This window comes from Carya illinoinensis, chromosome 11, assembly GCF_018687715.1.
Source record: "Carya illinoinensis cultivar Pawnee chromosome 11, C.illinoinensisPawnee_v1, whole genome shotgun sequence".
Classification (NCBI taxonomy): Eukaryota; Viridiplantae; Streptophyta; class Magnoliopsida; order Fagales; family Juglandaceae; genus Carya; species Carya illinoinensis.
In genome coordinates, this window is record NC_056762.1 from 42339454 (window position 1) to 42398633 (window position 59180).

The window sequence follows — 59180 nt, forward strand, 5'->3', positions numbered from 1 at the left end:
AGTAATTCTTTTTCAGTAATAGAATAATTTTTTTGATCAAAATTCAAAGTTTTACTTGCATAGTAAATGACATAAGGAAGTTTGTTCCTACGCTGTCCAAGAACAGCTCCTATAGCAAAATCACTTGCATCACACATGATTTCAAAATAAAGTGACCAATCAGGAGGTTGAAGAATAGAAGCAGTGGTTAGCAAAGTTTTAAGCCGACAAAAAGCTTCTTGACACTCGAGTGTCCAATCAAATTTTACATCATTCATCAATAGCTTACATAGAGGCTTAGAAGTAGAGCTAAAGTCTTTGATAAATCTCCTATAAAAACCTGCATGCCCAAGAAAAGATCTAATGTCTTTTATTGACTTAGGTGTAGAAAGTTTAGAAATCAACTCAATTTTTGCTCTATCTACTTCAAGTCCTCTAGATGAAACAATATGTCCCAGAACAATGCCCTGTTGTACCATGAAACGGCACTTCTCCCAATTAAGTATCAATTGCTTCTCTTCACACCTGGCCAAAACAGCTTGTAAATTGGTTAAACAACTCTCAAATGAATCACCAAATACAGAAAAATCATCCATAAACACTTCTAGGGTGTTCTTAATCATGTCACTAAAAATGCTAAGCATGCATCTTTGAAAAGTTGCTGGTGCATTGAATAAACCCAAAGGCATTCTCCTAAAAGCAAAAATACCAAAAGGACAAGTAAAGGTGGTCTTTTCTTGATCCTTTGGTGCTATTTCTAATTGATAGTAACTGGAGAATCCATCTAAGAAGCAATAAAAGGCATGTCCAGCAACTTTTTCTAACACTTGATCAAGAAAAGGCAAAGGAAAATAATCTTTCCTAGTGGCGGCATTCAACTTCCTATAATCTATACACATGCGCCAACCAGTAGGAATCCTAGTAGGAATCGATTCATTTTGTTCATTTTTAATAATGGTAAGCCCAGATTTTTTTGGAACTACATGAATGGGACTTACCCACTTGCTATCCGAGATGGGGTAAATGATACCCACATCAAGCAATTTCAACACCTCATCTTTAACCACTTCCTTCATTGTGGGATTCAACCTTCTTTGCATTTCCCTAGAAGGCTTTGCATCATCTTCTAAATAAATCCTATGGGTACACTCCAAGGGACTTATACCTTTTATATCAGCCATTGTCCAACCAATAGATTTTTTATGCTTCTTAAGCACATCTAGCAATTTATCTTCTTGTTCACTAGTTAAGTGAGAAGAAATTACCACAGGGAAGGTGCTTTGTGGTGCTAAGAAAGCATACTTAAACTCCAATGGAAGAGGTTTGAAGTCCAAAGTTGGGGATTGCTCCTCCGAAGGCTTGAGGGTTGATGTCAATGGTGGAAGTTGCTCAAATTTTGGCCTCCATGGTAGTGTAACTTGCTGACTTATTGAGGAAACAAGAGATGAGTTATTAACATTATCAAATATTTTCAAATCTTCTTCAAATTCCTCTAAAGAATCAATAAGTTGAAAGTAAGGTGCAGAATTTTCATTAATGAAATTTTTCAGCAAATTCACTTCATGAACTTTTTCAACTTCTTGCTGTTGCCTGCAAAGATTAAAAATATTTAGCTCCAAGGTCATATTTCCAAAACTCAACTTTAAAACTCCACTTCTACAATTTATGAGTGCATTAGAAGTAGCCAAGAAGGGTCTTCCTAAGATAACAAGTGCTTGGAAAGTAGAATGATTAGTCAATTGGATGTCGAGTATGACAAAGTCTACTGGATAGTAGAATTTGTCTACTTGAACCAAAACATCTTCCACAACACCTCTAGGAATCTTAATAGACCTAACAACCAACTGCAATGTGATAGAAGTAGATTTCAACTCACCCAATCCAAGCTGAACATAAATATTATAAGGCAATAAGTTCACACTTGAACCTAAGTCTAGTAATGCTTGGCCTATTTTTGAGCTCCCTATCATGCAAGCTATGGTAGGGGATCCTGGGTCCTTGTATTTGGGAGGAGTGTTGGTTTGGATAATAGCACTAACCTGCTCAGTAAGAAAAGCTTTCTTTTGCACATTCAATTTTCTTTTTACGGTACATAAATCCTTTAAAAATTTAGCATAGGTAGGAATCTATTGAATAGCATCTAACAATGGTATATTAATCCTAACTTGCTTAAAAATTTCAAGAATTTCAGCGTGATGCTTATCTTTGTGCAAAGGGGCTAACCTTTGAGGAAAAGGTGCAAGTATAGTGCTTGGGACACTTTCAGATTCCAAATGATCATGTGCCTCATTTTCAGAAGGAGGTTTAGAAGCGTTACCATTCTTTTCTACCTCTTGAGCTGGAATGCCAATCACCTTACCACTTCTCAAGATTGTAATAGCCTTGACTTGCTTGACATTTGAATCTCCTGCCACACTTTGAAATTGGTGGTTTTGGCCTTGGGGATTAGGCTGAGATTGTACAGGGAATTTCCCTTTCTCTTGAGCACTCATGGTTGTAGTCAACATTGTGACTGACCCTCGAATCTCAGCAATGGCTTGTGAATTTTGACTGTTGATAGCAGCTTGGCTTTGCATGAATTGCTGAAAATTGGTGGACAGTTGTTGGAAGTTGGTGGATAATTGCTGGAAATTGTCTTCAAGGTTCTTTTTCTGAGCTGGGACCATGTGGTTGGCATATTGAGATGGTCCTGGACCTCCTGGGGTAGTGTAGGGTACAATTTGTGAAGGACCAGCTATGTTGGGTGCAGGTAAAGCAGCTTGATCACCTCTCCAACTGAAATTAGGGTGATTTCTCCATCCCGAATTGTAGGTGTTGAAATAAAGACCTGAAAAAGATTTAGCAACCATATTAACAACATTATATTGATCCAAAAGAACTTCTTTAAAAGCTGGAATGGTTGGGCAATCATTAGTTGAATGCCCTTGGCCCTCACAAATATTACAGCTCAAGGTAATCTGAGGTACAGCTTGTACTTCATTCACTTTCTTCAGTTCTATGGTTTCTAATTTCTTAGAAATCATAGCCAACCTAGCATTCAAATCATCTACTTCTCTTAGATTATATTTCTCACCCCCTGAAATTGTCCTTGAACATTTCAACCTATCATGAACATCAGATGTTTCCCATGATTGTGCATTTTTAGCTAGATAATCAAAATATTCAAAAGCTTCCTCAGGTTCTTTGTTAAAAAACGCTCCATTACACATGGTCTCCACAAATTGTCTCATTTTTTGTTGCAACCCCTCATAAAAAAAAACTAATGACCCTCCAATTCTCATATCCATGATGAGGACATGCATTTAAAAGGTCTTTGAATCGTTCCTAACAATGATAAAATATTTCCACATCCTTTTGGCAAAAATTCATGATTTGTCTTTTCAAAGCATTGGTTCTATGCATGGGAAAAAATTTCTTTAAAAACTTAGTTTGCATTTCTTGCCAAGTCCCAATGGATCTTGGTCTTAAAGAATTCAACCATGTCTTAGCCTTGTCTTTTAAGGAAAATGGAAATAATTTCAATCTTATGACCTCATCAGTGCATGTTCTATCCATGAATGTGGAACACACTTCTTCAAACTCTTTGATATGCAAATAGGGGTTTTCAGATTCCATACCATGAAAGTGTGGTAATAATGGAATCATCCCAGGTTTGAAATTAAAAGCATTTGCGTTAATAGGTAAAATGATGCAAGAAGGTGTGCTAGTCCTAACAGGCTGAAGATATTCTCTAAGTGTCCTGTTTGAATTCTCCACTTCCCTATCATGATGCTCATTTTCAGCCATGATGCTATCAGTGTCTGATGATGATTCAATAGAAGATGATGCAGAGCTAAAAGATGTCAATGATTCTATCCTAAACAGTCGAGATGCATGGCCTCTAGTCCAACCAGTCATACAAACAAGAGCAGATAATCAAAGACCATGAAAAATAAACAGAGAGAATGGAAAAAGATTAGATGTCACCCAGGCTGTGAAAAGGTTCACAGCTCCACAAACGTCCTCTCAGCAGTAGAGGAATGCTCTAATAAGCACCAGTTGTCCCCGGCAACGGCGCCAAAAACTTGACTCGGTGTTGAATCTGCTTTCAAGTGTAGAAGTGTCAAGTTATATCAAGGATAAGTACAGGATCGTATTCCACAGGGACAAAGGGTTATCAAAGCATATAAGAGATTTGTTAGTAACAAATGAATCAAGTATGAGAGATGAAAATAAAATTCAAATGTAATGCAAAAAGATAATCAAAGTTGAAATTAGAGTTTCTAAAAAAACAAATTAACGAACACTTAGGTTGGGAATGAGACTCTCTTTATTTCGGATTCTAGATAATTTTCTCGATTAACAATCCAATCAAGGCATTGATAAACGGAAGATAAAAAGTTATGCTCAAGTTTTGCAATATTTTTTTCTTCTAAGGGATTCTCTACTTTACTAGCCAAACACACATTAACAACAAATTGAGAGAAGCCTTGATAATTTTCAAGCTTTTGTTGTGCCTTACGTCAACAACAAAACAAGAGCAAGAGCTGCAATCTATTTTCAATTTAAATCTAACTAGTAACTTAGTGAAATCAACATTCAACCATAAAATATTGCATTAAACTAGAACCTAAAATAAATTAAATCTCATTCCACAACCCAAGTTTCTAAAATTAGCTACACATGATATTTCTAGCAACAAAAATTAATCTAATTAAAGCCATAACAAAATCTGAGAGCAAAAATAAACCCAAAATAAAAATGAGCCTAAACGAAGGATAAATCGCAGCACAGGAAAAATAAAACAAATCTCAAGCCTCTGCTGCGCTGAACGAAATGAAAAGAAGAAGAAAGAACTAGCATTAAAGCCGCCTTGTCCTGCGTCTAAACAAAAAGAAAATGAAAAGATAGAATAATCCAGCCGCTTCCTACTCTGCAACGTAAAGAAAGAAAATAAAAACTAAGCAAATGACATGCTCCTAAGCTACGCCGAATGAAAAGTAACAAGTAAGACTAAAACGAGACGCCCTCTGTCTACAACGAAAAGAAGAATAATGAAACTCAAAGCTACTCTAATGCTGCCTCTAGCTACTGTCCGTCTAAAACACCGAAGGAACACCAAAAGAAAAATAGCCTGAAAGATAAACTGAAGCCTAGCGTCTGAAACAAAAGAAAGAAAATAAAAATCCAAGCTCCAAGCTAAGCTGCTCAACTCCCCGAAGGAAATGAAAAGCTCCAGCCAAATAAAAACAAGTTGAAAAGTAAAGAGCCCATCTGTCTTCCCATGTGATCTCCTGCTGCTGCACGTTCAAGCATCCGGAAAGAAGAATAATTCTACTGCTATCCGAGTGTCTACAACGTGCTGCCTCCCATTCTTCTCCTGCAACGTGCATGTGCGTGGTTCTGTTCTGTCAAAGTTGAAGGCCAACTGCTTCTTTTTTCTTTTGCTGACCTGCTGCACGTCCGAGTGTCCAACGTAATGATGCATGTGTGAGTTTCCTTGCTTTCCGAGTGTGTGCTGTTTGCTGTGTTTGTTGCTGCAGGTTTATTGCATGTGTGAGCTGCTGTGGTCCATGTGATGCTGCATGTGTGAGTTTCTTGTTGCAGGTTTATTGCATGTGTGAGCTGCTGTCCATGTGATGCTATTGATCTCCTGCTGCACGTCCAGCTACTCGAAAAAGAAAGAATAAATCTGCTGCTTGTCTTGCAATGGTCAGCACGTGTAGTGAGTGCTGTCCGGCTGAGGCCATCTGCCAGCTGCGGCCATCTGCCAGCTGCGTTGTTGACTGCCTCTCCACAATTAAAACCATGGCTAAATCCTGCATGATATGCTCTAGGAAAGGTAATGACAAATTCCCCTGGCACCTGCACAGCCTTGTAGACTGGTACATGATGTTGTAACAAAATACTTGGAAGAAACATTGTGGTTTTTTCGAAAAGCAGTTCAAAAGCACCATCCTCTCCATTGGATGATAGGATATCTCGAGCCGACTACCACTCAGCTTAAAATTCTTCCACACCTCGCTCTTTGGGCTTTTCTCGATTCTTCCATTTCTCTTCTTTCCTGTTATAAGAGGAATAAAATTGAAATATTTATTTTCATGTGAAATAATTGCATTATAAATCTTCAAAAGCACTAAGAATATCAGAATTATCAATTGACTCAAGTATTGTGATTTATTGCATAATTAAGTACTTAAATCATTTTTTTATTAAACAATTTATTCACTTAAGTAACTTAATCAAGCAGTTTTAGTGCTTTATCAGCCGCCGTCGTTCCACCTCTGGCCACCATCTCTTCATAGCTTCATCACCGATCTCTTGCCGTCCTAAACTATCAATTTCCGACTCCGATCTGGCGTTGGAGCAACCCCCCACAACCTCACTTTCCGTTTTGGATTTTTTGGCCTTCCACCGCCGTTTTCGCCGCCACCCACGGTCAACCGTCATTTCCACTAACTTCATAAACACATCTAAGCCATTCCTTATCAATCTCAAACCTTAGTTTGTCCCCATTCAAAAGGGGGTATTTTACAACCCACGGTCACAGTATTTTTACAGTTTTACGTTATTTTTTCTTCGTCCTTTTCAACTCGTTGATCCTTCGAAATTGTTATATACCACTGTAAGTATTTTCCAAACTTTCTTTTAAATTAAATTATATTTTTGCTTTAATAATAAATTGTGAGTAGTCAGTTATTCCAAACTGAGTCTGAGCAGTCGGGGGTCGGATGGATTTAAAGATAGAGTTAATTATGTTTGGTTGATATTGAGATTTATTGGATATTTTGTGTCTTGATCTTTGCATTGCATAGTGCATGCATGTTCATGTTTGAAAAGGAAAACTGGATTTTTGTGTAATTGCATGCATGCACATGTGTTGAAACTTGAAAAACTAGGCTTTCAAGCGAGAAATGATTTTTGGTATATGTGAACAATTGGATTGACTGGTTTGAATAAGAGGCATGTGTAGGGATGGTGGTGAGCTGGGATAATGGTAGTGTCCAGCCTGGGATTCCCGCCTACGATGCACGCGTAGGGATGGTGGTAAGCAAGGATGGTGGTAGAGTCCCTGCCTACGATTCCTGCCTACAGTGCTCTGATAGTTTGGTTAACGGGCCATTTTCTGGAAAAATGGCGAGATTAGATTTTAGGCCATTTTCTGAAAAAATGACTAGGAAGGGTTAAAGAAAATATTTTTGGGTCAAATGTGACTTTTGGTGTGAGTTTTAAAGGAATTATTTTTGGGGCCAAATGAGACTTTTGGCATGTGTGCAAAAATGTGGATTTTGGGACATGGGCATTCAATATATTTTCTTATATATTGTTGAATATAATATATTTTTTTCTCATGGTGTTTGGATTATTACTTATCTGCAATACCATTTTAGTACTGTAGATTTTGATGCAAAGTTTGAGGAGGAGGAGGCTGAGCCCGCTAGAGTATTGACTTGAAGTTGTTTTATGTTAAAAATTATCTCTACTGGTTTTTATGTCTTGTAATTTGGACTTGAAACAATGTTGAGACTTGTAATATTTTATTATGTGTGATTTAAACAAGTTTGTATTTAAACAAAAAAATTCTAGTACTTAGTTGGAAGACTTTTATTACCATTGCGTTATTTTTATGTTCACGTGTTACATGTACATACACTTAGCACTTGGCGATAGGATGTGTGACCCATGTTGTCATTATCCCGATGCCTCGATTTCCATGTCCCTACGTGGGAGTTGAGGGCATCACAACTTGAAAAATTTTAAAGTACACATGACTCTCCATGGCTTTCCAAGAGAAGTCGCTTGTTGCGCTTTCCCACTAACCTTGAAAGGGATTGCACGCGGTTGGTTTGGAACTCTACTACCATGATCAATCAATAGTTTTGAAGAATTGCCTTAGAGAAATTTGTAACACAATTCATGGCAAGTAGGTGACGCCGTTGCCCTACCGCCTACCTTTTCACCGTTAAGCAGAGAGAATAAGAGAGTTGAAAAACCTATTTAACCCAATTTAATAAAGAGAGGCTGTCCCCTCACAATCAAGATGAAAGTAGGACTGTTCATCCTTGTTTCGAATCAGGTATCTGGGTATACCCGGCCCAAAATCCGGATTCCAAACCTGGGCTAGGTTCCAGCCTAGATATACCCGGGTTATGACTCAGTCCGAAACTTGGATCAATCCGAATTTTTATGACTCGAAAATCCGGGTTTTGGGCTTTTTATTATTTTTTTTATTATCTACAAAGGCTATATACTATTAAATTTTGTTCCAGAAAAAGATGTTGTAAAGCAATTTTTTTTAAAAAAAATCTAAAGCCTATATTCTATTACATTTGATTTTTTTTTTTTTTACATAGAAAACTGATTATCTTTATAACTAAATGCATCTAAAAAATTGAAATTCAATATTTATAATATAAAATGCATGCATCACATAGTACAACCCACTTCATATTACATTATTTGGTATTTAATTACATTACAAAATACAAAATTATAAGCCATTGTATTATCATTAGTTCAGTCAGAAAGATCTTTTGCACTACTCTGCCAAATCCTGATCTCCTTCTCTACTCCATTTGGATCTTCACAGTCAAAGTATCGACTCACCTAATGAACATCACATGAAACTTTAGTTATACTCAATATAAACTTTTAGACACTAATTGCATATATCAAAGACAGTTATATCAAAGACCATATGGAATGATCTCTTTGAAGGAATGACATGGGTCATGCCTAGAAAGGCTAGTGAATTCCCAAGCAAGTTGGAATGGTCTCCAAGGAAATCCACACAGGACTACAATTTGGAAGATGATCCCTATATGCATGTGATGGTGTATTTTGCAAGAGAGAAACGATAAAAGCTTTGAAAACCGCAAGAGGACAATGGATGAATTGTTTTTCAAACTTGCTCCTTTGGGAGGGGTAATAGATTTTAATGGGCTTAATTAATGTCCACGAGTTTCTTATTTTGGTTGTAAATCCTAGTTAGGAATTACTCATGTATTCGTTTTGTGTACTTGGCATAGCCCATTATTATTAGTAAAACTTATTGATTACCTATCAAAAAATATAGATAAAATTTTCTATGTCATATACCAACATCAATATGAGAATTTTACTTGTTTTCCTAGAGGAAAATTTATGATAATATGTCCATACAAACCTGTGGAATTATGTGCTACATTGCCCACTCTGGGCCAAATTCTTCTGCAAGGCGTTTCACATTAGTTGCAGCTACATCACGAATTGAGTAAACCTACAGCCAGTGTCAATAGGCAATAAAGTAAGTAAAATATATACCACATGTTAAGATGCAAGCCAATAAATATTGCATAATCATGCTTGTTATTGTACAAGTTAGATATTATAGTAATGAAAACCTCCTTGCTAGACCCAACACCTTTCTCTTTTAGTAATAAAAATTTGAATGCAAGGCACTCATAAAAAAAATATTAAAAGGGCAAATGGTGCATGCAAGTAGGCAGGATATATAAATAGAGATCACCGATTTAATACCCACATTCGTATGTTCTTAAACTATGCTTTTTTGTTTGAAAAGAAAATCTCCATGAAATAATGCAAGAAACTGATTTTCTAAGATCTACAAATATCAGATCTCCACGATTCAAAAAACAACCCAAAAAAAAAGAATCAAGATATCAGAGCACATCAAAGATTCTAAGATCTACAAATATATAAAAAATATAATGCAAATTATGAGATTAGATCTAAGAGTAGATCTAGAACAAAAAAGCAAAAACAACTCAAAGCCACGTCTTAGATCTAAGAGTAGATCTAAGAGTATTAGGGTTTCGACACACGGCAAAGGAAGGCTATGGTTTCGACGCTTAACAATCCAAAACTCAAATCCATGACAAAAAATACCGAAATTTTTCTCACTTGGTCACGGAATCTTGATGAGAGAGAGAGAGAGAGAGAGAGAGAGAGAGAGAGAGAGAGATGGAGAAGATGAAGGCAGAGGAGGCTAGGGTTTCATTGTGAGAGTGAGAGAGGACATCAGCCCAAGTTGTAGAGAGAGAGAGAGAGAGAGAGAGAGAGAGAGAGAGAGATCTGAGAATCTGAAGAGGGAAGGGTTCAAGTGGGTTTTGCCACTTCGTTTTGATATGGGTTGAAAAAAACTCGAGTAATGGATGTTAAATTTGAGTTTCAGATTTAACATTTGGTACCCAGACCGGATAAAGCCAGTTTTAGTCATACGGGTACCGACCCGGATATATTCCAGGCCGGAACCCGTAACCGGAAACCAAGTTACCCGGTTTTCTGGGCTGGGCTGGACAAAATCTAGCCTGGATGAACAGCCTTAGATGGAAGGATCATGCTCGCAGCCTTGTTGGGAGGTATATGTCCCTGAAGCCCATTTGTGACCGAGTTGGCCAGAAAGATCCTCTCAACTTTAAGGGAGTTTATGGATAGGGTTGACGACTATGTCAACATGGAAGACACATTATAGGCTTTGTTGGAGGCAAGCAAGCAGGAGTGAATTTTGAATCTAAGAATTCAAACTGAGATAGAAAAGCTGGGTCAAGTCATGAGGACGGAGGGTATGAGAGACACTCTATCCAACGGGACCAAGGGCCCCAACTGGTCCATAACAACTTAAATGTGCAAGAAAAGTTGGCAACGACAGGGAAAGATGGGCGTCCACCCACTAGGGGCTAGCTCTACTATAAGTACCATCAGTTAGATACTCACTGGGCAAAGGGTTGCTCAACTATGAAGAAGAGGGTAGCCAAATTGACAGGAAATAGGGAGCTCAAATGAACGTTAGCGAACCATGTGAAACCAAGAAGAGAAGAAAGTTGTCACCATGAGCCTAGACAGAGTAGAAGCCCAGAAAGGCAACGGCATGATAGAGAACGTAGGTAAGACACTCCCCACCAAACAGGTGACCAAGATCAAGCCCTATTGGGAGAGTCCGTACAATATCAGGAGTATTTGCAGACGGAGAGGTAACAGTGTCTTGCAGAAAAGCCCAAGCCTGTCAAGCCAGATATCATGAAGTATACTCAGTAGATAAACTTGTCAAGTACCCTAGGTTGAGTGCCTCTTTGACTATCTCCTTCAGAGATGAAGACTGCGAAGGTGTTTTATACCCACACGATGACACCTTGGTGGTTACTTTGCTGGTCACTATCTACACTACCAGATGGATATTGATTGTAAATAGGAGTTCCATCGACATCCTGTTCTGGGATGCCTTCACTAAGATGGACATCAACCGACTACGCCCATTACCCATTCCCCTAAAGGTGTTCTCTGGAAAAGTTGTCCAGCCTATGGGCGTCATCATGCTTCTAGTCATGATGGGGTAGGGAGACAACATGGTCACAACAATGGTGGATTTCTTAGTCGTTAAAACTTCATCATCATATAATGCAATATTGGGGCACCTAACTCTAAATAGTTTAAAGGTTGTCACCTGTACTTACCACTTAAAAATGAAGTTCCTGACAGAGGCGGGTGTAGGCAAGGTAAGAAGAGAACAGATCCTGGCAAGAGAATGTTATGTGCAGGAACTCAAGGCAGTGGCGCCATCAGTATTCATTGTGGAGAACTCAAGTGCTAACCTACCGCCCCCACCGTTGGTTGTTATTGACTAAAATATTGAAGTAAGGGACGAAAGCATCATAATGCAAGCAGAGGCAAATGAACCTGTGGAGTTGTTAACACTCCATCAGACCATCCAAGCGGCACCACCCATGTGGGGACAAGACTTGTGACGCCCCCAAATCCCCATGCACGGATACGGGAAAATCGAGACATCCGGATGATGACAACTAGGGTCATCACCCTATCAACGAGTGCCAAGTGTGTTTAAAAGCAACAAATGTGCAAAAGAAAATGCAGCGGATAACGAAAGTCATAACTAAGTACCATAATTTTTTTCTTAATATAATACAAAGCTGTTCAAAACTTACATATTAAAATATTACAAGATACAAATATTATTCAAAATAACAACAAGATAATAATTTGAACTCAGAACTCCGGCGAAGCCGTATCCTCGGGCTCAGCCTCCTCCTCCTCTTCGATCCCTGCACCAAAATCTACGGTACCAAAAATGGTGCCTTAGGTAAGTAAAATCCAAACACCACTAGATAAAAACATAATAAACTCCACAATATGCATGAAAGAATGCAAATGCTCTCATCCCATAAAATTACATTTTTTCCACGCACGCCAAAATCCCATTTGGCCCAAAAACATATCGTATAAAACCAAGCTTCGCCATTATCCCAGATAATGGCCCAAACCACCATTTTCCCAGAAAATGGATCGCCATATCCTCATACAAAACCTCGCCATTTTTCCAAAAAATGACCCATTAACCAAACCATCAGAGCACTGTAGGCGGGAATCATAGGCGGGATTCTACCACCATCCATGCTCACCACCATCCCTACGCATGCACCGTAGGCGGGACTCTACCACCGTCCCTACTTACCACCGTCCCTACAAGTCCGTCTGTAGGCGGGAATCACAGGTGGGACTCTACCACCATCCCTGCTCACCACCATCCCTACGCGTGCACCGTAGGCGGGAATCACAGGTGGGATTCTACCACCGTCCTTGCTTACCACCATCCCTACGCGTGCCTCTGACTCAAACCAGTCAGTTCAACCGTTCACATATACCATAAATCATTTCTCGCTTACCAGCACAGCTTTCATTTTTCAAACACATGTACATGCATGCAACTACACGAAAAAACCCGGTTTTCTCTTTTTAAACATGAACATGCATGCACTATACAAAGCAAACATCAAGGCACAAATATCTCAAACAAATAACAACATCAACCAAACAACTCCTTCCTCAATCCATCCGACCCCCAAACTCCTTGGACTCAGTCCGGAATCAACCAACCAGCAGTCAAATAATTATTGTAGGAGTAAAGTATATTTAAATCTAAAAGTACGGTTTGGAAAATACTTACAGCGCTATACGGTATTTTTAGAAAGCTCGCGACGTTGCAAACGGCGGAAGAAAAACAACGTAACAGTGTAATTTACACTGTTGCCATGGGTAATACATTACCCATTTTTGAACGGGGACAAACCAAAGCTCGGAATTGATAGGGAATGGCCTTGAGATATTTATAAAGCTAAGGGAAATGAGTTTTGGCCGTGGGTGGTGGTGGAAATGGCGGTCGAAGGCCAAAAAGGGGCTGAACGGAGTTGAGCTCATGGGAGCTGCTCCGGCAACGGATCGAGGCCAGAAATGGGTGGGTTAGGTCGGCAAGGGTGGGGGAAGAAGATGTGAAGATATGGTGGCCGAAGGTGGTGCGACGACACTAGAATCGATGAAAAATCGTATGGCTTGGAGGAGCTCGTGGTGGCTAACGATGGCTCGGATGGAGGTGAAACTTGGTGGGGATGTTCACCGGTGAGAGGGGAAGAAAAATGGGTGGGTGGTGTAGGCTACGCCGCCGACGAGCGGCTGTTCTGGGCTACGAGAGCAACCGGCGACAGGGGCAAAAACAGAGCAGGTGCAGTGACTTCTGGCAGCTCGCGGTGGCTAACGGCTAGTCCAATGGCTCTGAAAATTGGTGGGGATGATCTCTGGTGGAAGGGGAAGAGAATGGTGGTGGTGGTGCACTAAACGGTGGTCGGAAGGCGGAGAACTGGGAGGTCAAAGGGGCGGCAACGGGAAGGAGAAAAAGAGGCTGTTTAGCATACACGGGAGAGAAAGGAGAAGAAAGAAGAAGAAAAGAAAGAAAAAGAAGGAAAAAGAGAAAAGAAAAAGAAAAGATGAGGGAAAAGAAATGAGGTCCAGTCCTCACTCCGGAAACCAAAACTGATCTGCCGAAAATGATTTTAAAAACCGTAAAACGACTAAATAAATTAAACACAACATCAAATAAATTAAAACCAATTTAAAATAACTATTATATTAAATAAATTAAAAAGCGCCTTCAGTGAAAATACATGTAAAAACGAGTCATCACAAGACTCTCACCAAGGATATGGACAAGCAAATAGTTATTGGTCGAACACATGGATGTATTTGCTTGGAGGCACAAGGATATGCTAGCATTGACAATGTCGTCACGAAGTACAGACTATGTTTTGATCCAGTAGTGAACAAAGTGCGTCAAAAGAAAAAAAACCTTCAGCACAGAGAAGTGCACAACCATAACTGAGGAGATTGATTGACTATTAGCAGCAGGTTTCATAAGGGAAACCTATTACCCAGAGTGGCTTTCCAATGTGGTATTAGTAAAGAAAGCAAATAGAAAATGGAGGATGTGTGTTGACTTCACATACTTGATTAAACCTTGTCCCAAAGACAGTTTTCCATTGTTACGGATAGATGTTAATGTAGATGCCACGATAGGGCATCAAGTGCTAAGCTTCATGGATGCCTATTTAGGGTACAATCAAATTCACACGAACAATTCAAATGAGGAGAAAACAACATTTATTACTGACACTGGTCTTTATTGTTGTTGGGATATACCATTCAGTTTGAAAAACATCAGGGGAAGTTATGAAAGATTGGTCAACAGGATGTTCAAATAGCAAATTGAGAAGACTATGGAGGTATATGTTAACAACCTATTGGTCAAAAGAAAAGAACCTACCTAGTAGTTGGCTGACCTACAAGAGTCTTATGTTGTGCTTTGCAAATACAAGATAAAATTAAACCCAACAAAGTGTGTCTTTGGTGTAGATTTAGGAAAGTTCTCAGACTTCATAGTCTCTAAAAGGGGGTAATGAAGCAAATCCTGAGAAGATCGACGCCATATTGAACATGAAGCCGCCCTAGAACATCAATGATGCCTAGCAACTGGCAGGCAAAATAGTAGTCTTAAATAGCTTTATTTCAAGGTCCATGGACAAATGCCTTCATTTTTTTCATGGTTTTGAGGAAGGTCCATCCATGGAATGGCTTTTCAAGAGTTGAAGCAATACCTCTCCAACCCACTCTATTGAAGCAGCCTAATCGTGGAGACACCCTATACGTGTACATGGTGGTTTCTTCGCACACCGTTTCTGCAATACTAGTTAAAGAGGAAGGTGCAGTCCAAGCACCAATATACTATACGAGTTACACATTGAGAGGCGTCAAATCCAAATACCCAAGAATGAAGATGTTAGCATTTGCCTTAGTAAAGGCCACCAGAAGGTTATGCCAATACATTCAAGCCCCGTGAAAGTGTTGACAGAACAACCGCTTGGAAGAATATTGCAGAAGCTTGACTTCGTAGGCTGGTTAGTCGCATGGTTAGTGGAACTTAGTGAGTTCAATATTGAATACTTACCCAAGAGTGCAGTTAAGGAGCAAGCTTTGGCAGACTTTGTCCCGAGTTCACAGGGTTCCCAATTGAAATTCAAGCTTCACCACGCTAGTAGCTCTAGCGAGTTTTTGTCCATGGATCTGCTTGTCAAACAAAAGGGGGAATAGGGATTTACATTGTTAAAGAAAGAGAAAATGAGCATTATTATATGTGGACACTCACATTTAAAATCATCAAAAATGAAGCTGAGTACAAAGCCTTGATACTAGGACTCTTAATTGCCAAAGCATTGGGCGTAGTGGAAATTGAGGCGAAGGCAAATTCCCAAATCGTAATAAACCAAGTCATCAGAGCCTATGCCACTAAAGGGAAACAATATTTGAATGGAGTATGGGAGATCTGCGACCAATTGACTTACTTTAGCCAGAAACAAATCCCTAGAGAAGACAACACCATAGGAGATAGATTGGAAAAAGTCGCCTCTGCAAAGGAAGAAGTGAATCTCCCATAGGAGGTACATAGAAGGGGAATAGAGATTCCAGTAATTAGAATAAGAGTGAACCAGTTGGCGCCAGTAAAGCCAGCATGGGCTAAGGCAATCTTTGAATATTTAGAATTAGGTAAACTTCCAGAAGAAAAAGAGGCGGCAAAGAAGATCAAGAGAAGCGTAGTATAATTTGTTAATGTAGACAAAATCCTTTATAAAAAAGGGTTTGCCACCCCTTTGTTAAGATGTATCTCGATAGAAGAGGCACAATACGTCCGAGTCGAGATACATGAGGGAAAGCTTTGGAGAGGAGAGCACTTCGGGCTAGCTATTATTGGCCCAACGCCCTTCGAGACGCCAAGCAGTTTGCGAAGAAGTGCATTAAGTGCCAGATCTACGCCCTTATCTCTCATTACCCTTAAGAGAAGCTATTTTCTATAATAGCCCCTTGGCCATTTGCCCAGTGGGGAGTTGATTTAGCTAGTCCCTTCCTGCTAGGAAAGGGGGGCATGAAGAACCTCAAAGTAGCAGTGGACTATTTTACAAATTGGGCAGAGGCGAGACCCCTAGGAACCATAACCATGAAGACCATCACCAAGTTCCTATGAAAGAATATAATTTATCGATTTAGGATCCCTCACAGTATAATATTAGACAATGGAAAATAGTTCAACTCAAAGCATTATAAGGAATGGTGCAAAAAGTTGGGAATCCAAGCCAAGTATTCATCACCTGGGCACCCGCAGGGCAACAGGCAGGCGGAGTAGACAAACAAGTCTTTACTTGGGATCTTAAAGAAGAAGGTAACAGAAAAGAAAGGAGAGTGGGTAGCAGAACTCCTGGGAGTATTATGGGCATACAAGACAACAGTAAAGACCCCAACAAGTGAGATGCCATTCACATTAACTTTTGGAAGTAAAGTAGTCACGCCAGTGGAAATAGGCATTCCCACACATCGAAATAGCTATTTTAATCAAGTAGAGAATGACAAAGCATTGGAGGAGAACCTTGATCTTTTGGAAGAAAAGAGGGAAGAAGCCAAGATCCAAAATGTCCTCTACAAAAGGCAGACAGAATACTACTTCAACAAGCAGCTCAAACCTAGATCCTTTAGATTAGGCGGCTTGGTCCTCAAGGAAATGGGCATGACAACACAAGATAAAGGAAAGTTTGGACCACGTTGGGAAGAGTCATACATAGTGACAGCCAACCACTAACTAGGGTCATACTGCCTTACAAACAGCTAAGGAAATGAGTTGCAACACCCTTGGAATGCTAAGCACTTAAAGAAAATTTACTGTTAGTTGCTATTCATTTTCCTTTCTCTCTTATGTATTCAATAAAGACAAGATCAATAAAGGTAGGTGGTTTTTCAATTTACATGCTCACGATTCCCATACTTAACCACCAAAGTTGAGTCAGAGACTTGCAGTGTAGCCAAAAGGACGTAGAGGTAAAAAGATACAACGACTCCTATACTTAGCCACTGAAGTCGAGTTAGAGACTCGCAGTGTAGTCAAAAGGGCGTGGAAGTCAAATGACCCCATGACTCCCATAGATAGCCACCAAATTTGAGTCAAAGACTCGTGGTGTAGCCAAAAAGGTGTGAAGGTTGAAAGATCCCACAACCCCATACTTAGCCATGGAAAGGCAAGCATACGTACAAGATATGGACTAAATCAAGCAAGAAGATCACACAACACATCATCAGCAACCATTATAGCATAATGATACCAAATAATCCAAAGCGTCTATAAGAGATTATTACAAAAGTTTCGATTACAAAAGACTGAACCGGTGTGATAATCTAAGCAACAAGAATCAATAAGAATGATTAGGATGGAGGAGTGGGCAAGGGCTGAGAATGCTTCGAGGGTGATGGTGAATTCAAGAAAGCACCAGGCATGGTTTTATGCCCCAAGGAATTGACAAACTAAATAGTAGCGATGTTGGGCTTGAACTACTCAAGGTCCAAGTGTTTCAAATCGGTTTGAGGATGTGCCAACAGATGAGCTTGCAAGTGAGCCACATCAGCCCCATACCCACATCCAAAGGCTCGATCCCTTATAGTAATGGTAGAGACAAACTGTGGATGTAAGCAAGCCACCTCTCCCTTCAAAGCAGTTAATTCAACTTCCAATTCTTATATATGCTTCTTTTGCTCCCTCGCCTTCTTATCCAAATTTATCAAGGTTTGGTTTTGTCTATCTTGATTGGTGTCAAGAGCCTCCTGATTGTTCTTGTAAGTGTCAAACCTCAGGTGTAGGTCTTCATAAGACCCCTTCCTTTGGAGCTGCATTATGCGATGACACCTTAGCCTACGAAAGCTCGAGGGAAAGTTGCTTGTGACTCTCTTCAAAAGCGGCTAGTGCCTGAGCACGCTCAAAACAATGTTGCTAAGCAGCAACCAACCACTATTGAGAGGATTCCAATTCCTCCCTGGCACCATGTAATTGGGCGCGAGCTGAGTCGTGCTCAGATTGTGCAAATCGAAGGGCAAAGCTTTACTTGGCATTTAGGGATCCTGCATGGAGTAATAGCTCTCGAAGCTCAGACTCCTCATCATGGAGAATATTGAGTTCACCTTCCAGAGAGCGAATGTGCCGATCAGCTTGCTCAAGGTAAGACTCCACCTCAGTCTTCTCAGCTAGCAATTGAAAAATCTCTTGTTTGGTGTAGAAGGAAAACTTTCACCGCTCATGAACTTCAAACTCTAGTGTTGGAGAGAACAAGTTTGAAAAGATGAGTTATTGTGAATTTTCAAAAAGGGATATAGGAATGGAAAAGCTTAAAAGGAGAAACTTCAAAAATGAAAATGAGCCAAGGAAAGGGAAAAGGCAATTGAAAGAAGGCAATCATGAGAGATTCTGAGAAATTCTTAGGAAGTTGAACGGTTATTTGTGCACTTGCGGTTATCATTCTTGAAAACAAAGAGTGAAAGAGCGGGAACAAATTCGAACATGTGTTGCATCTGGGGTGTGCAAGGAATTCACTGCCTACACAAGGTCATACCTTAATTAGCATAAAGCCAGCAAAGTAGATCCTAGAGTCGCCATGTGTCCAAAATCAGCGGGGTAGAGAAAAAGACATGATATGTTTAATTTCCCACATGTTACCACGAAAAAAGTTAGCGGGATAATTGGAAGCGATATTTGGTATCCGTGGGCCCATTATAATGAACGCCCAATAGTTAAGTGCAAATCCCATGATGAGTCAACTTATGAACACATACTGGAGATAGTAGATAACATTTTTGACTTATTACGAAGGAGATCGCTCCAATTAATATAGAAAATCTTTAAGAGAGGTTCTGGAAATTAGTAATTTTTACCATACCACACTTTTATAAATACCATATAAAGATAGTATATTGACATTCGTTCATATTCTTTACTTCAAATAAATTCTCTAACTTTGACATTGAAGTTTTACTAGACATTCTATGCTGCTATCTTGTTACATTAGTACAAGTATTCGGGAAATTGGTGGTGTGAAAATACGCACTTAACAATTACCGTTTAGGAAATTTGATTTATTCTGCCAATAAGTCATGATTGTAGCTAGCTCAACGCCAATTTGCAAGTCTCAATGATATAATACGGCGCCGAAATAGTCATGAGTTTTTCTTTCTACTACTAAAATGATAAATTTATATAATCCTTCATATTTTACCGTCATCTATAATCCTTCATAAATATCCAAGATCATTCATGATATTTGAAGTATTATTATAAATACTTTCATTATTATTATATTTTGTCAGTACTCGACATTTTAATAAAGGAAAATACTATTTTAATCGATAAAATTTACTGACAAAATCTATCGATTGGGTTATTTTTTAACAGAAAGTATTTTTTAATAAATTTTTGATTTTTTATACATATTTTTAAAAACATTTTCCAGTCGGTGAGGATTGGGAATCCTCTGTGATGTAGCATCACCCTTTAATAAACGTTCATTCTAATAGTTAAAGATGAGATGGCGCCAGTGCTTCCATTTTCAACCACATGACACGATCATACAAAACATGGGACACGTACGATGAAAAAAAAAAAAAAACTCGTGAACATCATGGGCATGAATCAAGTAAAGGTCGATCTAGAAGCCTGCATATCTGCAGTACTTGATCCATTTCAACCACATGATGTATGTTATAACATAGTACAGAATCACATGAGTCATCGATAATAGTATTCTCATGTGTAAAACATGACGAGGAGATCATGATCATCGATCGAATACTGACAATTGTGGCATTCTGGCCTGCGAAAGCATTGGTAGAAAAACTACTCTTTATTTATTACAAAAAAAATAGATAGTTGTGATTAATTTTTTATAAGAAAAATAATTACGTAAGATACAAATGGACTCATTTAAATTAAAAATAGACATTTTGTTAAAAATAATTAATCATAAATAAACAATTTTTTTTTATAGTGATTGGCACTTTAAGTCCAGACATGTATGACATGATGTACGGATATTTACATGACACCAGTTTGAGGTATCCGCGTGATCATGTAAGACACGTGGATACGGGATATACAAGGAATAATTGGCCTTCCTGGACCCTAGTGCGAAACAGACTATCGCAATCCATCTCAGCCGCGAACACATAACGTACTATATAAAAAGGAGATGATCGACCATCAAATTAAATCACAGTAATAGAACGTGGTGAAGGCGATATATATATCGTCATCCTGCGTGTGGCTGTACTACTGATTTATGTAGAGATATGATACTTTTTGGCATTTTCATTTCATTTCAACGACCGATGCTCACGGCTATGGTTGAGAAGCCTTCACAAAAACTGAACTTGATTGATGCAATTCAGCGCTTAGGCGTGTCTTTCCATTTTGATAATGAGATTCAAGAAATTCTGCAACAACTGCAGAAGATTCATGAAAGTGATAACCCCGAATATAATGATGACATCTACGTACATTGTTGCCTTGCTATTTCGACTACTTAGACAAGACGGCTATTATGTTTCATGTAGTAAAAAATGCTTGCTTAATCAATGAATTAAATATTTTAAAAATAAAAGACAACCCGTTTCACGTTATGGGATTAAAAAGTACCTAACCGTACTATTTAATACACATAAACACATATATATTAATCTCCTTCCATGGGGTGACTCATTTGATGTCATTGAAATATTGTGAAGTAGATATGTTCAACAAGTTCAAGGACAACAAAGGGAATTTTAAACGATTGCTTTGCAATGACGTGAAAAGAATTTTAAGCTTGTATGAAGCCCCACATTTCAGGGTAAAAGGTGAAGATATATTGGATGAGACTCTTGTCTTCACTACCACACATCTTGAGTCTGTAAAGTCCCAATTAAGCGGGCCTCTAGCAGCACAAGTAACCCATGCCTTGAAACAGCCTATCTGGAAAGGACTACAAAGGCTAGAGGCAAGGCATTACTTTCCTGTATACCAAGAAGATGCTTCACATGATAAAGTTCTTAAATTTGCAAAGTTGGATTTCAACCTATTGCAGAAAGTGCACCAGAAAGAACTTTCCGACACTGCCAGGTCAGTTATTAAGCTCCATTTCAGAGTACTTGCAAGTACTATGAGTAAGCTAGCTTATATATGATGATATGATAATTGTAGGTAATTGATAGAATGATTATTTTAAATTATGTTTTACAGTTGGTGGAAGGACTTGGACTTTTCAAAGAAGCTACCATTTATCAGAGACAGGGTGGTTGCATGCTATTTTTGGATACTGGGAGTGTACTTTGAGCCCCAATATTGCTTTGCTAGGAGGATGCTAACCAAAGTGATCTCCATAACCTCTGTTATTGATTATATCTATGATGTGTATGGTACAATTGAAGAAATTGACCTCTTTACTGAAGCAATCGAGAGGTTGAGATTGAGACACATCCTGATCATATTTGCATTTATTCTTTATTTTTTCTAATTAACTGGGAAAACTAAATTGAACAGAAATTACCTATTTTACAGGTGGGATATGAGTGTCGTAAATAAACTCCCGAAGTACATGAAAATTAGTTATCAGGCACTTCTAGACGTTTACACTGAAATGGAGCAAAACCTAGGTAAAGAAAAGTCATATCGCGTCCAGTATGCAATAGAAGCATTAAGCATCATAGCTCTGGCAAATTAAGCCAAAAAAAAAAAAACAAACAAACATATATAACAGGAAATATTATGTTTGACTATATTATATGTTTCAAAAACATTAGTATTTGTCCTGATTGTGAATTGCTTGTATCTACGTACGTATGTTGTCTTAGATGAAGAATCAAGTTAGAGCATACCACCATGAAGCCAAATGGTTCCACCAGAAATACATACCAACAATGGATGAATATATGCCCCTTGCTTTGGTTACCTCTGGCTACGCAATGTTAGCGACCACATCCTTAGTCAGAATAGGAGAAATTCTCACAAAGGATTCCTTCAAATGGTTGTTTAGTGACCCTAAAATAGTCACAGCTTCAACAGTAGTTTGTCGACTCATGAATGACATCGTGTCACACAAGATTTAATTATTTCTCCTTTTCTCCTTTATAATAATAATTTATAAAACTGCCCTATTAATTTATATACTAACATATATAAACAATTCTTCAATAATAATACTTGCAATTTGAGCAAAAGAGGGGCCGCATTGCTTCAACTGTTGAATGCTACATGAGACAGCACAATGTTACAGGAGAAGAAGCAGTCCATGAATTGAGGAAACAAGTGACAGATGCATGGAAGGATATAACAAAGAGTGCCTCTACCCAATCGAAGGGTTCTCAACCTTGCACGTGTCATTGATGTTGTGTACAAGGACGGAGATGGCTACACACATGCTGGAATTGTGCTCAAAGGTTTTGTGGCATCTTTAATGGTGGATCATGTGCCCTTATAAGCGTCATGGACCTCTGCATCAGTGGTTGTCGATCACAGGGAATAGTTGATAGGTTTACATTTACGTGTTAATAAAGATAAAGAGAACGATCTTGTAGAATAAATTAGGCACCGTTTGGTTACATAAATGACATGAGATGAAATGTTTTAAATAGTAATAAATAAAATATTGTTATAATATAATTTTTGAATATTAATTTTGTATTGAGATTTGAAAAAGTTAGATTATTTATTATATTTTGTATAGAGATTTAAAAAATGTGTAATAATGAGTTGAGATGAGATGAGATGAGATTTTTAGTTTTGGTTAACCAAATAAAGCCTTAATAAGTTCAACAGATTGCTCAACACATGCATCTAAATATATAAGCTCGGGGCTTGGTCTCTTTCTTCTTATTCTGATGACATGACTGCTTTAGTGACCGTTTAAATTCAAGTTAATGTCTTAATAAAGTGAATTGTGATCGATTCGAGTTGCAAATATATTATTATAAGTTTCTAATTCTTAATTTGTAGCACTAGCTTGTATAAAAATTGGTCATTCTCTTAAAAAATTTATGACTAGGCTGGATTCGGGCTTAAGCCTAGGCTGGGGAAAGACTACCGGGCCTTCAATCAAGCAACAAAAATTCTTGTATTTGGGACTGGGCCTATGTATTAGAGTAACCCCAAACAAATCTCTAGGCTTGGCTGACTAGGCTTCTGGCTAGCCCAGCTTAAACACATGTAACTTTAAAAAATCTCTCATTCTGCAACACCCAAACTCAATTACTCACACTAGTTGCACGTGATTGAATAATAATTAAGAGTTTAGTCATGAAAAAGTTGCTTGTGCAGCTAACCATGGGCCTAAACTCCATGGTTTAAAGGCCCATCGCATGTAATACCGACTACCATGGTTGGCTTTGTTAAGCCTCTGATTCTTTTGATGTTAAAAGTAGTTGTAATAATGTCCCATGAACAGAAGCTTTGTAACACTTCAGGTACTAAGTCAAGCGAAACTTGCATGTTATTAATTTTATATATTTATATTACTAAGCATCAATAAGCAGACACGAGTCTTATAACTCTTTCTGCCAAATTTGCCTCCGTTTGTCACTTTTCATTCCACTTTTACCCCTGTTTGTTTGGTTCAATTCTCGTTTGTTTCAATTTTCCAATTTTGTCGGTCTTTAATTTTCTAGAACATCAATCTACAGTATTTTATCTTTTTATATTTATGAACTTATTGCTACTTTCCATTGTCTTCGTTTGAATCACCACCTTCGTGTTTTGTCTCAATCAGTTTTTGGACTTAACTTATCTTCTTCCAGTGTTTTCTATTCACTTCTTCGTCTTCTTAGTGTCTTCTACTTAGACCAATCCACTTTCTAATCCACTATATATACCCCCAACTACCCAACCAAGAAAAATAAAATAGAGGAAAATATTTTTAAGATCAAAATTGCGGAATGGCCGCACCAATTGATGCATCAATTGGCTACTGATATACAACACCAGCGGCATAGATAACCATACAACATTGTCCGCATGCATTAACATAGAGCGATGGAGCCCTTCCCCTTCTTCATGACCATGCCACCTTTTCAAACAGGACTAAACCAAAGAGGATAACAACAACTTCACCTACAACTGTGATGGCCACACCTTCAACTACCTCATCGAAAATAGCTTTTATAGAATTCATGAAATGAAAGGAAGATGACTTGTTTGGGCAGAGATCTGAAAGTGATGTACAAAGAAAGGAGATTTAAGAGGCATGCCTAGAGAGCCATAGAGCTTTTGGGGAGTTGCATACCCATATACACGACTTTCTTTCACAAACTTTTGGATCATTTCAAGAGAGGAAAAATATTTACAAACAGAGGAACAAAAAACTGGTTCACTTCCATATAAACAAAAGAACCGAACAAAAATAAAATAAAAAATAAAAAAGGAAGAAATTGGAAAAACATTACACAATGATATCGGAACCCAAAAAAAAAAAAAAATACCCGAACTTTCCGAAGTTAAAATCCCAACCTTTCAGATTCGCGAGATAAACACAAAATTACCAAAACAATGATACCCATATACACAAAGTGCCTCAATAGAGATAAGTGATAAGAGATTACAAGTTCTTCAAGTTACATACATGTCCAGGTCTAATAAAAAATTTTACGAGATCGAAGAAAATCACAAATCGAATAGCCAGATCTACCAAATGGAATAACAACACATGCGAAACACCCATATCTACATCTAGGAAAAAATCATTAACAGATAATTTTAAAAAAAAATTAAACAGAGAAATAAACATGGTTTTTTACATGTTTTGTTCAAAGACCAAACATGTAAAAAAAAAAAAGCCAAAAAACAAACATGCAAAAACACAACCCATAAATTTTTTCACAAAAAAAAAAAAAAAAAAAAAACAAAAAGATTAGAATGAAATAAGAAACTTCATTTCACATATTCGAGAGCCTCAGTCCCAAACTCCAACCAAAAAAAAAAAAAATCAACAAATCTACTCACGGTAGGCAACAGAAGAAAAATAGAACCCACAATGTGGCCATCCATTGGGGGACCTAACGGTGGGGAAGAATCGACAAGGACTGAACCCACACTGAGTGAAAGAGAAGAGAGGGGAGGAAGAAAAATGCAGAAGTCCTGTGGGAGCTGCTGCGGGTCAAGTAAGGGAAAAGAGGGGAGGGGATCCTACTTAAAAAAGAAGAGATAAAAGAAATGAAGAGTAAGAAGAAATTAATATGTAAAAGAATCGGTGGTCAAGATGTAGAAGTACGAGCTGTCAAGAAGAGAAAAAAGCAAAAAATAACATCATTTGCCACAGGAACCTAGAATCAAAGTTTAAAATACAAAAGCAAAAAATTAAAAGAGTAAATTCCTGACATTGATTTCAAATGTTAAAAACATGTCTACCAATCCACCCCAAATTCCAATGAAAAAAGAAAAAGAAAAAAGACGACTATTTTAAATATAGAAGGAAAAGCAGAAATGACGATGATGTGATCACGTGAGAGTGTATGCTTACTTCCTGTCATCATTTCAAATTTTCAATTTCATTTAAGATATAATTTCCCTGCAATTCCGTCCTTCAAATGTTATATTACCTTCATCTCAACCAAACTTGTAATGATCCCACTGAGAAAAAAACAATAAAATATAGAAAATGCCTCTGTTACCAAAAATAATACTACATAACAAATGTCCACAAACGTTATACATCGAAAAAATTTACTATACTTTTTGTTAAAATAAATTAATAACTTTTACTCTTTTCTCTTTTTTGATTAATCTTTTCATAGTCTTAGCTTTTCTTACATATATGGTCATGTATAAATTTTTTAGGGAGTTTCAGCTTCTTATTAAATTCAATCATGATCATGAGGCCAATATTGCTTTCAATGTTCTTGATCGACTAATGTACAAGGGTGGATATTTGTTTAAGAAGATACTAATAGATTCTTAAGTTGTTGGAGAGTTCAACCATCTGAAAAAGGAGCTCTTGAATTTTAAACCTTCTGTGAATACTAAATCTGATAATTTGGAGTAGCTTTCATAGCTTTATGGTGAACAAAAGAAAATGTGGATAATAACAAGTGATAAAAGGGCTTGGGAAAGAAGACTCCTTAGGATCTGATGTTTTGAACAGCTAAGAACTATATAATCTTGTTTGCCAGAAATTCAGAAATTGGCTCGACCACTACTCGATGCAAGCTAGAACTCCTCAAGGATGCGTTGAGTAGGAATGAGAGATCCAAATTCTGTAACAAGTCTATGCAAAATAGGATTTGGAAAGGAGAGGAACCCCATATTTACTTTTGTGGTCAGTGACAATATTTGCTAAACCACCACACGTAAAAGGGTGGTGAGAGTTTTCTATTTATAACCATTTACAAAATATAGGAAATCAAATAATATCAAATAGATTACAAAGGAAATGGAAAGTAGCAGTAAATGGATACAAAAGAATAGCCAATAATCAAGGGTCAAATATGGTACATATGGTAAACCATAATGGAAGGCTAAGTATCCTCAACACCCCCCCCCCCCCGGCAAGCTGAGCGTCGGATTGGAACGAACGTGAAGTTTGGATAGGAAAAATTCAAAGAAAGGTCGAGAAACACTTTTGGTGAAGATGTCAGCAACCTGGAGGTGGGAGGGCACATACTGGATGAGAAGTTTGCTAGCGACAACGAGTTCCCGAAAGAAATGGTAATCTAATTCAACATGCTTGGCCCGCTTGTGGGAAACGGGATTGGAACTTAAAAAGATAGCACTTTTGTTGTCACATAAGAGCAGAGGCTGTTGTGGAATGGAGACCTTGAGGTCATGCAGAAGATGTGTAAGACAAAGAAGTTTAGCAGCAGTCATGGCAAGGGCACGATACTCAGATTCACAGCTAGAGTGTGAGACAGTAGGTTGCTTCTTTACACTCCAAGAAACTAGATTGTTACCAAGATAAATAGAGTAACTGGATATGGAACGACGAGTATCAAGACAGCCAGCCCAATTAGCATCCGAATAAGCTACTAGCGCACTAGGAACAGTGGATGGGCGAAAGGTAAGGCCAAGGTGGAGTGTGCCCTTGACATAGCGAAGAATACGCTTGATAGCAAGAAAATGATCTGTAGTAGGTGCATGCAAAATTTGGCTGATAGAATTGACAGCATGGGCAATATCTAGATGTGTAATGGTCAAGTACTGAAGGTCGCCAACAAGAGATCGATAGAGAGTAGGATCAGAGAAAGGCGAACCATCAACAGTCAGGTGTTGGGAAACAACCATGGTGGTGCAGACAAGTTTGCTGTCAAGCAACTGAGCACGAGTAAGAATATTTCGAGCACACTTTAACTGACTGATAAATAGACCATCAGGAGTGGGTGAAGCTTCAAGACCAAGAAAGTAACTGAGGGAGCCCAGATCCTTGGTAGCAAACTCAGAATGAAGCTTGCGAGTAAAGCTATCAAGAAGAGATGGGTTGTTGCCAGTAACAATGATGTCATCAACATAAATAAGGCTAGACTGTTGATAAAAGACAAAAAGAGAGGTCTCAACGCGGCTATAAGAAAAACCAAGTGTGAGAAGAAATGAGCTGAAACGCTGAAACCAGGCGGGAGGAGCATGCTTTAAACCATAGAGGGCTTTCTTTAACAAAAAAATATGAGTGGGAAAGCAAGGACCAATATGCCCAGGAGGTTGTTCCATATAAACATGTTCAGTAAGAGTGTCATTGAAGAAAGCATTCTTGACATCAAGTTGCCGAAGAGGCCATTTATTTGTAACAGTAAGAAAAAGCACAACAAGAACAGTAGTAGCTTTGACAACCGGACTGAAAGTGTCAATGTAGTCGAGACCAGGTACCTTGGTATAACCTTTTGCAACAAAGCGAGCCTTGAGACGCTCGATGGATCCATCCGGCAAATATTTAGTGCGAAACACCCATTTAGAGCCCACAATGTTGGTGTTGGTAGGGTGAGGAACCAAAATCCAAGTACCATTTTGTTAAAAAGCTTGAACTTCTTCATCCATGGCAGCAAGCCAAGCAGGATTCTTAGCAGCAGATTTGAATTCTTTTGGCTCAGTGGATGCAAGAAGAGCAGAAAGAAGTCCAAAGGAGGCCAAGACACCAAGATCCGCTAGATGACGAGTCTTGAAAATACCAGCTTTGGCTCGTGTGATCATAGGATGAGAGCCCAAAGAAGAAGAGGAATCCGCAAAAGGCTCAATGGAAGGCGGACTGGAAGCCGAGGGTGGCAAAGAGGAACCTACAAGAAAATTATCAACCTGCATAGACTCATCCACAAGGCCAGAACAAATATTACATGAAGAGGAGCTGGATCGAGGAATGTGACGGGAATGAGGGCTAGGGGAAGAGGGGGATGGATCAATATGGTGAAGACGTGGTTCCAGGAAATTTGAAATATGAAGAGAGGAAAGAGGTTGGGCCTGGGAGCTAGGGATAGTAGGAAAGTGAGTTTCATCAAATTGAGCGTGGTGGGTGATGTATAGCCTAGTGGTGGTGGGATCAAGGCAACGAAACCCTTTATAAGAGGGACCATAACCCAAGAAAATGCAAGGAATGATGCGGGGAGAAAGTTTGTTAGGCATATAATCATGCAAGCAAGGATAAACACAACAATCAAAAGGATGAAAATTCTCATAATGTGGAGAGTAGCCGTATAGAAGTTCAAAGGGTGACTTACCTCTGAGAAGTGGAGTGGGCAACCGATTGATGATATAAGCTTCAGTGCTGAAAGCGTCAACCCAGAAATGAGGAGAAAGGTGGGAGTGGAAGAGAAGGGCCAAGCCAATCTCAGTCACATGATGATGTTTTCTCTCAACATGACCATTTTGAGCAGGTGTATATGGACAAGAGAGTTGATGATGGATGCCAAAAGTACGTAACTGAGCTTTGAAGCAAGTGCTAGTAAATTCGGCACCTCCATCGCTTTAAAAAACCTTGATACGAGTGGAAAGTTGGTTTTCCACAAAATTTTGAAATTGAAGAAAAATATCAAAGAAATTATATTTAAATTTCAAAGGATAAAGCCAAGTGAATCGAGAATAATCATTAATAAAAATAACATAGTAAAGAAAACCTGAATTGGATTTGACGGGGGAAGGACCCCAAAGGTCGCAATGAATAAGATCTAACACATGAGATGACCTATGTTCATTTCGGGAATAAGGTAATCGATGATTTTTCGCAAGTTGACAGGTGCTACATAGTGAGGGTGAAGGCAATAAAGACGTAAGAGAAAGAGGTCATTTTTTATTTAAAAAAGAAATAACAGAATGATTCACATGGCCTAGGCGAGCATGCCATAAATCATATGAAGCACGTAGAGATTTATTTTTAAGGACAGAAATAAAGGCAAAGTTGCCGCACTTCAACACCTATAGCCCTCCATCTCTTTTACCGGTCGCCACCACCCTTCCTATTTGATGATTCTGGACAGTAAAAAGATTATTAGTAAATGTAAAGAAGAGAGAAAAATCATACGTTAATCTACTAATTGAAAGAAGATTTTTAGTGAGATGAGGGACAACCAATACATCTAATAAGTGAATATTTGGAACAGGAGAAAGAGTACCAGTGTGGGTAATGGGTAAAGAGGCACTGTTTTCTACGATCACAGAGTCCTTACCCATGTAATTTTTGGACTGATCCAAAATAGATGGATTGGTGGTCATAAAGGCCAAAGCCCTAGTGTCCAAAAACCAGTCAGCAGCCTCGAGTTCAGTAAGAAAACAGGACATGTTGAAGGCTTCAGCAAGGTGAGCAGAGGAATCAGTCCGAGCATACCGTTAGTTGCAACGGTTAGCATAATGGCCCTCCATGTGACAAATTTGGTAGTGAGGTGGTCGACGACCTTGACCAGAGTGGGTTCATCCTTGGTTGGAAGAGTTGTTGTCATGGGAATGAGAACGGCCTCACTGGTTGCTATTGGAAGCAGGGGGAGTTCCATGGGAATTGGTGCGACAGCAATTAGTGGCTATGAATGCCGCAGTTGTGGAGTCAGAAGACTCACGGGAGCACTGGAACAACTCAAAACTTTCTGCTTTAGAAACTAAATCTGCAAAACAGGGGAGAGGGATGACAGCCATCTGAGCGGTAGAAAAACTGGAAAATTCGGTGCCGAGTCCGAAGGAACCAGTGCACTTTGTCAGTGTCCTCGACGGGTCTTCTAATGGCATGAAACTGGTCATAGAGTGTTTTGAAGGTACAGGCATACTCAACAAGGGTTTGGTGTCGCGTTTCATCAGCTACAAGTCATCCTTGAGTCATAGTTCACAGGGCTTTCGAATGATGGCTGAATGTATTCTCCAATGCGAGCCAAACGTCACAGGCAGTGGAGAGACCAAGAACTACAGCAATGGCTTCCTCGGTGAGCGAGGAGAGCAGGAGACAGAGAAGCCATTGATCGGCTTCTTTCCATGCCAAATATTTGGTGCTAAGTGTGGTAGAAGTTGTTGGTTCAAAATGGGGTGGTGGAACAAGAGTTCCATCAATGTAGCCCAGCAGGTCTTGACTCTCAAGGAGAGGAAGAAGTTGGCTTTTCCAGAGAAGATAATTGGAGGAAGAAATCTTGATGGTGATCATGTGGATTAGAGTGTTAAAAGGAAGAAGATGAGAAGAGGATTCGGAAGCCATGGAGAAGAAGGGATCGGGGTCGCTAAACCAAACTTGGCTCTGATACCATGACAATATTTGCTAAACCACCACAAGGAAAAGGGTGGTGAGAGTTGTCTATTTATAACCATTTACAGAATATAGGAAATCAAATAATATCAAACAGATTATAAAGGAAATGGAAAGTAGCAGTAAATGGATGCAAAAGAATAAACTATAATCAAGGGTCAAATATGATACATATGGTAAACCGTAATGGAAGGCTAAGTATCCTCAACAGTCAGTATTATAAGATTAATGTTTATTATCATATATATATATGTATGTGTGTGTTTAAAAGATCCTCTTATTCCAACCATTTTCATATGTTCTTTATTCTGTTGAAATATTGCCTATTTTTCAATAGAACTCTATGCATGAATTATTTAGAATGGCAATCAACTATATCTTTTGTGTACTGAAAACAGAGGGTAAATGTAGGGGGCATACTAAGCTTGCTATTATCTTATCAAGTTAAGGTGTCATTCCATTTTGTAGTACATTGTTAAACACCTAATCGCTTTCAAAGGATCATGGAGAAACACCAGTGTTCGTTTTTGAATCCATAGCAGAATAAATTTTGGATTATGCAACAATAGATCTCATAGAATATACAAGCAAGGTAAAATCTATACATTTAAATACATTAAAAAATTTTAATACATTACCTCTTTATATGTTTTCATGATTACAAGAACATCTACCATATCTTGAGGATGTTGCAAACTCAAATCTAAGGTAATGAATGGATGATAGTTTTGGGCGCGCACATGAATGAATTTGGAAGATTGCACCAAAATAGGCTTAATGTATTGTTTTTCAATAACGTGCCGAAAAGAGTAGGATGACCTGTCACACTTTTTTTTTTTTTAACTTTTAGTTATTGTAATGTATAAGTACAAAGTATTTATATGTAGTTGTAAATATGTTTGTGGAAGTTCAATGTTATAGTTATTAATATTTTGCAGATAATACATATAATGTTTATTGTGAGTAGAAAAAAATATTAAAATATAGATAAAACTCTGCTCGTTTATAGTTAAACTCGAAAATTTTGGAGTTATAGAACATAGGAAAACTATCAACTAGACACACATGCATTGCACGTGCTGCTTTACTAGTATATATATATAACATTTTTATTTGGTTAATAAGTATATATATATATAATGATATATATAACATGTATGAACCATTTTTGGCTGCGATTTTGGTGGTTGAAAGGCCACCACCAGAGCTGTATCCCAAGGCCTCTGCTTTTTTATTTCACCCAGCTGGGCGGAGATTCATTTCATTTTGGGGTGGAGGTTCTCGGTTTCAGTTTGGCCGATGTTCTCAACTGGCTAGCTATAGTCTTCTGTGGGGACATTTTAGAGGGTTACGGTGTGAGTGTGGTTAGGGTATCTTGCTCCGGAGATGATGGTTTTGCATGATGGTTTGGGGTGCTTCCCGCGAGGTAAAGGAGCTCTATTTTATCCATGAAATTAGAGGGTCTGTTTCGGGTGGTATGCTGAGCTGCATGGAGGGGTTAAAGCGGTTTCTAGGGAGGAGCAACTCATGGCAGACACTCACATGGTTGGTGGCCGAAAATTGGGTGTTGCAGTGGTTAGATGGTTTCTTAGTTTTTTTCTTTTTTCGTTTGGTTGTTAGATCTGTTAGCCCTTTTTTTGGCTTTTGGTGTATGTAATAAACCTCTCGTTGGTCCTATTTTTGCTGGTTGTAAAAATAGAGGCTGGTTTTGTCTCTGGTTTAGCCTTTGTCAGCCCGTAGTGGAGGTTATCGAATCTGGTTTTAGCCTTGGAAATGTTGTTCATGGCTTATTGATGCTGGGAGAGGCTGACAGCGACGAAGCTAGTTACGCGGACTAGGAAGAGATTGGATAAGGGTGGAGTGGTCCTTTCATGGGGCAAGGGTTGTGGGGTGGAGTGGTCCGTAGAGTACCAGAGTAGATTGGTTGGGCATACGGCGTGGGCAGATGATGTGGGCATACGGCGGGGAGAGCATAGTGTTTGTTTGTTTGCTTTTCAGTTAGGGTTGTTTGGTGTTTTAATTTTTGTTTTTCTGTTAGGTTAATTAGGAATTTTGAAATAGACAATTCATTTTCTTCTTTTGGAGGAGGAGGGTAGTGAGTCCCTACCCTTCTTTGGAGGATGAGGGTGGAAAATCCCCTCCTCCTGTAGAGGGTGGGGTGAAATGTGAAATGTATTTGTTTTCTCTGACAAGTCAAGATGGACATCTCTGTTTACAGAATGTCGCATCTCAGAAAGGACTGTGTCGTTAGAGAGTTTTCTTGAAGTCTTTTAGATAATGTCCGGCACGATAAAAGTTGTGTGCGGGGGAGCTTATAATCGATGAGTAGTTGGCTTGTAATCGGGGTTTGTATTAGGACTTATTGGTCACAGCTGTAACTTCCATCATTCATGAATTGAATTGAAGTTTATTTCAAAAAATATATATCTATGCATGCTTCTTCATTTCTTTTTATTATTTCTTTATTTTTTATTTTTTTTATATCTTCTCTAGGGTTTCAGGTACCTATATAAATACGTGCATACCAATGATACCATGTACGTAGAAAACCCCACAAGCTAGGGCTGCCGCACATTCAATCCCCCACGTGTCCACATCCAGGCAGTACCAAACACATGCACACAACCCAAATTTTCCTTCACCGTATTCCCACCTTTCCCAACCTTTTTCAATCTAATTTTCCAACTCCCAGATCTTCCTCGCAATAAATCCCTCTCACTCGTCAGTTTCTCTCGCATCTACTCCCTACTGTTTTGGGTCTACTATCTCATGGAGTTTCACTCAATTTTCCCTATTCTCCACCACCAATCACAACGCCACCATTGCGTTGCGTGCTCCTCCTCATGCCACTACCTCATCCCACGAAAATCCACACAACCGCAAGCCACCATGGTTGAGCCCCGCTATGTCATGGCCAAAGGAGCCCACGTGCCAACGAGTTTAGTCACTGCACCACTGCTCCTACTCCTCTTCTACTCCCATCAACCACTAGCCACTTGAACCACCATCCCCAACCACTGTAAACGGCCAATAGAATGCCCATGCTTTTACACAACCAAAACTAAGTAGCAGGAGGGAAAGATAAATTGATTTATTGGGAATCAATTTGTAACTCCTCCTTTCCATATGCTAGGAGTGTCACGTATTTTCATAAAAATATCCCAGCAATAGATCTCATTTAAATAAAATAAACATTTATTTCATAAGGGAACTATTTAGTAAAAACATGTCTTCATATATTTTAAATAAAATAAATTGTATATAATTTATTCATAAAAATAATTTATTCTAAAAAGTTTGGAATTTAATCAACTGCTCCATCTAATCCTGACTCGTTTGCCCGTACTCCTTATCATGTTCACCTGGGGTGGTTTAAAAACATAAAAACAAACTAAAATGAGTCAATGACTCAGTAAGAAACTCATTATAATATAAACATATTTAACATAAAATTATTCATAAAACATTTAATGCTGAGAACTTAAAATCATGATAATTCATGTTGATGATGATGCTTATGCTATGCATATGAATGATTTATCTGAATTGACTGATTGATCTAACTTATTTGGCTGGCCAACACACTTATCCCTGTGTGCAAGGTTGTACACTAACTTCCCCTGCTGTAGCAAAGGAAGCCGATTGTGCAGTGCTCTGGCATACTATGGTTGACCACACTTGAGTCATTGGCTTATACATCCACCCCGAAATCACATTGGTACTATACATCTGAATGGTCATCTGATTATACTGATATGATATTATCTTGTACTTGAACTTAAGATAGCTTATGTGTCTTATGTAACGTGAGATGCCTAAGATGCATAATACATACATAACTATAATATGCGGAATGAATAGTGATAAATGACGTGTTTGCAAATATTATGACATGTGTGGTACGTAAACACTAACTTCGAAAGAATTGGTTTTAATAATAATATATATAACTAGCTAACATATTCTAATCTTAATTTATGATCAAGCTACTTACCTCGCAGCGCTACTTCTAAAATTTCACTTCGTAGCTGGTTACCTATACAAGGTACTATGCATTATTAATGTCTAGAAATATGTATTATAATACTCTATTTAATAATTATTATGTCTAGAAATATGTATTATAATACTCTGGCATATTATGGTAGACCACACTTGAGTTCTTGGCTTGTACATTTACCCCAAAATCACATTGGTACCATGCATCTGAATGGTCATCTGATTATATTGATATGATATTATCTTGTACTTAAACTTAAGATAGCTTACATGTCTTCTGTAACGTGAGATGCTTGAGATGTATAATATATGCATAACTATAATATGCAAAATGAATCATGATAAATGACGTGCTTGCAAATATTATAACATGTGTGGTACGTAAACACTGATTTCGAAAGAACTGGTTTTAATAATAATATATATAACTAGCTAACTTATTCTAATCTTAATTTATGATCAAGTTACTTATCTCGCAATGCTACTTCTGAAATTTCACTTCGTAGCTGGTTACCTATACAAGGTACTGTGCATTACTAATGTCTAGAAATATGTATTATAATACTCTATTTAATAATTATTATGTTTTATTAATAAATACTAGTGTATGTAATTATCATAATTAATATATCTTTGTTTTCTAATTATAACTTAGTAGATGATTTTTCTAAAATCTATTAAAGCAACCAGTGGGATTTGGTTTAATAGATAGACTTAATAAAATCTAAAGTTTTCAAACTAATTTTTAAACTCTTATTATTATTTATTGCTGAATAAACTTATTAAGGCTCACAATGGATTCAATCCAACTGAAAGGTAAGTCCATACCAGATCCAGCCCCAAGTCCATAATACATGAGTTGCACATAAGAGCAAAAGTGTAAAACATACTAAGGGGTGGTTTGGATGGTGAACATAATACTTCATTACTATTTATTATTTTATCATTTATCTTTCACTAATTTTTTATTATTTTGTACTACCATTCATTACTATTCACAAAGTATATGAGATCACTTTACTATCCAAACACAACCTAAGAGCATCCACATCAATTTCTTTAAATTACTTTTCATCTTCAAATTTAACTCATTTTATCAATAGTTGGCCCACATTGAATTAGTTAAACCCATTTTATCCCAAATATGAGCTACAGTAATTTCATATTTTTCTTCAAAGATGAAAAGTCATTACTATAAGAGAAATGGGGTTTTGCTATCAAAATTTTACGACCATTTTACCCGTTTCTCTTTTTGTGCATGTAGCAAGTCTATATCCATTGTTTATTAATTTCGCTCCTCTCTCCCGCGTCTCTTTCTTTCTCTTTTTTCTTCCCTCTTTTTCTCCCACATCTCTTCCTTCTGTCTCTTCTTCTAGTTTTTTTTTTCCTTTTCTTTCTCCTCTTCTTCCCTCTCTCTCTGCTTCTCTTCCTTTTGTCTCTGTCTCTTCTTCTAGTTTTTCTCTCTCTTCTTTCTCGTCTTCTTCCCTCTCCCATGTCTCTTCCTTCTTTCTCTTCTTCTATTTTTTTTTCTCTTCTTGCTCTTCTTCTTCCCTCTCCTCTCTAGTGTTTTTTCCTTCTTTCTATTATATTATAGATTGTTGGATTGTGAAAATGAATATGATTGTTGGAGGTTATTGAAGATAAGGAAAATAACATTAAAACTAATTAAAAATAAAAATTAATTAAAGAAATATAAATATTAAAAAATTATAATATTTTATTATTATAGAGAATGTGATGGCTAATTCAATATAGATTTTACGTGTTGATTGATTAGCTAAAAATTAAAAAGTTACATATTTTTCAAATTTTGAAGATTGGAATAGCCAATCCAATACCAATGCTATCAATCTGATGCTTAACATGGAAGGCTACTTGTCTTCTAGTGTGTCAAGGCTTAGAATAAAACAAATGAAAGGAAAAAGATAGCAAGTGGTATTTGGTGAGAGTAAAGCAAATGAAAGAGAGAGTGCGAGGCCAGTAAAGTAATTTAGTCTTAAAAGAAATTTATGTTATTATCGAAAGCACTGTTTCTTCGTTTATTTCTTTTTCGGAGGAACTAATGGAAATCATATGGCTTTTGGTGCCGGTGCGAGAAAGTGAAGAGAGAGAGCTGTGAGATAAAAAGTGAGAGAAACAAAAAGAGAGGGAGGAATCGAGAGAGAGCTGATCAAAGACTTATCGAGAGGGGCAAAGAGATCCCACGGCAGATGGAGATCCACTCGAAGACTACAGCAGGACAGAGGCTTGTTGTCAGAATGGGTCATGTGTTTTGAAATCGTGGGGCGAGGGTCGACGAAAGGGGATTGTTCTACGTGTTTGCTTTGGTTTGGGAGTTTGAGATTTAGAGAACAGTTCTGCTACGTACCCCCGGGAATAACCCCATCGTGGCCCCGGGGCTGATGTGGCAATTAAAATATTAATAAAAAAATAATAATTATTTAAAAAAAAAGAAAAAAAAAGGGAAAGTAACGGAGAAAGGTAAACGGGAGGGTGGAAAATTGATTTCAGTACAGAAGCTCAAAACTCGCGCAGAACTGAGGAGGGAAACTCGCGCAGGAGCTCAAAACTGGAAGCTGCAATCTCGCCAATACCAATATCGTTTGTATTTGTTGTCGCCACTATTGAGATGTGCATTAAAATCTGCTTCTTTTTTCACCAAATGCTCTGTTTGTTGCACTTATATTATTTATCGATTCACTATATCGACCGTTTCCTTCGTTGAGTTATGGAGGTTGGGATCAATATCGTTTGCATTAAAGACAGTTCAATCCAAATATCAAATACCAAATAGGAGTAAAACACTGATAACAAATATATTATATCACAAGTGCATACGATGGAGAATACCCTCTGAGATAAATCTAAAATGTACAACCATCTAAGAAGTGAAGAAAAAGTCCAGAACTTGGCCGAGACCCTTTTCTCGTTCCTTTCTAGAGTATCCTCAGCAACCAAACAAGGGGTTAAGGATAAACACGAAATGGACATTGGAAACTAAGCTGGAAAAAAATACTTACTACGTCATCATGGGGATGAAACTTGTTCTGGCTCTGTTTTTGTTGGTTTCTCGCATCTTTTGTATGACCAAAGCAAACAAGAAAGCAACCCATTTGAGAGGGTTTTGGGAATTTGTGGGAAGGGGATTCGTGGTTTTGTTGGCTCTGGTTCGAGGATGCAGACTGGTTTGTGGCCTCGTGGGTGAAGACGACGGGGATGGAGCTTCTCGGGATTGTGGAGAAGAGAGAACACAGATGGAAATCGAAGGAGACGGAAATCTCGAAGGAGAGGGAAATCGATTTCGCGAGGTCGAGGAGAAGAGGGAACACAGAGGGAAATCGATGGAGCTTCAGTCATGGAGAAGAGAGAACACAGGGAAATCGAAGGAGAGGGAGAGAGAGAGAGAGAGAGAGAGAGAGAGAGAGAGAGAGAGAGAGAGAGAGAGAGAGAGAGAGAGAGAGAGAGAGAGAGAGAGAGAGAGAGAGGAAAACTCAGGAAAACAGAGAGATGAGAGGCACGAGAGAGATGAGAGGAAACACAAATGCGGGAAGGGGAAAGCCGAAGTCTGAATACCCAACTATTTTTCTGGGTACGACCTTTGGATGGAGAAGACGACGAATTCTAGGGATGGAGAAGGAGAAGAAGACGATTTCTAGGGATGGAGAAGAAAAAGAAGAAGACGAAAAGCGTTTTGGAGAAGAGAATGAGTGGGACGTGAGGATGTGGGGTTTGAAATGAAAACGTCTCCGTTTCATTTTTTTGCCACGTCGGATGCGAGGCCGCAACGAGGACGCGAGGCGGTTGTATATAGCATTTTTCTTTAGAGAAACACGTAAAAAATTTATCTGATCACTAGGAGATAAAAATAAAAATTAAAAGTACATTTTAAGGGAAACTCATTCAAAGATTTAATATTAAAAAAACAGAAAAAAATCTAAATTGATAATTTACCTACATTTATCCCTTAAATAATACTAATAGTATTCGATAAAAAAAAAAGTTGAATAATAACTAGATTAAAATTAAATAAATAGACTAAAACTATTTTATATCATAATTTGAGGATCCGTATGTTACATATCGATTTCTCTGATGTTATTTTTGGATGAAATTGGTGAAAGTATTCTGTCAAAATAGAAGTTCCATTCCAATGCCTTGATTTCTTGTTCGAATGTGAAAAATTCTAGAGGGAATGATTCCCGCATTTTTTCAAAGCAAATTTTATTAGGGACAAATATTTCTTCTTTAAAAACTACTGTTCCAACAAAAAAAGGACTGTTCAAACAAAATCTTCAATAATGATATTTTTTTAGACGAAATTATCTCAAAAGATCACTTTTAGAGACAAAAATAAATCCGTCCTTAAAAGTTTTCATCCTTAAAAAGTTAAATTTATTTTAGTGTATAATATTGTGTCAGTACTGGTACTAATATGATTTTATATAATAAGTTAAATTTACTTTATAATAAAATTTACTTTAAAAGTTTTACAAGCTAGTGTATCAAATCAATTCATGTTTGTAGGTTGGAAGGAAAATAAATGATGCTCTCACATGGGATGGTACATACCCTAGATAGCCACTTTTAATAAAAGGGAAAAAATGTTGATATACTACGCATTAGTTCATTAGCTGGCCCTCAATGAAACCATATCAGATTATCCCAAATAACCAAATCTCTTGATTTATAGTTTAAAAAATATATATGGATACTCCAAATAATTGAAAAAGTTCATGGGCCTAACTCTATCATAAAATCGGTTCGAAAAGAAATAGTTGCTCTAACCTTATAAACATGCCCAAGACTTTGTCCACAGGCAATGTGAGATTATTCCTCGACACCCTCATTCACGTACAGGCTAGTATTTTTCCTGATCTTTATCATGGGGTAAGTAGTGTGAGCCCTCATTCATCCTGTGGCAGGCTCTGCTATCATGAAATAATGGAAAACTGTTCTAGATTTACTTGCTAGAGACAATGTATGTATTGTGATCATATATATATATATATATATATATATATTCAAAATTGTTACAATCAATAGAGAAGATCGATATATGTTTGTTACAAGAGATAAACTATGATCATATAGATTACAATATTCAAATGAACATAAACCGTTTGGAACTAGAACTTTGGAACACATCAAACAACTTAATTTGAGACTTATCTTGATTGAGCTTTATCCTTAACCAAATCATCTTTACCCTTAACAGATCAAATGTTAAATGTAAATCCAATTTGAAAGTTTGAATGTAAATCCAGTTTGAATAAAACCAAACCTGTAACGTAAATCTAGTTTTATGAATAGATTCACAGAGATTTTGATTTGAAGAGGAATACAACCAAATTCATCAACAGAGGCACTGAATTGGGTCCAATTCTATTAAAACATTAAAAAAAAAAGCACTGAATTTGTCCATGTTTGAAGAGGAATACAACCAGATTCATGCTTCATGCAATCTAAAGAATGAAGCTTGAATTGAATTGCAACTGCGGAACAAATAAGAAAAGTAAGTAGAAGTTAGTTCACATAAATTCCATATGTTTGAACAAAAGCTTTAGAGAAGTCCCAAATTGACTCAAGGATTTTGTGGATCATATACCGATACAATTAATTTACTCAATTTTCTTGAGGGACAAGAAGACTAAAATTTCTATGAAAACATGAGTCATTATTTTCCAACAAAGTATGAAAGGAAAGAAAACTATCACAAATTATTCCAGTGTATTAATCTAGGATAAATTAATTGTAAATGAATAATTACAAAATAGAGGAATTTCTAAACTTGCAACTTGCAAATAGAAAAATGTAAACTTGAAAATAGAATAAGTACAAGAATAGAGGAAATACTAGAATTTCTCAACTTGCAGCTTTAAACATGTAAACTGTAAATCAAGGAAAGATTAGTTTCTATAACATAGAAAATAAGTATAATTTGCACGCTATATTGACATTGTTCTGAATTAGTGTGGCATGTTCTGCAAACTTCAAAGTGATTGGTTTTTCATTTGCAGAGTTGCAAGGACATCAAAACCCATGTTAACAAATACCAAATTATCATAGACAATAAAAAAAAATACCTAAAACTCAAGGATAGACCATAGCAGCTCAAAAACAAGTTAAAAAAAAAAAAAATACAACAACTACAATTCTAACAAACCCATCTTCATGGAGTCATAGCAAATCGGCCAACACCAATTATGGTGTATAGTAGAACAAGGATGTATTGAAGTGTACCTATAATAGTGCTCTAGCAGGATCAATGCAATAATGCCTACGTGGAACATTCAAGTGGAAACACTTCTTAGCATCAAATGATCCAATTGTGAGGCACGACTTATTTTAGAAAATTATAAGAAAAAGGAATGCCTTTGTCATTTTAAAAAAATATAAAATGTGAAGAAGGAAGATCCAATAATAATTACCTTCTTCATCTAAAGGGTAAATCCCAGATTTGAACCTTCTATTCATCCTCACGCAAGTCCAAATCCAGGAGTAGCTCGATAGGCATTTGAACCACCATAATGAATACAACGTAGAATAAAAATAAACCCAAACCTAAATAAATTTAAAATGGGAATAGATTTCAAGAATAAAAAGTTTTCCTTTCCGTTTCTCCTTGTTAGTGTCGTGTTTCGCAGCCTAGGCAGCGGTACAGACCCACTTCGTAAAACATGCAAGACAATTAAGGAGTGGACTCGGGTTGAGCCCATGTGGCCTCCGATGCTTAAGTTAGTTGAGAATTGTCGTGTATGAAAAAAGTATCCAAATCCTTTTCAAGGAATGGGTTGGGTTATTTTATACCTAACCTGGATCGAGAGGAAGCATGGAACTCCGAGGTGTGTCTGGGTCAAACCTGTCTCAACCCTGATCTGGTAATGTCCTACCATACCGTGATCGCGTGTAGGTATATTTTGTCATGTAATAAATGTGATGTGTCCCTGGCCTCCCCTGACTGGGCAGGTCATAAATACGACGTGCCTCTGGCCACTTGCGACTATGTAGGTCATAAATGAGACGTGCTTCTTGCTTCCCATACTTGGGCATGTCTGACTTCAGATTGGGCTGATCCAATCGGAGCCCTAATCCTTGTTGTGGCCTTGAGGAGGGTCGAGTTTGTGATGGGCTTCCTAGTTGACCAAGGCTTATAATCTAAGGGGCCTCTCTCGTGGGGCTAAGGAGTCCGTTAGGGGGAGGGGCCAGGCTTGCCCTTTGACCAATTTGGTTTTGGGTCACTTAGGGGTCTAGAGCTGGGCCGTTGGGTCCGTGGGCACATTCCCATCACATTCCTAATATGTGAAGTGAAGAATCATGTATGCATTGGAGTTTAAAGGAATAAATTCGAGAACAGAATAAACTACCACCATCTGATCCAACAAAACGTTTGTGAAGAAATGATTTTATTTTCTTGTTTTCTCTTCAAAGTCATACTTCTTAATTAGTTTTGTGCAAAGCATTCATTCTAAAAACTCAACTAAATAATTAATAAAAATAAAAATAAACTAAACTAAATCCAACTCTTGTTCTTCCAAATATTGGGTTGCATTGTCTTGCCCTTGTATGGCTTATGTTGTGTAGGTATCAAATCTTTTCTGTAAGGATGATGATAGGCTTATTCTCTTACTACCCTTTTTACTACTTTAGTGTATTTGAGATTTTTAATTTTTTATTATTATTTTCTTTTTAAGTATTTTTTTAACATCATTAATTATTAAAAAATTAAAAAAAATATACAATTTCATTAATAGTCAATTCATTAACTATTAAGCTAAAAAAAATTAAAACAATAAAAAAATAAAAAAGAGTAGTAAAATTGTGGTAGGAGAGTAGTAAACCAATCATTATTCTTTCCACAATCATCTAAGAAAACTTAGTCCTATTGGTCACATAAAGTCTACTGAACCACGCTCCACTTTGCTATCAACTTCTAGTTCATTTATACATTTTCGATAAACACAAAAATTTCTACAATATAAAGCACATTAAATGTTATTGGTCAAATAAAGTCTATTGAACCATGGATCGAAACCCGGGTGAATAGTCTTTCAACTCATCAAAAGAAGACTATCGCATGAGTCTTTTTGAGTAGAACTCGGCATCCACATAAGCGAGATCCGTCCGTGACTTGTCTTTCATTTTCTCTGTCCTTTCTGATGAAGGAGAATCTGAGTCAGATGATGCTAAGTTGCTAGATGGCATGTTGATGGTGTTGAGATACCTTGAGTTGGCATATCAGTATAAAGATGGTAGGTAATCGTGATCTTTTTCTAATTGTGGTAGTTTTGGGTGTACGTGTTTTAGTATTTTGGCCATAACTCTGGCTACAAGTATCAAAACCGCACATATTTTGATACCTTAAATTCTGCTTGAGATTAGATTGACATTTGAAGCATCGAGAAATGTAACACAAGGTTACCTGTCCCCGTTCATGATATATAAGATACAATATTTCTAACATACATTTAGTATTATGCAATATTCGCAGTGGATTAATTTTTCTCTTTAACAATATTATGCACCAAACTGAAAATATCTCAAATACTTAAAACATACTTCATACATAATGATATATTACACAACTGAGATCACAACACTAGTCTAGATCGTTTGTACTCAAAAGAGTACTTGAGATTCAACTCCATATGTACAAATAGTAATTTAAGTTAACTACTATACTATTATCGACGTTGCACCATCACTTAGTCGACCATTTCCAACGTGTCGATCCCTGGCTCTCTTTCAGATCTTGTAACAAGATCTACTTTTCAAGGGAAATGGTAGTTGGGACTACCACAGTAAAATTTGATTACAAATCTAAGCAAGTTAATAGAAAACCTTCACACAAGTTAATAATGTATGCATAACAGTAAAAACATGAATACATAATCACAGTCATAAGTAAACATAACATAATTTAACATAAGTATAGTATAACTTCACATATGACGTAGTATAACTTCACATCTGACATAGCATAACTTCACATAAAATATAGCATAACTGACATAACTTAAATTGAAACATTAACTGAATTTGACTTGCTTTACATGAAATTGATCTCAAACTTGACTTAAGGTAAATTTGGAATCTTACTTCTTTAACTATTAAACTCAACTTCTTAACATGGACTTGAACTTGAGCTAAAACTTAACTTAGCATAAACTTAATCTGAATCCTAACAATCAAAGTGATTTCGCCAGTGGTGTCATCAGAAATAGTGAACAATTAGACTGATTCCACCTAACATATTCTGTCAGAGATATACTCAGACAATCAGAATGATTCCATTATGAATATTTTAAATCACATATCCTAACAATTAAAATGATTATACCAGAAGCACCTAATAATACTCTAACAAACAAAATGATTACATCAAGAGTATTTTAAATCACATACCCTACCAATTAAAATGATTACACCATGAGTACCTAGTAATATTCTGACAATCAGAATGATTACATCACCAATATTTTAAATAAGATACCCTAACAATCATAATGATTATGCCAGGAGTATCTGTATAACTAAACTTGAACTGAATTCTGACAATCACAAAAATTTCACTAAAAGTCCCTCTCATGAATTACAAATGGAGATGCTCGTACAATCATAATGATTACATCGCAAGTAGCCTAGATATAACTAACTAACTTGGACATAACTTGAAAAATATTACTTACTTGAGATAGAAACATTTTATAATATGACATAACATGTAACAGATAACATACTTAACATGACATACTTGCAACAATGAATATTATATGCCATGACATCCATGTAATATATGGCATACTTAACATGACATACTTGTAATCTATAGCAATACGTGACAGAATACTAGCGTAATAGATAAATAATTTGTGATAGAATAAATTCTATGTAACTAATGATAATATGTGATAACTTGGTATGGCATGACATATATAATAACATACATACATACACTGTAGTTCCTTTACTTATCACTCATACACAGTAAACTACTAGTAAGTTAAAAAGCTAACTTATCTCTTCCTTCGCATTTTCTAAGTAATTCAAGCGCAATTATGAGGAACTGAAAATAGTGATTTTTAAAAGTTAAAAATTAATCACTAATAATTAGAAATATGAAAAATTTATAATTTAGAGTAAAATTATCATTTTACCCTTTACATGTGAAAAAATGACCATTTTACCCCTATATTAAGGATTTTGCATCCTAACTCCAAAAATACCCAAATTTACATACCTCATGTAAATTTTGTCCTAAACTCAAATAGAAAATCATAAAATTTTAGAACTAAACACAACCTATAAAAACTCTATAGGGGCGGAAACTTGCATAGGCTTTTTCGATTGATTTTTTTTTACAATTCTTCCAATTTCATAACTCATGATCGAACTAGATTTTTGCAACAAAGATCTTCCTATCCTAAGTTTAAAATATTCTTAAAATATCTACTAAAATATGCTAATCAACAACAGCCAACTTTTTAGAAAAATGATCCAAAATTTTTAACTAAAAAGGCAAACCCTTGAATCATATGGTTTGATATATTTCAAAGCAACTCCAAAAACCTCAAAAATCCAAATATTTTTTATAACATATTCATAACATGTTCCTAAGAATAATCATATTTTGAATCATCAACAAAATTCATCAAAATCACTAAAACAATACTTGGAATTTTTGGTTTCTTTCTAAGTTCTAAAAACAGATATTTGTTTCTAACTTGTTTTGATCCATGACTTATAAAGATGTGATATTCAAACCAAAACATCACATAGTTTAAAAATGTGTCTTAAAACAGATCTAAACTTCAAATTCAAGATCACATGCTTAAAAATTAACCAAAATATAAATTTAGCCAAGAACATCAACACTTTGGCCTATCCGAATATCTCTTTACATAAAGTTTCATATATTTGAAACTAACATCAAATATCATCAAAATAACATTCTAACATGTATATAAGAGGCTTAGAATCCTCCGATAAAATTATCAAAGCCATTGGAATATGTTTAAACTACCAAAGATTTAAACTTTCTCAAACTAGAAACTGTTTTTTCTCTTCCAGTTTCTAAGTTTCTAGATCTAAGAAAATATTTCATCAAAACCTTTAACCATGCAGCAAATACTCAACCAATAATCATATAAACATGGTAAAAATACTCCATAAAAGTTTCAGACCAAGATCTATCTATTAGCTTGTTCAAAAACTCTAAAATATAAAATACTCTCCAGTTTATCGTCCAGAATGACCTTTCTAGAGTTTAAATAACATTTGACTGGCCAATGATATTCAAATAAAACAAATAAGATATTCGCATAAACTAGACTCCAAAAGGAACATCTTTTATGAAGGAAAATTTGTGAGAAAATACTTTCAAAAGCTTCAAAATGGGCATGCAAAAAAACTCTTGAAAGCTGTTCGAGGGAGTCTTTGGTTTTCTTTCTAAGAAATGTAAGAAAAACAATGAGATGATTGTGAAATGAGTTGGAAGACTTCTTGGATAAGTGAGGGATGAAGAGATGGCTGAGAGTGAGCTTAGGTGTTGCTCTAGACAACCCAAAAAAAGTGGACAAAACTATCCCAAGTTATTTCCTTATGGTGGAGAATTGAGTTGAAAGAGTGAGGTGGCCCCTTTAGCTTATCCCTTCCAGAGCCTTCTAGGCCTCTTTTTGAAAGATTTGGTCAGCCAAGTGAGGGAAAACTGAGCTAAGAAGTAATGCTAATGTGGCTAAATTCGTGGGCCTTAATGGGCCTCAGTTTAGGGTTTTAAGAGGGTTTCGATTGCTATCAAGCCCCAAACCAATTTATTTTGGCTCAATCAAATATCCAAAGTTTGAAAAGTTGGATAATGATGTTCAAACATAAATTTGAAAGATTAATAACATGTGAAAGTAATTTAATCAAGCGATTAAATATAATGTTAGAAATTGATTCAATTAGGATTTTGTAGTCAACTTTAGGATTTGAATAAAACTGTTTAGGATTTCGGTTTCAACCATGCTTTTGGGTTCTCAGTTAGATTCCAACCATATAGGGCTTACTAAGGTATAAATCATTTTCGGTTTGGTACAATTTTATTGGTCGAATGGAATACAGTTCTTGCTTAAGTGGCATGGTCTCATATATTGATTCCTTCAAATCCATCAAACGTTCCTCATTATGCCAAGTGTCTAATACTACTCACTATGTGTGGCTAAGATCTTGCCAAATGTCCAATTAAAACTTCTCTAATCTAATTTAGACATTCCATGATGTGATTTTTGAAAACACTACACTTGAAGCGCTTATCGAGTTTACTATTCACTCTAAAAAAATGTACGATAAACTTAGTACTGAAAATTTTTCAATATTCATATGAACTTACAGTGAAAATCGTTTACCAAAATTCAACCCCAAAGTACCCCTAAAAATAAATTTAGAGTTTCGAATAGACGTTTTGTCTGAAAATAGTTTATTATGCCATAAAATCTCTAATAATCATCTGAGTTTAATGGCGTAGACCATAATGCATTTTGACACTTCTAATTATCTCAAATAATAAAAATCACATTTCTAACACCATAGTGAGTGATAATACTGATTTTGTTGACAAACTAAAACTTATGTGATCGGTTGATTCATGAAAACTTATGAGATTTTCATTAGGTTCCTAACAAAAACCAATAAAAATTTCACCATTAAATTTCTAACGGGCTGTTACACATATGACCCCAAATTGAAAAGCTCTTGTCAATGTGCACGTCGTGGCCATAGAGTTTCGATTGGTGCACATCTTTTACAATGCCAAAATTCTCTGTTTTTCCTTCTGAATACCACTTTTTAGTTATTTTTTTCCTTTTATAGAAATATTTCATTTATTATTGAGGAAGTGATTCTGAACTCGATTCGAGCTAATTTTTGGCAAATTACTTCTTCTACTACGTATTTAATTTTGACATAATTATTGAGATTTTGTTATTTTTGGTAAAATTCTTATTAGTACGATTTCCAGCTATGCAGCCTAGGTTGTGGGCTAATTTTTGACATTGTTTGATTTGATATAATTAATTTTAAATTGAACTTCATATGTGTTTTTCTATATTTTTTGGCAGTTCTCTTGTGTTCTTCCCTATGAATTATCTTTTGAAACTATCTTGTAAAATAATCATTATTCTGCCCGGTATCACTTACCTTGGTTCCTCATTTCCAGCTCCGAAGACGTCAAGAGACTTGTGTATATATATCAGGCGACAATCAAAACTATTATCGAAAGGGCGCACGGTCGTATTGGAGATTCTTATCGAAGTCAAAGTTCAAAGGTGCACGATTATTTTCTTACGTTTGCTGAAGAAATTGAGCACATAAGATTGACATAGCTTACTCAAGAAACCTAGCCACCAGAGAAAAAAACCTGTGTATTCTTCAAACAAATGCATGGATGTCAAAACTGTACGCGTAAGTTTTAGGAATATTCCAAATTTTTAATTTGTGTCTGGTCGTCAGCTCAGACCAAGAAGGTTGATTTCCCTGTAGTAACGATCGTATGTCAGCATTCTCGGACACAATGGCATGCATAGTAATCTGGAGATCAAACTTCTCCCGAGATCAAAGTTCAAAAGTTACACAAATTAAGAATATTACCTGTTTTACAAGGCAGAAATGCCCCTGCTATTACACCACCAACATAGAGCAACCCACATCCAGCAAGTCCTCCACGACTATTTCCTCTGCCGCAGATAATGCCGATCACCACCTTTCCCCTTCACGTCACCCATCGCCAGACTCCTGCACCTAAGGCCTCGTAAGCCCTACATGTTCAAGCAAACCAACACAGAAACATTGCCTCAAGCCACCGTAGAAACCACCACTCAAATTGCTCGAGTTTACCCAAAGCCCTGTCATGCTCCACCACTCTGCACCACCTAGCCACGGCCTTGCACAACCACTACCTTCCCTCTATGAAACATCGAGAACCTCTGTTTCATCACATGAAAACACAGCAAGTACCTCCACTGCGTAAGGCTCCTCCACAAGCCGCCCAACCACCACGAGGGTTGCACCATGCAGCCATTGCCACCATTGCCTCAAGCTGATATTACTCGCCAGAAAGCAAGCCTTATCCACGTTCACCGTGTCACTGTTCCTCCGTGTCATACAACGCAAGCTCCTAAGGTAAAGCTTTTTCTCTCTTTATGCGAGACACACGCTTCTCCCTCAGTTCAAGTAACTCTCTCTATAGGAAAAATCTAGTTACAAGCATATATGCGCATTAATATATGCAACAATCTAATATAATTGATCAAAAAGTATATTTTATTAAAAATAGTACTAATTTAAATTTTGAATATGAATGAATCAGTATTGATATATAAAGTAGTACACGACTTTGCTTGTACATAACAAAACTCCTCTCTCTATCTTTATCGCTTATAGTTTGGTATGCATTTTGGATATTGGGCCATGTTTATTGAAATGGGCCATGCGCTTGCAGATAGTTTTTTTGGTTTATATTGCATTATGGGCTACACAGATTTATGGGTCACAATTGGATATAATGGGCTTATTGCATATATTTTGATGTCAAGATCACGTGTTTGCTTGGACAATATTATAAGACCAATTTATGGAGTAATATGATCTTAGGATTTAATCGTGTATTTGTTTGAAGAAATTATGTGAATATCAAAGTATTTTGGGAAGAGTCGATATTTTAGGGTTCCAATAAGTTTTAGGCATTAAGGAAAATATAGATTTTTATATCTCCAGTTTTAATTACAAAGTATGTGTTCGATTGGAAATTTACGCAGGTTACATCACTATTTTATAGGTGACGATTGATATATATTCCCTTGGCACTCTTGTAAGAAAATTTAGAGAAATTATAAAGTCTAGATAAGTGGGGTTCATATGCTAGATTTTACATAAAAGAAATAGACTGAGGTTGATTTTGAAAAATATGCATATTTTGTTATGAAAATAAATTTGAAACAATCTCAGTTATTTATTATATATTACTAATGAAACATGGATGAAAAAGAAAAGTATTTTTGTCATGACTGGTGTAGAAATAAATAAATAAAAATTTGGCATTATGTTTTTGAACTGTGCAAAAAGAGCGAATATGAAATTTTAAAATTTGTGCATGTGATGTGAGGATCTTCTAAATTTTTTTTTGAATATGTTAAATGATCTTAATCAATTCAATACTCTATTTTGATAAGATGTCGCATCTTAAAACCATTGGCATAACTTTCTGATTTTGTATCTGATTCTATTATGGTTTTGATTATGTTTCTGATCCGCTCCGTTAAAGCCCTGCCATGGGTATAATAGTGGTGTATGGCCCTGCCACAGGTATAATGCCTAAGGTACAAAACTTAGCATAATCTGTTGAGATGAAAGAATGGTAGCCCCAAAATCCAATAAAACAGTAGTTAGTTCTTTAAAAAAAAATCCCAAACTTTAGATAGCTTTATTTCGTTGTTCGTATGAAGTTATAATATTATGTGGAGAGTGTTATTTACTCTTTTATATGAGGTTAAGTTAATAATTTGGGTGGAATCATTATTAAGCTTTTAGTTCAATTTTGAAAGTTTACATTTTAAACTTGAATTGGACACTAGCGACTATGGTTGTCGATATTTTGTGTGCAAATGTATATACCTAAGGGATTTGGAGGTATGTGAGGCACCAAGAGACAATAAGGTTAGAATCTTAGAATATTAGGTTTGACATAATGATCAAAGATTAAAATAGGCGCAAAATTGATGAGATGGATAAGTGCTTTAGACTTTACTTTAAGTGCAACAAATTTTGAGGACGAAATTTTTTTTATAGGGGGGAGGATGTAACACCCAAGCCAACACCTCAGCCTAGGCCCAAGCCATGTGAAGCCCAACCTGTTGGAAAAGGAAACGATATCGTTTCCTGGAGATCAGTACCCCTCTATTTTCCCTCTTCTTCCCCCCACCCTAAAGATTTCTCTCTCACGATTCCATCTCCAACCAGTCACCTTTCCTCTCCAATACTTTCTCTCCCCACTCACCCATGCCACATTTATTTCACTCCTACATCCCTCTCTCTCAACAAAACAATCTCTCTCTCTCTCTCTCTCTCTCTCTCTCTCTCTCTCTCTCTCTCTCTCTCTCTCTCTCTCTCTCTCTCTCTCTCTCTCTCTCTCTCTCTCTCACGTCAGACTCCTCACAGCAACGCCATCGTGAGCCTTACCACCACACGTCGAGCAAGCCACAAGAGTAACAAATTCTCCTCCACTATGAACCACCGAGGCTAGCCTCACTAACACCATACATCAACATCGTGAGACACGAAACCCGCCACCACTCACACATCTAATCGTAAACTACCAAGCATGGAGCCAGCTGTGCCCAACCACCATAAACCATCGTGTCCTCGCCGTAAGTCCCCTGTTGCAAAATCTCTTCCTCCACTCTGTTATTCATGGGTTGAGACCATGATGCCATTTCTTCCCGTGAGACTCCACTACTTAGAGGAAACTATCGTGATTGGTGTTTCCGTCCAACCACCCAAGGTCCGCCGCCGCACCTTTCTCCTCCCTTGGTGAGTTCACTCGGTCTCTCCCTCTCTCACACTCCTCTATGTGCCTTTCTTGGCCTTTTTGTTCCAAATTTCCCACTCCTTTAAAATGGAGATGGGTTGTGGGCCTCAAGCCCATTAGGTCAAATGGCCCTTCTTAATACTTTTAAGTGGGCTAGCATTCACATGTGCTTATATAAAAATGGGGAGTGATGATGTGTGATACCCCATATTTACGTGTATTTTTACTGAAAGATTATCTAAATTATTATAATAAGTGATTTTCTTATTTGAAATTAATAGTATTTTTCGTTGTATGGTTTTATAACTTTTAAGTTGTGAGATTTAAATAATGTGTCTTCTTGATATTAATAATTACTCCGCATTTAAATTACTCTCTAGCTTGAATTATTTTATTGTTGAGTTTTAACTATTTTATTTTATTAATATTGAGTGTATTATTTTAATTTGGATTTTATTTATTTTATTATGCTCTTTATTTTAAAATAGTTTATTGTTGAATTCTAATATTTTATTTTATAAAGTCACTGTGTTTAAATTATTTCATTTAATTCATCGTTTTAAGATTTATTTTCATTGGATCAGTTTGAGACTCCGAGTTGAAAAGACTGGACCTCACTTTCTTTCCCTTCCTTTTTATTTTTATTTTTTTCTCTTTCCTTTCTTTTTCTTCTTTCCTTATTTTTCTTATTTTTCCTCCTACCTTCAGCCCGTGCGTGGCCCCCTCCCCTCTTCCCTCCCATGCATCTCTCTCTCATTGCCATCGGTGCTATCGTGCACCACCATCCGGCGTCACCGCCCAACCCATCGTCATCCCCACTCTCCGAGGACCTCCCCTACACCAGTCACAACTCCCCATGCCTCACCTTCTCTCTCTTAACCATGTAGGGCTAAAATGGCCATGATTTTTTCCTGAGCCACTGTCCAGTGCCACCACCATCACCACAGTTTGCTGTCTCGCCGGCCAACATCTTCCACCAATCTCAGCCCCTAACTTGTCGTTGTTTGCCCCCACAAAGCCCATCGAGCTGCACGGTCTTAGCCTCCCCGCGCTGCTGTCACGCTGCCATTGGCCACCAGCTCTTCACCACCAAATTTCTAGCTACCCAACCCACCCATCCTCAGCCCGATCCATCACCGATGAAGCCCAACCATCTCACTTTCCATTTTAGCCTTTTTGGCTTTCGACCACCATTTGTGCCACCATTCACGGCTAATCCCTACTTCCACTAGCTTCATAAACACTTCTAAGACATTCCCTATCAATCTCAAGCATTGGTTCGCCCTATTCAAAAGTGGGTATTTTTACAACCCACGGCCACAGTGCTTTTACACTGTTACATTATTTTTCCTCCACCTTTTACAACCCATTGATCATTCAAAAAATATTATATAGCATTGTACGTATTTTCTAAACTTCCTTTTAGATTTAAATATTTTATTACTTTTACAATAAATTATGACTGGTTGGTTATGCCAAACTAAATCTGAGGAGTCGGGGGTCGGATGGATTTGAGGATGGAGTTATTTATTTTTGGATGAGTTGGATTGTTAGTTATCCTTGTGTCTTTTCATTTGCATTGCATGGTGCATGCATGTACATGTGTTGGGTAATGAAAATTAGATTTTCATGCATAAATAGATTTTTGGGTGCATGTATATCATGACCTCAAGCCGAGATGGGACATTATCTCAGTGGAGCTCCTCTGGTTACTCAGGAGTAGATACTACTGAGTGACGTCCCCTAGGTTGTCGCTGGGTGATAATCGACTCAGACGATACGGTAATGCTGTCGGCCTACTCCGTCGTCCGTCAACTGGCAGGGACTAGAGGATGCTTGGTCATGGTATGCGCTGGGCACGGAGTGGGGTATTGCTCGTTTAGATGTCACATGCGTAGTCATTACTTGCAATGTGGCATAGGAGTCAGAGTGTGTGGATGATCCCTAGGGGAGATCTTGGTGCATGCATTAAAATTGGAATTGATTTTGGATATTAGATATGGCCATTTTCTGGGAAAATAGAAAGTTTGATTAAAGGATATTTGTGGGCTATTTTCTTGAAAAATTGCAGGATTTTATAAGTGAATTTTTATGAACCATTTTCTGAAAAAAAAAATGGTGGATTTCTTGTTTTGGGCCATTATCTAGAATAATGGCGAGGAAATGGTTTAATGGTAATATTGTGGGTCATTATTTAGGATAATGACGAGGAAATATTTTTAATGGAAATGTTTGGGCCAAAAATGGAATTTTTGGCATGTGTTGGAAAAAGGTTTATTTTTTAAACAAGATCATTTTTGGATCTCGTGCATATGGCATCCGGTTCATGCATATTGTTGAGTTTTAATATATTATTACTTACCTACGATACCATCTTTGGTACAGTAAATTTTGATGCAAATGAGAAAGAGGCTGAGCCTGAGGAGGCAGCTCTGTAGGAGGATTGTTTTGGTGCTCTTGGTTATTTATTGGAAATTATTTCCCTAATTTTAATTTATGTAATTTGGTTTTATGATGTTTCTAGGACTTGTAATATTTTATTACGCTTGTCTTAAGCGAGATTGTATTTAAGCAAAATTCTGGTACTTAGTTGAAAGACTTTTATTACCTGCTGCGTTATTTTTTATGTACACATATTGCATGTACACACACTTGGCACTTGGCGATGGGATGCGTGATTCGTGTTGTCATCATCCCGACGCCTCAATTTTCACGTATCCGTACATGGGAGTTGGGGGCATCACCTGATGCTTTTTTGGTTTATGATTATCGTTTAAATGAAGTGTAGGTTATTTAAGTATTTGGGATTTTAATTAGAAAGTGTGTGCTTAATTAGATAGTTACATACTGTCAGAAATTTACTTAAGCTATGTGTCTATTGTATAGGTGACGACTGATATTCATTTGGTACTATCGTTGAAAAATTCAAAAAAGTTAAAAGTTCAACCTATACTAGACCTTGCAAAAAAGAAAAGACATGAACTAGTTGATTTTGAAAAAATATGCAAGTTTTGTTATAAAAAGAAATTTGAATCAACCTCAGTAATTTATTCTATATTACTCATGAAATCTGTATAAAATAACAAGGTATTTTTGTCATCACTGGAATAGACATAAGCAAATTTTTTGCATTATGTTTATGATTATGCAAAATTTTATAACTCAATAATGCAAAATGCTCAAAAAAGCAGAACAATGACTTTTGCTTTGAGGGAGAAATTGAATAAAATTAGAGAAAGAAGAAAGCTTACTGCAAGTGACTTGGTGAACGGGGAGGATAGTGGTGGTGCACAAGGTTAGTGGCGATAATAGAGTTTGAATGAAACAGCGGGAGAAAGGGGAAAACAGAATGGAAGGATGAGAGAAAAGAAAGAAATCTTACCATAGTTGTTAGTCGAATGTTGAAGACAGTGGTGGTGCCTACAACATCAACAATGACAATAGAGAGAGAGAGAGAGAGAGAGAGAGAGAGAGAGAGAGAGAGAGAGAGAGAGAGAGCATGGAGAGCGGGAGAAGAGAAACGCAAAGGAGGAGGAGGGCGGGATAACTTGGTTTATTGGGAATCGATTTCTCTGGTGTTATTTTTGGATGAGATTTACGTTTGAATGGTAAAGGATATTCTATCAAAATAGAAGTTCCATTCCAACACCTTAATTCCATGTTCAAATGTGAATAATTTAGAGGGAATAATCCCCGCATTTTTTCACGGCAAATTTTATTAGGGACGAATATTTCATCTTTAAAAACTACCATTCGAACAGTAAAGGACTGTTCAAACGAAATTTTCAATAATGATATTTTTTTAGATGAAATTAAAATTTTGTCTCAAAAGATCACTTTTAGAGACGAAAATAAAGTCATTTAGTGTATAATATCGTGTCCATATTGGTACTACTGATATGATTTTATATAATAAGTTAGATTTACTTTATAATAAAATAGTTTTACAAGCTAGTATGCCAATTCAATTCATGTCAGTTTGTAGGTTTGAAGGAAAATAAATGATACTCTCACATGAGACGGTATGTACCCTAGATAGCCACTTTTAATAAAAGGAAATAAATATTGATATACTACGTACTAAATCATTATAAGCTAATCCTCAATGAAACAACATCAAAGATTGATCAGACTATCCCAAATAACAAAAACTCTCAATTTATAGTTTAAAAAATATATATTGATACTCCAAATCATTGATCAAATGTTAAACATAAACCCAATTTGAAAGTTTGAATGTAAATCCTGTTTGAATAAAACCGAGAACATAATTCTAGTTTCATCAATAGATTCACAAAGATTTTGATTTAGAACGTTGAAACATTTGAGATCTAAAGGAGTACAAACAAAGATCAAAATAAATAGCAATCTAAATCCTAATTCTCACCCTCTTCCTAATTAATCCTAGATAACTAGGGGGACTGGAAAAAGGAGATCGATTATCAACAAACACCACATGATCGTAGTCATCCCGAAGGCTCGATTTCGGCATTGGAACATCTATTACCATTAGAGATGATTCCAACAACCCCATATATAGTTTGATCCTCAAGGTCACAGGAAATCGTTTAACTGTTTTTTATTTTATTAATTAGGAATTTGATCTATCCAGCCAATAAGTCATTAATGTAGCTAGCTATCTCATTGATCGATCATCAATGCAATGACGTGCAAGTACTGATACATAAGTATTTATATATGTATTGTTTAATATTTAGTAAAACATATCAAATGCACATGTTTTTCTACTGATCATGTCAAAACATGTGCAATTGACACTAGATGATCCTTGTTACATTTTTCCAACACCGTATCTATGAATATGACATATGATTAGTTCTACATGCATGCATGGATGTATCCAGTCTCAACAATTTTGTAATATTAAAATTCATTTTCAATGAAGTGACATGATCTAATTGGTTGTTTGAAAATGACATGAATTCAAACTGGATAGAGAAGAAGAACATCTGGAAAGTAGCTAGGTGACCTGGTCCTCAAGGATACGGGTGTGGCAATGCAAGATGAATGAAAGTTTGGGCCTCATTGGGAAGGGTCGTACATAATGATAGCCAACCCCGACCAGGGTTGTGCTGCCTTAAAGACAGCCAAGCAAAAGAGTTGCAGCACCCTTGGAATGCTAAGCAGTTAAAGAAATTCTACCCTTAATTTCTATTCACTTCCCTTTCTCTCTTATGTATTCAATAAAAAAAAAAAAAAAAGATCAATAAAGGCAGGTAGTTTTCTAATTTGCATGCCCTCGACTCCTACAATTAGCCATCAAAGTCGAACCAGAGACTTGCGATGCAACCAAAGGGGTGTGGAGGTCAAAAGACCCCATGATTCTCATACTTAACCACCAAAGTCAAGTAAAAAACTCGTGGTGTAGCTAAAAGAGTGTGGAGGGTAAAAGACCCCATGACCCCCTTACTTAGCCACCAAAGTCGAGTCAGAGACTCGCGCTGTAGCCAAAAAGGAGTGGAGGTCAAAAGACCTCACAACCCCCATACTTAGCCACTAAAGTCAAGTCAGAGACTCACGGTGCAGCCAGAAGGGCATGGAGATCCAAAGACTGCATGACTCCCATCCTTAGCCATCAAAGTCGAGTTAAAGACTTGCGATGCAACCATAAGTGCGTGGAGGTCTAAAGATCCCACGACTCCTATACTTAGCCACCAAAATTGAGTTAGAGACTCTCAGTGCAGCCGAAAAGGGGTAGAGGTCAAAAAACTCCACGACTCCTATACTTACCATCAAAGTCAAGTGAGAGACTCGTAGTGCAACCAAAAAGGTGTGGAAGTCAAAAGACCCCACAACTCCCATACTTAGCCACCAAAGTCAAGTAAAAGACTCATGATGAAGCCAAAATGGCGTGGAGGACAAAAGATCCCACGACTCCCATTCTTCGCCACCAAAGTTGAGTCAGAGACTTGCGGTGTAGCCAGAACGGCGTGGAGGTCAAAGGACATGACTCTCATACTTAGCCACCAAAGTTGAGTCAGAGACTTGTGGTGTAGCCAAAATGGCATAAAGGTCGAAAGACCCCACAACCCTCATACTTAGCCATGGAAAGGTAAGTGTACGCACAAGATATAGACTAAATCAAGCAATAAGATCACACAACACATCATCGGCAAACATTATAGCATAGTCATACCAAATAATCCAAAGCGTCTACAAGAGATTATTACAAAAGACCGAACCAGTGCAGCAATCTAAGCAACAAGCGTCAATAAGAATGATCAGGACAGAGGAGTGGGGGAGGGATGAGAAGGCTTCGAGGGCGATGGGTGAATTCAAGAAAGCGTCAGGCATGGTTTTACACCTCAAGGAATCGACAAACAAATTCGTAGTAGCATTGGGCTTGAACTGCTCAAGGTCTAAGCATTTCAAATCAGTTCAAGGATGAGCCAACGGATGAGCTCGTAGGTGAGCCACGCCAGCCTCATACCCATGCCCAAAGACTTGGTCCCTTATACTATTGGCAGAGACCAATTGCGGATGCAAGCAAGCCACCTCACAACTCGAAGCAGTTAATTCCACTTCCAATTCTTGTAGCCGCTTCTTCTACTTTGTCGCCTTCTTCTCAAAATTTATCAGGGTTTGGTTTTGTCCATCTTGACTGGCATCAAGAGCCTTCCAATTTTTCTTGTAAGTGTCAAACTCTGGTCCAGGTCTTCATAAGACCCCTTCCTCTCAGACAATTGGCATTAAACTCCCCTTGAGCTGCATCATGCAACACCTTGAGCAGTAATGATGGAACGCCAAGTAAACCCCTTGAAGGAAGGGGCATCTAGCCCTCAGAGGATTCAGATTCAGAATGGGTAGAAATCCTAGAAGGGGTTTCCACCAGAGATTGATGGGGGGAAGAATCGCAGTGAGCCATTTGATGATTGTGTTGGAGAGAACGAGTTCACAAAGATGAGGGATTGTAAGTTTTCAAAAAGGGGATACAGGGAATGGAAAAGCTTGAAAGGAAAAACTTCAAAAATAAAAATGAGCCAAGGAAAGGGAAAAGGCATTTGGAAGAAGGCAATTTTCCCTCATTTATGTCTATGTTGTTACTCACACTAATGAGCGTAGTGAGTGGATGGATCCTACAACTGTAGATAATTATATAAGCAGGGTTAATTTTGTTAAATAAATTATGCAAGATGTGAATAATTTATTTTTTAATTGTATTTCTTTTAATACATTACTTATTGTGTGTTTTCTTTCTATTTGCAAAAAACAATTATGGAGATGACGTCAGCTTCTGGGTAATCCTCTCATAGTGACAGACATATTCATGCAAGTACTTGGGACCAAGTCTAGTATGGTAAGAAGTTTGGGACGTTCTTTCAAACTTCTAAATCCTACTAAAGATTTAGAAGTAGCACGACGAGAAAATGAGTATATGAGGTCGAAACAGCAAGAGTTAGAGTCTCTCTAGAAGCGATAGTCTGATTTAGAGATGTGTTTACAGGAGCAACAGAGAGACCAAGATGAAAGAATGCATAGTGAGGTCTAAGAACAAGTCCAGCAGGAAATGATGGTACAAATGGAGCGTGTTATATCACTGCAGCAGAATAATGATGGGTGAGGAAAGAAGAAGAAATAAATTTTATCAATTTTATCATTGTATATAACTTTTAATATCTAATTTTGCAACTCTATAAGACATTGTTAGTTGTTAAATTGAAGGTGTAATATGATACAATTTGTATGTTTTTTTATTTTATGAAATTAGTATTTCTAATCTGTATGCTCAGATGTAAAAAAGAAACGTCAGAACATTGATTCACATTTGAACCAACGTTTGA

At 37.2% G+C, this 59180-nt stretch overlaps 1 pseudogene; it reads left to right on the forward strand.

Annotated features, from left to right (window-relative positions):
* Window positions 1-20490: 20490 nt before the first annotated feature.
* LOC122282516 lies at window positions 20491-22691 on the forward strand (annotated as a pseudogene).
* The last annotated feature ends 36489 nt before the right edge of the window (window positions 22692-59180 follow it).